The sequence below is a fragment of the Spermophilus citellus genome, assembly GCF_964194105.1.
Source record: "Spermophilus citellus genome assembly, chromosome: 6".
In the NCBI taxonomy this organism is placed as follows: Eukaryota; Metazoa; Chordata; class Mammalia; order Rodentia; family Sciuridae; genus Spermophilus; species Spermophilus citellus.
The window spans coordinates 133223996-133295599 of NC_138187.1; the positions used below are offsets into that span (position 1 = coordinate 133223996).

A 71604-nucleotide genomic window follows, 5' to 3' on the forward strand; every position below is an offset into this window, starting at 1 on the left:
AAGGTGACTGAGGCAGGAAGGAGACTGTGGTCTGTAATAACAGCACGATTTAGTAACAAGTTGAGTCAGGGGTAATTGGGGGCAAACACCGGGCAGAGAAAGGACTGACCCTGTCAGACTTGGCTCATCCTCTTTCCTCTTCAAACATTCCCGATCAATTGTTGACCTCCCAGCATCAAGGAAGTACGTGACACCACTGCCAGAAACAAAATTTGCGGGGTCAAGTGCACGTCCAGTGTGCAAACAAGAAATTCCAGGTGCCCTGAGAAGGAGCGGTGTTGCTGGCCTGGAAGTCACAAGAGCTTCCTAGGCCTGCATTCTGTGCTGACTGTGGAGCTGGGAGTGAGTCACTCACCCTTCACAGCACCTGCCCAGGGACAGGGGCAGAGCCTCTCAGCCCTAGCCCCAGCTCTCCTGCATGGTGCCAGGAGTCAGGAGTGATGTCTTCCTTCCTTCCTTCCTTCCTTCCTTCCTTCCTTCCTTCCTTCCTTCCTTCCTTCCTTCCTTCCTTCCTTCCTTTTTTTTCTTTCTTGTGATGCTGGGAGTGAACCCAGGGCCTCGCGCATGCTGGGCAAGAGCTCTAGCACTGAGCCACATCCCCAGCCTTCTTTTGTTTTTTATTAGAGACAGGGTCTCACTGAGTTGCTTAGCACCTCGATAAATTGCTGAGGCTGGCTTTGAACGTGCGATCCTCTTGCCTCAGCCTCCCGAGCCACTGGGATTACAGGCATGCACCATGGCGCCCGGTGGGAGTATGGTTTTAAGCACCTTGAACTCTCTGAATGCTACCAACTTGCTGAGCCTCAGTCCCTCCTCTTTGCCATACATGAGGGTATTGGACTAACTGTACCTGAGGTCCTGTGGGCCTGACGGCCTGTGGTGATCTGTGCCAAGTGACCCAATTTCTTCCATCCTTTGTGAGACCAGGGTCTCCAGAACCCTTGAGGTGGGAAGGGGCAGAGAAGAGATTCCGCAGGGGCAGAAAGAGTCTCCTTGAGGGACTTGAGAGTGGAAATAGGTTTGCCCGCTTCCAAGAGGAGTGGGGGCAGGGGCAGGTGGTATCCTGTTAGAACTATTTCTAATAAACCAAGCTCTGTACTAACCAACTTACACATACCATTTCACTTCATTCCTTTTTGTTCTTTCGTCTGTAGTTCTTGGGATTGAATCTGATGCCTTGTGCATGCTGGACTCTGACATTGAGCCACATCCCCAGCCTTTTTTTTTTTTTTTTTTTTTTTTTTTTTTTGAGACAGGGTTGCTGAGGCTGACCTTGAACTTGTGATCCTCCTGCCTCAGCCTCCCAACCTGCTGGGATGACAGGGGCACATCACCACACCTGGCTCATTTAATTCTTATGGCAATTTTCTTTCTTTCTTTCTTTCTTTTTTGTACTAGGGATTGACCCAGGGGCACTTAACCACTGAGCCACCTCCCCAGCCCTTTTTTATATTTTATTTAGAGATGGGTCTCGCCGATTTGCTTAGGGCCTTGCTAAATTGCTGAGGCTGCCATCAAACTTGTGATCTTCCTGCCTCAGCCTCCCCAGCTGCTGGGATTACAGGTGTGCACCATCGCACCCTGCTATGGTGACCTTTTGAGTAAGTATTAAGCCCATTTTACAGATAAACTAAGGTTCGGGATGCTTAAAGCTATACTACAGAGTCTAGATGAGACTCAAATTCAGGGCTCATGTTCTTTCCATCCAACTAACAGAGGGTAAAGGGCATAACTAAGACTATTCTTTTACTTAGAGTCTGGGCCTTTTCTAAATCCTGCTGGCACCATCCCCTGGCTAATGACACTTGCAGAGAGGCAGCCCCTTCTAGGAGTTTCCATTCATTTTTAATGGCCCAGCAGCTGTGGCCTCCCACACCCCATTGACTAGCCCAGGACTTTCTCTGCAACCAAGCGCTCTCACCATGTTGGCGCCTGTCAATGTTTAATGGCAGCAAAGGATCTTATCTCAGTTACCCAAGTCGTTTAGATTACTGCAGCTCAAGGACCTGGCGTGTGGGGGAGGTGGCAGATGGCAGTCTAAACATCACCCCTCCGCTCTGCAGAGGGAGGAGAGGCTATTGGAGTGGAAAGGGTGGCAGGAGAGAGTCGCTCTAAGGGACAGAAAGCCTGATTGTGCATTTGCATGGCTCTGGTCACACTTGACTCCACTGGCCCTCGGCACCTCCCCGCAGGGAGCACTCCTGGGTGCCCACTGCATCCCCGGTCAGCGTCCTCCTAGGAGACCCCAAACACATCGAGTGAGTGGATGGCTTTCTGTAGGCCTAAACACAGATGTCCTTTGCTTCCACTCTGAGGTCCCCGGAGCATCTGAATCTGCTTATTTTCCTGGGGGAACAGCATTCTTTGTTCCTCTTATAAACTGTTGAAAACAAGGACCTTGAGTGTTCCAGGGACAGAAACAGGTTGCAAAGAACACGTGAACCATACCTTTGGCCCAATCCTGCCATGGACCTGTGAGCTGGGGGGTCCCCACACTCTAGGTCCCAGCTCTAGAGTACTCAGGGGGAGGGACAGATTCTTGCTGCTCTCCCAGGGCCAGGGGAATGCCCGAGGCAGATGACCGAGTTCTATTTGGGGAGTAGAACGTCACTGTCCCAACCCAGCTGGGCGAGGCCACTCAGATGTTATTTACAGACTTTGCCTAATGACCCAGCCTCCAAGCTGTGACGGAGAGCAACGGATTTGCGGCCTTCTTCAGTTTCTACTGCTCTTGGACTTTATCAGGTCCGGTCACAATGCCCCCCTCCTCTACCTTCACTCTGTCCAGGTGCACTGTGTCCCCGCAGCTGATGAGTCACTCACAGCTGGGAGTCTGGGAAAAAGTGTTCTTAGAACAGAGGGAGGGGCTTGGGAGCAGAAGAGGGTCCCCCACCTGTGCCAGAGGTCAGAGAGGTTACCAGCCATGGGTTGGAGGACTAGGAATGGGAGACAGGCAGGAAGGTGAGGGAGGACAGGAGGGAAAGAAGGCCAATCCTCTCACAGGACTTCTGTAGGTTGGGGAGGGGGGTATGAGTAAGGATGAATTCACAGGCAACTTCGCTCCTAGTTCAAATGGGAAGTCCAGTTGAATGTAACCAAAATGGCTAGCACATCAGACAAACATTCACAAAACCAGGGCCCTGGATTCCTGAGGTGGGTTTTGAAGGTTGAGAGTAAGAAAGCCTAAAGGATAATTCTGAGACCCTGTGAAACCCAAAGTATTGCTTTTTGGGGGAAATCAAGTCCCAGGAGGATGGCACTGATTTCCCTCCTAGGAAGGACCTGTGGGAACCTCAAGAAAACCAGACAAGCCAGGCGTGGTGGTGCACGCTGGAAATCCCTGCGGCCAAGGAGGCTGAGGCCGGAGGATCACAAGTTCGATGCCAGCCTCAGCAATTTAGTGAGGCTCTATGCAACTTAGCAAGACCCTGTCTCAAAAAATTAAATGGGTTGGGGATGTGGCTCCGTGGTAAAGGGCCCCTGGGTTTAACCCCTGGTCCCAGGGGGAAAAAATAGAAGAAGAAGAAAGAGGAGGAGGAGAAGGAGAAGAAGAAGAAGAAGAAAACTGACAAAGGGCAGCTGTGGGCAGTGTTGCCATTGTTCTCTCCTGAGGTCCTGTCCCAGTGCTCCGTCTCCCTAGGGCATAGGTCCAGCGCCCATAGGTCCAGAGAAAAGGAGCTCCAGCAAAGCCACCACTACAGGGGTTGGGTTGGGCTGAGAGGAGGGAAAGATGGAGTCTGAGGCAGAAGCAGGGTTTGGTTCTGCCTCCTGAGTCAGCTGTGAATGCCCAGGGCCAGAGAGCAGAGGCCTGCGCCCAGCCCAGAGCTTTGGGATGCCGCTCTTCCAGGATTTTACAGCTGAGCTCTTTGTGGTCTCATGGCACTGAGCTCTTGTATAGAGGTAGGTTTTGAAGGTTGAGAGTAGGAAAGCTAAAGGATAATCCTGAGACCAGTAAGCTAAACAGGAAAGATGATAATCGGTGGATACACACTAGGCACTCTAGGGAATCCTTTATGTCTTATTGGAAAATAAGGAGTGGCTGTCTTACAGGAGGAGTCTACAGGAGTTGCTAATAGACAAAATGTAGGTTGTGAAAGAAAATAATCGGTGTACACACTAGGGACTCTAGGAAACCCTTTATGTCCAGTGTCGCAGAAATTTCACAATTATCTTCTAAGTGAGGTTCGATTCTTTTTTCCCACCTCACAGGGTAGGAAACAAACGCCTGGAGAGGCTGAGCAGCTGGAAATTCTCACAGGTGGCAGGGGACCGGGCAGGCATTGCCCCAGGCCCTCCGGGAAGCTGGCCCTGAGCCTGGCACTCCACCCTGGCAATCTCAGGCCTCCTCCCAGTGCCCCACTGGGCGTCAGCTCTGCTTTAGATGGTGACCTACATGTTGGAAACGCGAAGGGGAGCGGGGCACGGTCCTCCACCCTGAAGAATTCATGATTTGGAGGACACCGATGTGACTAGGAACAAGTGAGATAAGCGGGCGGAGTCCTCAGCATTCAGGGGCGCTGGATCCTGTGCCAACCCGGCAGGTGAGAAAAAGACACCTGTGGGGGGTCTGTGGGCCGTATCTCAGAGATGGGACGGCTTTGCTGAAGGACCCGGGTGGGGATCGCGCTCCTGGCAGACGGGCTGTGCGCGCCCTGGCACGAGGTGTAGAGAGCTCGGCCTGGTTGGAGCCGAGGCCAGGACCGCTTTTTGGTTTGGGAGGAGTGTGGGGAGGTCTGGGGGTGACACATGAAATGGAGAAATGAGCAGAGTGGTCTGGAATGCCTGGAAAGATCACCCCGAGGCCAGGGACACCACTGTAGGTTCCCAAAGGGCAGCGGAGCCATCGGGTTTGGGTTTTCCAAAGATCTCTTCTTGCACGCACTTCTGCTTTTTTCGGGATGACGCTGCCTGGGAAATCTGGTACGAAGAGAGGCGGTAAATGTTTCCAGGAAATAAAAAGTCCTCTGCTGCGCGTGCGTGTCTCTTGGTGTGTCCGGCTATAAATAGACACAGCGCTGGGCCAGAGCCTCCCCCGGCGCCCCGAGGGCAACTTGCTCACACTCGGAGCTGCCTCTGCCCCTCCTCTCCTCCTCCTGGCCAGGCTCAACCCCAGCAGCCCTTTCATCACCCAGCAGGCAGGGCCCAGGGTTGGCACCAGGACTGTCTGCTCTGTGTAGCAGATTCCCCTTAGCACACAAAGCCAGCGCAATGCTGCAGCCAGAAGGGTGCGCCTTTGGCCAAAGGGGAAACGTGGTGGCTGAACCCAAGCTGAGTGTGAACTGACCCCTCCGTGGGGTGGGAAGGGGAAGTTGGGTTGAAGTTGTGACTCACAGCCAGTGGTTCGTAGACCATCCCAATCAGAAGCAGCGAATGGATGAGATGATAACTCTCGTCCCCTCCAACTCCAGGATACTTCGGGACAGATCAGTGGAAGGAGAGAGACAAAAGAATAGAAAACACACACATGTGCACGTGTGTCCATACACATGGGCCCGCTTGGCTCAACGAGTGGGTCACCACACTGATCCAAGGATCACAACAGACCTGGTCCCAGTGTCTTCAGGAAGCTCCCTCAGCGCTCTGCTTGTGAAGCGGCTCTTGCCCACCATGGTCCCCTGGAGTAGTTCACTTACAAAATCTCCTCATGGACACACCACAGCTGCGTCGACAAATCTGTGAATTTGACTCTTTTGGAACCCTGCCCAGCGGTCAGGATTACAGTTATCATTTATGAATCCCTCGAGGTGTTGGGCAAGGCTTCAGACACTCCACAAGTTTCATCTATAATTCTCTCTTGCTGGGTGTGGTGCTGTATGCCTCTAGTCCCAGCTACTCAGGAGGGAGACTGAGTCAGGAGCTTTGCCTGTGCCCAGAAGTCTGAGTCCAGCCTGGGCAACAGAGTGAGACCTCACCACCACCTTAACAAAGAACAAAATTGGTTCAACTGTAACCCTCTCTAGAGTCCCATCGGTGTGTGCCCCAGTTGATAGGTGAAGAAGGGAGTTCCACAAGGGTAAGAAACGCACCAGGGTCACATATAGTAGCGCATGATCCCAGGTCCCCTGGACTTGGAAGTCTGTCTTCTTGGAGGGCGTGTGGTTGAGGCACACGGTGTCTTCAAGTCTACTCAAAGAATGGCTCCACCACGTTGCAGTCTCTCCTCCTCCTCCTTGACATGACAGTGGTACTAAAATTGTAGCCCAATGAGTTGTTTGAGCACTTAACTATGCAGAGACAATGCAATAAGGGCCAGGGAACAGCAAGGGCTAGTTGCCAAGGCTGGCCTCAAATTTGCAGTCCTCCTATCTCAGCCTCCAGTCACTGGGTTTACAGACCTGCATCATTGTGCCCTGCATGGCAGGGACCTATGAGGGGACCTGGCACTGACTGGAGCAAGGAAAGTCTACTTGTAGTGGGTGGTCACTGTAAAATGGTCACCTGTAGGGACAGGGAAGTCGCCCAGCTGCCTGTAACTGGTGAGAGCTGCCACTAGATTTTGTATCTGCCCCCACCTGGTTGTGATATCTGGGCACCTGCATCGTCTCTTGCTCCTCCCTGTGGCTCTCAGGTCATTCTATTATTTATTTCCGGGTAAAGAAGCTGGCACTTGAGGAGTTGCCAGGGACTTGGTTTGGGGAACCAGAGAGGTAAGAGTCAAGCCAGGTGGGCTCCTAAGCTGCCCTTTGCCTTGTGTTTCTTGCACACTGCACTGCACACCTCTGGGCCCCGTCTGACAGGTTGAGCAATCCTTTGGGGGAAAGCTGGCTCCTTTCCTCTGGCTCTGCGTCGCCAGGACTCACAGGAGGGAACGGGTGGATTGAGCAGATCCTGGCACTACAGCTGGGGTGAGCGCAGCGGGGCGAAGCCCTGGGTTCAGTCCCAGCACTACAAGAGAAAAAGAAGGAGACGATCCCAACGCCAGCCTTCTGGACAGAACCACACTCCCTCTAAAGGACCACAGTGGCCTTGTCTGCCCGCCTACCTCCTGTGTGTTCCGGTGGGGTAAGCTCGGCCTTCAGATGTTAACCAACTTGGGTGACCTGAGCCAAAATAAACAAAAACAAGCTCTCAACCTGTCAAACCAAGACGGGCCCTGTTGTGTTTACCAGGGTTTGCCCAAGGGAGTTGGGGCAGGAAAAGGGGCAGAGGCTACCTAAAAGACCAGTTGACGTTGGAACTGGGGAAGTAGAATCTCAAGTCCTGGCTGTGTGTCCCGGGGTAAGTTACTAACTTCTGTGACTTTCCTTTTCTGATTTACCTCACAGAATAAAAATCTGTTAAATAGTTTGGCAAGCTGTAAAGTGCTGTAGTCTGCCCTGAGTCGTCACACCGCTTCTCTGTGTGCCTGCCTGGTCCCCTGGTCCCTCAAGAACAGGAATCATAGCGGGGCCTCCTGTAGTCTCATTGGACAACTCCTCTGGTTCCTTACAACTCGGGGTGACCATGGCCTCTTCCAGGCTCTCAGAGGCCTTTGCAGCCACCACCCCCTTCTTCAGGATGCGTCTTCAGGGCTAGTTGCTCTGTGGTCGTTCTCTGGCCTCCTGCTCTGTAAGCTCCTTGCCTGTGCCCCCAAGTTGGAAAGGAAGATCCTGTGGGGGCCCCCCAATAAGTGTTTATGAAATGGGGTTTTGAGCCAGCTGCTGGGAAAGTCCTCTGCTGGCCAAATCTGCTTCACAGTTTGTGTCCTCTTCTCTGCCCCGTAGGACCAAGGCCATGGGCCTACCATTTGCTGGAGTGGTCCTTCCCCATGAAGGGCACACAAGGGTGACTCCTACAGGCAGAGTCCAAAGGAGGTGAATCCGCAGCAACAGTAGCACCGTCTCCAGGCCTGCGACCATCTGCCTGGACACTGCATGGAGCCCAGGATGTGGGCTGGCCAAAGTCCACCCCAGCTGGGCACAAGCCCAGAGTTACACAGGAACAGTCACACCGTCACTGTGCACACGCACTGCCAGCCCTGCACGCACCCAGAGGAAGTCAGACGATGAGAAATGGTGACTGGCTTTAAATAAACATAGCCAGCTATTTCAGATCGCTGAAGATTGGGGGCCTTTTCTGGGCTGAGACACACCTTGCCTGGAGCAATACCTGTTAAGGCAGGACACTCCCAGCTCCCAACCAGGACAGCTCAGCCTCCCAAATGGGGGTCTGGCTCCCCCTGCTGGTGTGCTTGGGAACACACCAGAGTTCCAACCATCAAACTGGTTTCTACAGGGACACAGAGAGGAAAACAGACATTTGGTGCTCTCCCTCTCTTTCTATTTCAGAGAATCATAGTGATTTACCTTTGTTCATCTTCATGAAGGCAGGACTCACCTCCCTGTCATACAGAAGTAAAGATGAGGCTCAGAGTTCAAGCAAGTCTTGCAGATCCCACAGCAAGGTGGAGAGTCTGTCTCCTTCACCTGAGGACCCAAGAGGAAGCAGGAGTACCCACTGACATCACTGGTCTCCCAGAACCCAGCCAGATATCTCATCTGGGACTTTCCTTCTCTATCAGCTAGCACCTTTCCTTTGCCACGTCCTCTCTGGCAAAGAGTGAATACCAGATCCGTTCTGTATTCTGAGCCCACTTAGTGAGCACCCTGGGCCAGGCTAGAGGAGTCGCCCATGTTTAGCAGATAGTCAGAGATGCACAGAGAAACAGTTGCAAGATAGGAACCATCCCTGGGGCACAAGGGCTTACTGGGCTGGGGATCCTGTTGTAGAACTTGGGTCTAGAACAAGGGCCTTGAAAATGTCCCATTGGGACCACTCCTGGGAGGAAATGTCCAGATAAGTCACACCCCTGCCTTCAAGCAGGGGGCAGAGTTTCTAGGAAGAGATGAAGTGGCCCCAGGGTGAAAGTTGGAGGCTCCCTCTGTAGCAGAGGCCAACCAGGAAGGGAGGACCGTCTAGGCCTGGGCGCACTTCTCCTCATCAGGAGCCTCCTATGTCATCCTTCCCTCTGCTCTCAGAACCTCCTGGGTTACAGGAGCCACTAGCTTGTCTTGCTGGGTGAGGCCTCTTTCTCCCCTCTGGAGAACAAGCAGGTTGAGAAGGTGTCTGTGACTAGCTTGATCTGATGATTCTCCTGGACATGCCTTGGTTAAGAGGCCTTTAAAATAAAACTTTAGGTGGTGAGCTTTAGGGACCAGGTCTTAATGCAGATTACAATATAGTCCTTTTTTCCCCCAGGGATTTGGGTCTTCCCTGTGCCTATCTGGTCTTGGATTTTTGCAAGATGAGGAGTGTACAGGCAGGTCCCATGTTATGAGTGACATCGGCTCCCCAGCCTCTAAGTACCTTCCTAGCCTGGCTTCATGGTAACTGCTGGAGGCGGGGACCTGTAGTCCCCAAGGCTCATCTCCTCACCTAGAAGAGGGCTTTCTTCTAGAGACCATGAGTCCCTGATTCTCTCAGGTAGCCAAGATCCCTTAGCTGGCTTCCTTCACTGGGTGAGGGTCAGTACCTTAGGCAGGGAGACACCTGCCTACCTCAACGCAGTGATTACAGGACAAATTTGGAGCCAGGTGGACCAGGCACTAAATCCCAGTTCAACCAGTTCTTCCCTGTGTAAACTTGAGCAACCTGATTAACCTTCTTGACCCTCTGTTTCCAAATCTGTCAGGACAAGAGTTCCCACGGCCTGAGGTTGTGCAGGAATGAAGTGAGTTTTTTTCAGTGACTCAAGGGATATGATCACTGTGCCCAGGACAGGTGAAACTAGAGATTAAGTGTGGTATATTTTGATGGAGTGTTAATTTTACTAGGAAAAAGAAATGGGGACATGTCTTTTGAGCTAAACCTGCAAAATGTGAATCTTGAATTTTTCAGAAGAAAGATATGACTGAAGTGTTTTGAGAGCTGACAGTAGTTCTGTGTCTGTGTCTGTGTCATGTGCCTGAGCCTCTTGGGGAGGCATCACCTGACTGCATGGGAAAGAGACCCAGGCTTCTCTGCACCTGGGTATGGCACAACCAGTGTGAGTCAAAGAGACACCTTCCCCGCTCTCTGGATAATCAAGAGTTTTGGCCTGACCTTTGAGCACCCACCAAGATAGTGAGGACCTGAGCAAAAGCAGAGACCATGGCGTTCAGCACACGTTCTGCAGGTCCAGGAGGGGCCTGCAGTATTTTACTGGCAAGCCTCAATTATGAAATCCAATGAGAGCCCATATCACGGTGGCATATTCTTTTCTTTTTTAAAAAATTTTAACTATATTTTCATTGATATTTCTTTTTTTTAATAATGTTCTTAAGAGCATTATTCTTTTTTTTTTAAAGAGAGAGAGAGAGAGAATTTTTAATATTTATTTTTTTCAGCTTTTCGGCGGACACAACATCTTTGTATGTGGTACTGAGGATCGAACCCGGGCCGCACGCATGCCAGGCGAGCGCGATACCGCTTGAGCCACATCCCCAGCCCGGCATATTCTTTTTGACAATTCATTTTCCTACAGTCTACACCTTCAAATCACTTGCATTTACATTTGCAACAAGAACTTCTCATCCAAATATTAACAGTAATGGCAGCAAAATTCTAAAATTGAAAAGTCTCAAAATTTAAGACCACAATGCTGTATTTTTTTTTTAATTTTTTAGTTGTAGATGGACACAGTATCTTTATTTTATTTGTTTATTTTTATGTGGTGCCAGGGATCAAACCCCATGCCTCACGATGGTAGGCAAATGCTCTTTACCACTGAGCCACAACCCCGGCCCTGCTGTAAGTATTTCTGAAGTTTTTTGGTTGTTTTGTTTTGTTGCAGGGATTGAACCTAGGGGAGCTTAACCACTGAGCAACACCCCCAACCTCGTTTTTTACATTTTATTTAGAGACAGGATCACGCTGAGTTGCTTAGGGCCTCCCTAAGTTGCTGAGGCTGGCTTTGAACTCTGATCCTCTTGCCTCAGCCTCCCAAGCTCCTGGGATTACAGGTGTGCACCACCATGTCTGGCTCTAAAATTCTTTTATTTATTTGTTCACTGCTGTGTGATCCAAACCCAGATGACCCTTTAATGCCAGAGTACATACAGATCTATAAAACAGACAGAGATAAGTACAACACAACATCTCAGGAATAGATACTGCCTTAATGTCAGAATCACCTGCTTAGAGCTGGAGTAGACTTTAAATTCCTGTTCCTTTTTCGATTTTCTTATCCAGCTGTTCCCCTACCAGACCTCATCTTTTTTAATTTTATTTTTTGTTTACCTCCCTCCCTTCATTCCCATGCTCATTTGAGAAGATTTAAGTTCTTCCAGCCTTGGACAAAAACTTCTTTTAGCAACTGCAAAGTAGTGGCAAGAGAATAGTTGCCCAAATTTCAGATTAAAAAAAAAATGGAGCATGTATATTATGTGGCCAATGTCTTCACTCTAACTTGGTTATGAAACTCAAACCATTCCCCACTGTTCTAAGATGCTCAAAAAGTCATCAGGAGGGGAGGAAAATGGATGCTCAGTTGTCACATCAAAGGAAACAGCATTATTCTAGCAGCATCCCATCCGTGTAAGCCTTCCGCTGTGAGCGATTTGAGGTCCCATGATATACTTGATGCTCATAACTGAAGTGGCTGGAGGATTGGGACTGTATTTATAGCATCAGCAGAATGGGAAAATGTGATTTTTTAAAAATGCATGTCAATGGAGGAATGACCTGTTCTTGTTCTACAGAGAATGGAAACTAGAAGCCAAATGTTCTTTGTATTCCAAAATAGGATCTCAAAACATTTTGTTACTTTCGTTTAAATTGTTAGGAAGCTTGGAGACATTAGTTCATCTGTCCTTCAATACACTGTTTAATACAGAACTGAATAAATGATAAGAGTTGTCAATGGATAAGTGATCAGCTAATAGTTCTGCTAGTAACTGATTCATTTTTCTGCAACAAAGTTTCATTTAAACACACACCCCCTCTAAAAAAAAGAAAAGTTTTGACCTATGGTCGCTTGTTTTGGGCAACACTTTAAACTTGGGAGACTGGGCTGGGGATGTGGCTCAAGCGGTAGCGCACTTGCCTGGCATGCGTGCAGCCCGGGTTCGATCCTCAGCACCACATACAAACAAAGATGTTGTGTCTGCCGAAAACTAAAAAAATGAATATTAAAAATTCTCTCTCTCTCTCTCTCAAAAAAAAAAAATAAATAAATAATCTTGGGAGACAGGGATTATCTAGCTAAGGGTCAACCTCTCTGCCTCTGGGGGCCTTTGGATAGAAGAGTCTGAAATTCTGATGTGCACAAAGAGACAGCTCCATCCTGAAGCACAGGGAGCCCTCTGCCATGCTGCTGCCCTCAGCTTTCCCAGGCTGGAGAATGTCTGAGGCCTTTCTCTGAATTAGTCCTCGCTGCACTCTGTTCTCAGCACCAGTCAGGACAAGACTGGAATCTGGGGCTGTGGTGAGGGCTGGGCAGGGGTTCTCTCATGCAACTGTCTCAGAGAGGTGGGGGAAGTATGTTTCCAGATTCCAGGGTGGTCAGTGTAGGGCTTAATTAGTCTATTAATGCTGAGGTTTGGCTCAGAAGCTCTGGCAAGAAGTTTCTGGATGACCCTGGGAGTTTGGGAGGGCTCAGTGCTCAGACCCTGGCTGCAGGAGCTGTAGCCACATTTGAGAGTATGAGACCTACCACTACACACTCCAGAAAATCTGGAGATGGGGGGAGTAAAGGGAAAGTTGTCTGTATGTCCCAGGCTCTGGGCTAGATGCTGTGCGTATGAGCCTTCCATTAATGCAACCTGTTTATGGTAAGATAGCTTTATCTCCAAGCCCAGAAAGGTCAGGAGGATGGCCTAAGGCCACACATGCCAGTGGTTCTCCAATAACTTTCTCCTACATTATCCAAGACAAATTTCAGCTAGAAACATGGCTGCCCAGATCAGAGACTACATTTCCCAGCCTCCTATGCTGTCAGCTGAGGTCATGTGACCAAATTCTGCCAATGAGCAGCAAAAGGATGTGTCTAGACACAGTTTCTGGGAAACTTCCTTACGTCATAGCTTGTGCATCAGCTCTCTGACTTTTTTTTTTTTTTTTTGTCCCCACCTCTTTTGTGCTGCTTGGCAGGTGGGTGCTACCCGAACTTAGGACAAGGGCCACTCACTGACGTCAGAACAGCCACTCTTGTGATTTTTTTTCCTGCTGTTTCTACCTGTTTCTAACTGTGATGTCCAGGAAGTGATGCGATGGGGGATTTGGACTGAGCCTGGTTTCCCACCATAATGTGAGGTTCAGGGGCTCTTCTATGTGCTGTTGTAACACAGCCTCTTTGGAATTAAATGTTCTTACTTCCCAACTCCATGGTAACAGCTTTTTTTGCATGCTGTGAACGGAAACCGAAAAGCCACCCCCTGACCCTGGCTGGGCACAAAGGAAATGGAAATTGACATATTTCTGACTAGCACAGCCTAGTCAGAAATATGTTTTCTGCCTTTGGTCCCTCAGTGTCCCCTCTTCTTTTATAAAACTTGTTTGTGCCCCTGAGCCCCCCCATATATAGAGATAGGAAGCAGTGAAGGTATCCCCTAACTTTCTCAGGGTCAGCTTTGAAGAAACCTGTTTTACTTCACCAACCTGCCTCCTGAGCTCTGGTGGAGTGGTGAGGAGCAGTAGGAACTTCTGTGGTGACAGCTGCATCCTTTGACAGTGGCATCACATGTGAATGTCACAGAGTGTGCCTCGAAAACCTGAAGGTGCAGGGCAATTGATCCACAGCCTCCATTTGCAGCCAAGAGACACAGTGGACACGAGATGCCTGAGTTGCTGCCAGTGAACACCACACACTGTTTTACAGTCAACTTTTTTTTTTTTTTTTTTTTTTTTTTTTTTTGGTGCTGGGGATTGAACCAGGGCCAGGGCCTTGTGCTTTCAAGACAAGCACTCCACCAACTGAACTACACCCCCAGCCCCCAATTTTTCTTATAAGTAGTAGGCATATACTCTAAAATAATGATTAAAAATATAGCATGGCATTGAGCTGCCATGGCCAGAGCTGTTTAAATGTCCATTTTGTCTCCATGACTGATAGACTTTGCTTCATCATGGACTGTTTGTCATTAGAGGGATTCGGGTGGAGGGTCAGTAAGTTACTGATGAGTCTCTGGAAAGTACAAGGAGAATCCTGGGGTTGGCCCTTGATTCTCAGGATGCAGGAATCAAGACCATCACAATGTGGCTGAGCAAGGAACCATTAAACCACAGAGAAGACATGGACCAGATGATATAGACACGGGAGGCACCCAGAACTTTAATAGAACTTAACAGTCGTTGTGACCTTTGCATCAATCCTGTCATGGAACACAGAGCTTGGAGTTCAGCAAGGCTGGTAGGCACACGGGGAGATGGCGGAGACCTCAACTCACCCAGCAGTGTAGTAGCAAAGCAGCCATCCAGGGAACAAGTGGTCAGGGTCCCAGCCACAGGAGCAGCCAGCAGTGGAGACATCAAACCTGTAACTCATGGTGCCAGAGAAGGTGACACGGAAGAGCCTCTGACTCCGGTGGGCAGTGTTCTGGGAAACCTAACAACCTGGCCCTGGAAACGGACAATGAAACGGAAGCTCAGTGTGGACAATAGCTGGACACAGAAGAGGCCAACATCAATGAGATGGATTCGACATCAGCAGAGCCTGAGCCGAAAGGCTGCAGCCTCTGCCACTCTTTCTCTCTTTTCTGGCTCCTCTGTCAAGCCATTCCCTTGGCCAGGCTTGACATTTGGCCCCTCGCTCTTCTACTGAGGAGATGATGGGGAGAAGTGCTAGAGAGGTACCAGCCTCCTTACTCTCAAAAAAAAATTTTTTTTTGAGGGTCCGCTCAGTATTCTGAGGTGAGTTTTGTAGTTTGGTTTTGTGTTGGGGGAAGACAAAGGTCCAGGGAAGAGATCCAAGGTTGTTACCTCAGTAAAAACCTGCAGGCCACAAAGCAAGAAGTGGCAGGGCCATCATAATGATCCTCTTGAGTTTAGTTTTCAATTTAAGTTGCAGGTTTTGCCAGTTAGATGCATATCTGGTTTTTGAACTTTTATACACAATATATTTTTTTAATCATATATCACAATTATTTTGCAACTGTTTTTTGGTACTGGAAGTGGAACCCAGGAGTACTTTACCCCTCAGCCACATCCATAGCCCTTTTTATTTTTTATTTTGAGACAGGGTCTTGCTAAGTTTCTTAGGCCCTGGCTATGTCGCTGAGGCTGACCTTACATTTGCAATCATCCTGCCTCAACCTCCTAAATTACTGGGATTACAGGTGTGAGCCACAGTGCCCAGCAGCCTTGTGTATTGAACTATGTCCAGAATCAAGTTTATGCAGATCTAAACTGTTGTGAAAATCAAGTCAGTATTAATCACCTTTGAAGTTTATCTGCAAACTTCCAAGTTGTCAGCGTGGCTCAGTTTGATCAATAACCACTGCTCGATCCTTACAATTAAATTTTGTAACTAAAAAAATATACAGTCTAGTAAATACAGAAACCAGTAAAATAACTTTTTTTTTAAGAGAGAGTGAGAGAGGAGAGAGAGGGGAGAGAGAGAGAATTTTTTTAATATTTATTTTTTAGTTCTCGGCGGACACAACATCTTTGTTGGTATGTGGTGCTGAGGATCGAACCCGGGCCGCACGCATGCGAGGCGAGCACCCTACCGCTTGAGCCACATCCCCAGCCCAAAATAACTTTTTTTAATCATCAAGTATTATGCACTGAATAAAGTTGTATATGATATACTTGAATACGACTGGCGGTGCAGTAGGTTTGCTTACACCAGCCTCTCCACAGGTGATTGAGTGGTGCATTGCACTATGACGTCACTGTGCAATAGTTTTTCAGCTCCACTGTAAATTTATGGGATACCTGTCTATGAATGACACGTCATTATGCAGGGCTTGACTGCACTGGAGACTCTGATGGCTGGTTTCAGGGGAGGCGGGGAGCATGTCCAAAGCGGCTCCTTAAACTCATTCATTCCATAGGTGGATTGAGGTTCTTTGCTGGATCCAGAGGCAGCTTGGGGGCAAAAATCTCCGAGAAGGTAGAGGGGGGCGATGCCTCCCCTAAGATCCAGGAAACTCCAGCCCCTGCGACAGGACCCCTGCACAGCTGGCTCTGTGGCAGCTCTCAGGCAGCCTGAGCTCTTTCCCAGGCTTCAGCCCTGGTCTCCTCTGACGGAATCTGAGATACCCCCGAGGACACCTTGCCAAGCTGCTGAACAGGCAGCAGTGCCTACGAGAATCCTTCATTCAGGGAAGTCCTGGGGGAGCACTGTAAGCCCAGGAGGTATCACAGCCCCTCTCCTGGGAGGCATAAGTCCCCTTACCTAATCTCAGCAGGGAGGCCACAGCTTCAGGCTGTGCAGGGCTCAGTCTGAGTTCAAAAGGCTTGGAGGGCTGAGGAGAGGCCCCACTGACTTTAACTGAGAAGATGCCATTTACAAACACGTGACATGTCTGCTGGCTGGGCAGTCCTGAGATGGCTCCTACCCTCCTGTTCGTGAGATCATGATGTCTATTTCTCAAGATTATTGCCACCTGGAATGAGATCATGAGAACAAAAACACTCAAAATCTATAACATGGCAGATTACGATTCTGCGGTTGATATTATGGGTGCCCAATCAGCCCCCTCTACAGGGCCATGCACTCCCCAAGCTGCTATGAGGGTCGGCTGCTAACCGTTCAGTCGCTTCCTCTCCAGAGTGAATGGATGCTGCCTTATTTGGGGGGTCTCACCTGATGATTGACTGACATGGCTTGAAAGGCCACTCCTGTCCCTCAGAAGGGCAACTCCAGTGCAGCACCGGCTTCCACGCTTCCCATGAGGTGAGGCTGATGCTTGGCTGCAGCTGAAAGTTTAGCCTTGCTTGGCTCCTCCTCCCACTCTGTCCTCCTTTGTCTTAATTCTGAGGATTCTTCTTAATGGAGGACACACATTCAGATCTGCCTTGGGCTCTACTTTTAGGAAACCTGACCCAAGTATATCCCCTACAAAGTTTATATATATATATATATATATATCTATATATATATCTCCTCACCCACACACATGTAAGCATGTGATCCACCGATAAGCTACACCACCAGAATAAATTATATAATACAAAGAAATTAATCCAGTGCCTGGCATGTAGTGATTACCCAATAAATGTTAGCGATTGTGATTTGGGAGGAGGGGACAGGGCACAAGACCCTGAGTCCCAGCCTCAGAACCACCAACACCATAAGAGTAAGAAGTCAAAATACGGTGGGTTGGTCAGTTGATTGATTTTTACATGCTAAGGGAAAATGGTAAACAGAGAACAGCAGCTGTGTTTTCTTGAATATCTCTGATTCTGTTTTGGCCCTTACACAGCTAATTAAGTTTCAGCCATGATATACATTTTCCTCACCAGCAGAGGGCGCCATATACATGCAAATAAGTGGTGTTTTCTCCCTCCCCTCAAGCAGCCTGGATTGGCAGGAAAGATCAGGTACATGACAGAGCAGAGGTGGGAAGTTCCTGGAGATTGACACAGATAGTAGGAGTGAGCAGAACAGGGAGGAACACTGAGTCAAGCTGGTCGGAGGCTCTTGGGGGCGGGGACAGGGAGGCTTTTGCCACTCAGGCTCCAGGAATAGTGAGAGGAGATAGCTTTCCCAGGGAAGCCACCACTGTGGCTAGGTGGTCGGGGGCCTGGCCTGGGCAGGGTGGTGGAAGCAAGGTGGTTAAGAGAGGATATTGATAATGGAATGGAATAAGATGGCGCCAGAGACTGTGCTGTGTTCTTGGCTCTTGTGTTCTTGCATGAGAGGATTTCAAGCAAGACATGAGACTAAGTAAGAGTATAGCAAAGTTTATTAGAAGAGAAAGAAGAGGGGGAGCACCCTCAAGGGGGAGAGTGGGTCCTCCCAGAGAAGAGAGTGACAACTCACTTCTTTGTGAGTTCCGTTTTATTGGGGTAGGAGGGGAGGTTTCAGGAGAATCCGATCCAAGCAGTACCTCTGAGCTGTTCATTGACAGCTGGACTGTACAGGTTTTTACCTAAAGGCAACTCTCCGTCCCTTTGGTTTCTATAAAGGTCACAAGGCTCTCTTTCATCAGGGTCCAGTCAGGATTCTGCTGGTTTTTTTTCATGGATGGGTTTTTGGAACTGCACTTCTCAAACCCAAGAAGGAAGAACAACTCTGAAAATAACAAGCTTCTGAGTCCAGGATCATAACATACTGTTATCTTTTTTTTTTTTTTAATTTAGTTGTCAATTGAACTTTATTTGTTTATCTGTGGTGCTGAGAATCAAACCCAGTGCCTCACACATGCTGGGCAAGCGCTCTGCAACTGAGCCACAACCCGGCCCCACTGATATCTCTTAAACCACAGCCAGGTCAGAATGGCCGGCTGTGGCTGCTGCGACAGGCTGAGGGTTAGCACAGTCTGTGGCTCAGTCTATAGAATTAACCCTTTAAACTCTATGTTCGCCCACTGCCCACTTCTGTTTACCTGCTGTCTAACAAGTATGGACACTGCAGTCTAGCCAAGCAGTTCATAGGTACAGTAGGCCCACTGATTGGGGAAGTTGAGGTAGGTTTTATGGAACACCAAGGACGTTGCTCTAACTGGTTTGACTGCCCTGTTGGTCTGCAGTGATACCGTCTTACATGGTACCCTTTCAGCAAGCTGCAACTCTGCAGGATTCCTGTTCTGCATGGATTCCAGAAACCAGCGCAGTACTCAGAGGTGTTTTGTTTTGTTGTGTTTTGGGGGTACCAGGGATTGAACTCAGGGGCACTCAATCACTAAGCCACATCCCCAGCCCTATTTTGTATTTTATTTAGAGTCAGGGTCTCGCTGAGTTGCTTAGTGCCTCGATAAATTGCTGAGGCTGGCTTTGGACTCACAATCCCCCTGCCTCAGCCTCCTGAGCCGCTGGGATTCCAGGCATGCGCCACCGTACCCAGCTTCAGAGGTGTTAATAGCATAAGGATTCCATTGGGAGTAGAGGCCAAGAAGTGTCCCATAGCTCACAGGGGTTGTGTGCCAGCATTGGAATTAAACCTCTAGTGTGAATAAATGAGAACATTAAAGAATCTCCTAGGGGTGATAGGGAGTAAAAATAAAGATGAACTTGAAAGTGGGGGGCCTCCCTAACCCTGAGATTTTGTCCTTTTTGGAGGTGTGGTTGCAGCCTACAGATGGCAGAGAAGGTCTCTGGGTTGTTCCTGGACAGAACTAGAACACAGTTAAGAGCCAAGATGGGGCAGAGAACCACAGGTTGAGGCTGGTGGGCTGCAGGCCTCCTCCTGGGCCACCTACAACATCCCCCAGGAGGCTGCTTTTGGAGGATGCTGCTGGACCTACAGGCTCGAGAAAGGGAGCTGCCTCGGGGGGCTGGGCTTTCCTGGAAACCAACTGGGTCACCCTTGTCCTTTACCAGGAACCCACCCAAGAGAGCAGCACTGAACTCCCCACAGGCTAACAGGTGGGATGCCCTCAGAAAGAGCTGTGAAGACACCTGTGGGTGGGACCTTGGAAACTGCTGAGAGGAGCTCCGCTGGCTTCAGAGACTCTGGAGCAAGTAGCAAGCAAGGCACAGATGGAACCGGAAGCCTCTTCTTTCCCCATCTCCCGCTGCCCTCTACAGACAGTTTCATGTTGTGCCAGATGGCAAGGGGAGCATAGGCCCAGCACCCATCAAGGGTGGACTGGGCACTGCCACGAAACAGATGATTAACTGTGCAGGATGCTCGTGGACGGCACTGGTGGAGAGAGCTCTTTCATAAGCACTCTTTGAAAATGTTTGCTTGAAGGGCTATTCCTGCCACTTGAGAAATTATTCAAAACAAAGAATTCAACATAAAAAAAATAAGAAAAAGAAAAGAACAATTAAGTCAATAAACAATGCAAACTAAATGATTGTGATTAATATGGTATAAATCTCAATAAAAGTGATGAAAAAGTATTCTTCAAATTATGCATAATGACTCATGATTATAAACTGGGTTTAAATTTTTAGTGCATTATAATTATACATAATAGGGGACTTTATTGTTACGTTTTTGTACATGCACGCACGTAATTTGGTCAGGTACGTTGCCCAGTACCTCCCCTTTCCTTCCCTCCTCCTCTCCCCTGGTACTCTTCTTCTACTCCACCAATCTCCCTTCCGTTTTCATGAAATCTATCTCTCCATCTTTTTCCTTTTTTCTCTAGCTTACATATATGAGAGAAAACATATACCCCTTGATTTTCTGAGTTTGGCTTGTTTCACTTAACTTTGTTAACTTTAGGCTTTTTTGTTGTTGGGGGCATGGAAGTACTGGGGACTGAATCTAGGGTGCTTAACCTCTGAGCCACATGCCCAGCCTTTTTATTTTTTTATTCAGACACAGGGTCTTGCTAAGTTGCTGAGGCTGGCTTTGAATTTTCTTTTTCTTTTTTACATCAAAATTAATTAATTAATTAATTAATTTTTTTATTGGTTGTTCACAACATTACAAAGCTCTTGACATATCATATTTCATACATTAGATTGAAGTGGGTTATGAACCCCCAGTTTTACCCCAAATGCAGATTGCAGAATCACATCGGTTACACATCCACAATTTTACATAATGCCCTATTAGTAATTGTTGTATTCTGCTACCTTTCCTATCCCCTACTATCCCCCCTCCCCTCCCCTCCCATCTTCTCTCTCTACCCCATCTACTGTAATTCATTTCTCTCCTTGCTTATTTTCCCATTCCCCTCACAACCTCTTATATGTAATTTTGTATAGCAATGAGGGTCTCCCTTCATTTCCATGCAATTTCCCTTTTCTTTCCCTTTCCCTCCCATCTCATGTCTCTGTTTAATGTTAATCTTTTCTTCCTGCTCTTCCTCCCTGCTCTGTTCATAGTTGCTCTCATTATATCAAAGAAGACATTTGGTATTTGTTTTTTAGGGATTGGCTAGCTTCACTAAGCATAATCTGCTCTAGTGCCATCCATTTCCCTGCAAATTCTATGATTTTGTCATTTTTTATTGCTGCATAGTACTCCATTGTGTATAGATGCCACATTTTTTTTATCCATTCATCTATTGAAGGGCATCTGGGTTGGTTCCACAGTCTAGCTATTGTGAATTGTGCTGCTATGAACATCGATGTGGCAGTATGCGGGTAGCATGCTCTTTTAAGGTCTTCAGGGAATAGTCCAAGAAGGGCAATAGCAGGGTCAAATGGTGGTTCCATTCCCAGCTTTCCCAGGAATCTCCAAACTGCTTTCCAAATTGGCCGCACCAATTTGCAGTCCCACCAGCAATGTACAAGTGTACCCTTTTCTCCACATCCTCGCCAGCACTCGTTGTTGTTTGACTTCATAGTGGCTGCCAATCTTACTGGAGTGAGATGGTATCTTAGGGTGGTTTTGATTTGCATTTCTCTGATTGCTAGAGATGGTGAGCATTTTTTCATGTACTTGTTGATTGATTGTATATCCTCCTCTGAGAAGTGTCTGTTCAGGTCCTTGGCCCATTTGTAGATTGGGTTATTTGTTATCTTATTGTCTAATTTTTTGAGTTCTTTGTATATTCTGGATATTAGGGCTCTATCTGAAGTGTGAGGAGTAAAAATTTGTTCCCAGGATGTAGGCTCCCTATTTACCTCTCTTATTGTTTCTCTTGCTGAGAAAAAACTTTTTAGTTTAAGTAAGTCCCATTTGTTGATTCTTGTTATTAACTCTTGTGCTATGGGTGTCCTATTAAGGAATTTGGAGCCCGACCCCACAATATGTAGATCGGAGCCAACTTTTTCTTCTATCAGACGCAGAGTCTCTGATTTGATATCAAGCTCCTTGATCCATTTTGAGTTAACTTTTGTGCATGGCGAGAGAAAGGGATTCAGTTTCATTTTGTTGCATATGGATTTCCAGTTTTCCCAACACCATTTGTTGAAGATGCTATCCTTCCTCCATTGCATGCTTTTAGTCCCTTTATCAAATATAAGATAGTTGTAACATTGTGGATTAGTCTCTGTGTCCTCTATTTTATACCATTGGTCCACACGCCTGTTTTGGTACCAGTACCATGCTGTTTTTGTCACTATTGCTCTGTAATATAGTTTGAAATCTGGTATCGCTATACCGCCTGATTCACACTTCCTGTTTAGAATTGCTTTTGCTATTCTGGGTCTTTTATTTTTCCATATGAATTTCATGATTGCTTTATCTATTTCTACAAGAAATGCCATTGGGATTTAGATTGGCATTGCATTAAACCTATAGAGAACTTTTGGTAATATCGCCATTTTGATGATGTTAGTTCTGCCTATCCATGAACAGGGTATATTTTTCCATCTTCTAAGATCTTCTTCTACTTCTCTCTTTAGGGTTCTGTAGTTTTCATTGTATAAGTCTTTCACCTCTTTTGTTAGGTTGATTCCCAAGTATTTTTTTTTTTTTTGAGGATATTGTGAATGGAGTGTTTTTCCTCATTTCCGTTTCAGAAGTTTTGTCGCTGATATACAGAAATGCCTTTGATTTATGCGTGTTGATTTTATATCCTGCCACTTTGCTGAATTCATTTATTAGTTCTAGTAGTTTCTTTGTAGACCCTTTTGGGTCTTCTAGGTATAGAATCATGTCATCTGCAAATAGTGATAATTTAAGTTCTTCTTTTCCTATTTTTATGCCTTTAATTTCTTTTGTCTGTCTAATTGCTCTGGCCAGTGTTTCGAGAACCATATTGAATAGAAGTGGAGATAGAGGGCATCCCTGTCTTGTTCCGGATTTTAGAGGGAATGCCTTTAACTTTTGTCCATTCAGAATGATGCTAGCCTGAGGCTTAGCATAGATAGCTTTTACAATGTTAAGGTAAGTTCCTGTTATCCCTAGTTTTTCTAATGTTTTGAACATAAAGGGATGCTGTACTTTGTCGAATGCTTTCTCTGCGTCTATCGAGATGATCATATGGTTCTTATCTTTAAGTCTATTGATGTGGTGAATAACATTTATTGATTTCCGTATATTGAACCATCCTTGCATCCCAGGGATGAATCCTACTTGATCATGGTGCACAATTTTTTTGATGTGTTTTTGTATTCGATTCGCCAGAATTTTATTGAGGATTTTTGCATCTAGGTTCATTAGAGATATTGGTCTGTAGTTTTCTTTCTTTGAGGTGTCTTTGTCTGGTTTCGGAATCAGGGTGATGTTGGCCTCATAGAATGAATTTGGAAGAGCTCCCTCTTTTTCTATTTCCTGAAATAACTTGAAAAGTATTGGTATTAATTCTTCTTTAAAGGTTTTGTAAAACTCTGCTGTATACCCATCGGTCCTGGGCTTTTCTTGGTTGGTAGTCTTTTGATGGCTTCTTCAATTTCATCCATTGATATTGGTCTGTTCAAATTGTGTGTATCCTCCTGACTCAGTCTGGGCAAATCATATGACTTAAGAAATTTATTGATGTCTTCACTATCTTCTATTTTATTGGAATATAGGTTTTCAAAATAATTTCTAATTGTCTTCTGTATTTCTGTAGCATCTGTTGTGATATTGCCTTTTTCATCCTGTATGGTAGTAATTTGAGTTCTCTCTCTTCTTCTCTTTGTTAGCATGGCCAACTTTTAGTTTTGTTAATTTTTTCAATAGTTTCTTTTGTTTCAATTTCGTTGATTTCCGCTCTGATTTTAATTATTTCTTGCCTTCTGCTACATTTGCTGTTGTTTTGCTCTTCCTTTTCTAGGGCTTTGAGATGAAGTGTGAGCTCATTTATTTGTTGTTTTTTTCTTTTTTTGAGGAATGATCACCAGGCGATGAATTTTCCTCTTAAAACTGCTTTCATTGTGTCCCATAGATTCCGATATGTTGTGTCTGTATTTTCATTTATCTCTAAGAATTTTTTGATTTCCTCCTTTATGTCTTCTGTAACCCATTGATCATTCAGTAACATATTGTTCATTTTCCATGTGATGTAGGATTTTTCCTTCCTTCTTTTATCATTGATTTCCAGTTTCATTCCATTATGATCAGATAAAATGCAAGGTATTATCTCCACCCCTTTATATTTACTGAGGGTTGCCCTATGGCATAATATATGGTCTGTTTTTGAGAAGGATCCATGTGCTGCTGAGAAAAAAGTATATCCATTTGATGATGGTTGATATATTCTATATATGTCAGTTTAGTCTAGGTTATTGATTGTGATATTGAGTTCTATAGTTTCTTTATTCAACTTTTGTTTGGAGGATATGTCCAATGGTGAGAGAGGTGTGTTGAAGTCACCCATAATTATTGTGTTGTGGTCTATTTGATTCTTGAACTTGAGGAGAATTTGTTTTATGAATGTCGTAGCACCATTATTTGGTGCATAAATATTGATAATTGTTATGTCTTGTTGGTGAATGGTTCCTTTTAACAGTATATAATGTCCTTCTTTATCCCTTTTGATTAACTTAGTCTTGAAGTCAATTTTATTCGATATGAGGATGGCCACCCCTGCTTGCTTACGAGGACTGTGTGCGTGGTATATTTTTTCCCATCCTTTCACCTTCAGCCTGTGTATGTCTTTTCCAATCAGATGTGTCTCCTGGAGGCAGCATATTGTTGGATTTGTTTTTTTTAATCCATGATACCAGCCTATGTTGCTTTATTGGAGAGTTTAAGCCATTAACATTCAGAGTTACTATTGATATATGGTTTGTACTTCCAACCATGCTTGATTATTTATCCTTTTTTTAAAAAATTTAGTTTGTTTCTCCATGATTATCTTTCCCCTCGCCCTCTGTCTTTACCGAGGCACTTCCTACTGATGGTTTTGGTTATTGTTTTTCATTTCTTCCTCTTGTAGTGTTTTGCTCAAAATGCTTTGCAATGCTGGTTTTCTGGCTGCAAATTCTTTTAACTTTTGTTTATCATGAAAGATTTTTATTTCGTTGTCATACCTGAAGCTTAATTTTGCTGGATACAGAATTCTTGGTTGGCATCCATTGTCTTTCAGTGTTTGAAATACATTGTTCCATGACCTTCTTGCTTTCAGCGTCTGTGATAAAAAATCTGTTGTTAACCTTATTGGTTTACCCCTGAATGTAATCTGTCTCCTTTCTCTTGTAGCTTTTAATATTTTCTCTTTGTTCTGTATATTGGATATCTTCATAACAATGTGTCTTGGCATTGGTCTACTGTGATTTTGTGTGCTCGGTGTCCTGTATGCATCTTCAATTTGTATATCTGTTTCCTTTTTTATTTCTGGAAAGTTTTCTGTAATTATTTCATTCAGCAGGTTACTCATTCCCTTGGTTTGAATCTCTGTACCTTATTCTATCCCGATGACTCGTAAGTTTGGTTTTTTTATGTTATCCCATAACTCTTGGATGTTTTTCTTGTGATTTTTTACCAGCCTTTCTGAGTTGGCTAGACTCTTTTCAAGATGATATATTTTGTCTTCATTATCTGACGTTCTGGCTTCTACTTGCTCCACTCTGTTAGTGATACTCTCAATTGAGTTTTTAATTTGGTTTATCGTTTCCTTCATTTCTAGAATTATTGTTTGATTATTTTTTATAGTCTCTATCTCCTGATAAAGATGCTTAACTTCTTCTTTTATCTGTTTATGTAATTCATTCTCAATGTGTTCTTTCGCTGCTTGAATTTGCTGTCTTATATCCTCTTTAAGGTTCCATTCCATCTGTCTAAGGTGTTCCTTGAGTTCTTTATGTGACCATTTTTCTGATGACTCTAGGTCCTCCTGAATATTTAGGCTGTCCTGCATTGTTTGTACTCCTTTTCTTCCTTGCTTTTTGAAGCTGCTCATGTTACTTCTTGTTCTGTTTGACTGATGAGTTACTTTTTACTCCTATAAATTTATTAGATGCTTGGGAGGAAAGGTATTAGAAGGGAAGGGAAGAAGTCACTAAAGAGAATGAGAGTAAGCAGGTAGAATTCAAGGAAGGGGGGATAAGATAATTGAAAAGAAATGAAAAGACAAAAGAAGAAAAAAAATAGGAAATAAAAAAAGAAAAAAAATTTTTTTAAAAAATAATAAAAAAAATTAAAATTAAAATTAGAAGAAAAAATTTTTTTTTAAATTGTAAAAAAATTTTAAAAAACAACAAGAAAGAAAAATGAAAATGAAAGAAAAACCCAAATCAAAAAAAAAGAGAAAAGAAAAAAAGAAAAAAAACAACTAATAAATGCAGTCTTAGAGTTTGATTAACTTCTCTTCCAGTAGGTGGCGCTGTGCCCACCAGGCCAAGTTTCTCCTGTCAATATGCGGGAACCAATCACTGTGCTGCAGCTCCTCCCAGACTGGGCGAGTCTCCAATCCTGAGTGTCTAGGGCCTCCTCTTGTGTCTAGTCACTTCCCACTTTTCCTCTAGCCAGGCCCCTCTCACGGGTTCCGCTCACCACAATGCTGGCTACACGCCAGGTCTGCTGCTCCCAGGAGCCCTGTTTTCCTGAACGACTGGGCACACTCTTCCAGTTTGCCATTCCCTCAGACCCTAAGTTTGTAGAGCTTGGGGCTGAGAATCCTCAGCGAATTTTACTTGCCCTCCGGTAGCCACGCCCCCGGTAGCTGGTGCAAGAGACTTCAGCTGTCAGCCCTGGTGGGAGAGGTAGTTCCGCGCCGCGGGTCCCGCGCCACCTCTGATTCCCTCGGGCTGGCTATCACATTCACGGGAGAGCTGGGAGGGGCCCTTACGGGAGAGCTGGGAGGGGCCCTTAAGGTTTCCCCGATGTGTGGAGAGGGAAGGCTAGGGAATTACACACCTGTAGCCGCAGGTTTCAATGAAGTTATCTCCTCCACCGCAGTCTGATGACGTCAGTTCTCTGCCATGGTGGTGTCTCTTGCAAATGGCGACAGTTCGTTTCCCTTTGCTGGGTGACCAATGCAACGGGTGGGTCCTTACTGTCTCTCCCAAGCCCCGTTTCAAACCTGTGGCCACTACCTATGAAGGCTCGGTAGGCATTTACCTCCGTAGGATCAGAAGGGCTGACCAGTTGTTTCAGCCGGATGGATTAGTGCTGAGTCACAGCTGTTTGTCTGTGGGAAGCAGGCGAACGGGAGCTTGAATTCAGCCGATCCGGGCTCAGTGTGTGTTCTGAGAGGCCCAGACTGTTCGCCCCAGATCCACGTCAGCTCAGCATTGCCTAGTGATCCTGAGAAAACAGATTTAGGTTGTTTACGACTCCCTATGCCTGCACAGCTGAAGAGGTCAGAGACTTGATCTCTCTGTGCCTGCCGCCATGTTGGAATCCTGAATTTTCGATCCTCCTATCTCGGCCTCCTGATCCACTGGGATTATAGGTGTGCACCACCATGCCTAGCGAAATATCACTCTTAGCTTTTTGAAAGTTGGAAAAAAAACAAATAATTAACTAATGATGGCAGCTTCTGGTATAGTAAATTAGGTGTAATTTGGCTTTTTTTTTAAATTGTGGTACTGGGGATTGAACCCAGGACCTCATGCATGTTCTGTCACTGAGCTCTATCTCTAGCCCCAGACTAGGTAATTTCATTTTGTTTGTTTCTTTTTTCTTTTTTTGCGGGGGGGCAGGTACCGGGGATTGCACTAAACCACTGAGCCACACCCCAGCCCTATTTGGAATTTTATTAGAGACAGGGTCTCACTGAGTTGCTTAGCGTCTCACTATATTGCTGAGGCTGGCTTTGAACTTGCAATCCTCTTGCCTCAGCCTCCTGAGCTGCTGGGATTACAAACATTCGCCACTGCACCTGGTGCCCAGACAAGGTAATTTGAACTGGCCCTCCCACTAAGGACAAGATGAGCTGAACAAAAGTTTAAAGCACCCACTTGAAGCAAAGAAACACTAACAACGTGTGCAGATTCACAAGCTAGAATCTGGAAGAAAACAGATGCAAGTTGGGCACCTGGGGGATTGTATGGCAATCCAGTACAGGTGAGCAATCTCGCCTTTTGCAGAGTTTAGCAATCAAGAATGGGCAGTGGAGAGGCTGAGCACAACTTCTGACAGCGCATGGAGCCAGTGGACAAAAGGTGGGATCTAGAACCTCCAAGATGACAGGCCTGGTTACACCCGTCACATGCATACAGACACACTTTGGGTTTAAATCCTAAAGGGCTGCATCCTAGAAGCAAAGGTCATCTGGATGACCTAGAAAAACTCCAGTTTCTGAAACTGGATTAAAGATATTTCAGACTGCTAGCCCTCCTAGCTCCCTAGGCTTGGAAGAAGCCAATGATAATTTTCTCAGGGAAAAACAAATGACATCATTTCAGGTCTCCGTTATTCCTACAAACAGTTTTGCAAGTACAATGTGCTGAACATGATTTAAAAAAAAAAAAAAAACCACAGCTGGGGGCGTTCTGCTCCCACTTAGGAGGTAGAAAATCCTAAGAGAGCCTCCCTCCCATTATAACATCATGTGCTAGCTGGGACACCTATAAAAATCATAACTTAAAAGCCCATCAGAGAGCAGAAGTGAGGCTGTAAACAGAACAGAACAAAACAAATATAAATTAAAATTCCAGAAAGTCATAAGATGAGTCCCACAGTGCTTTCCGGGGAGGGAGAGGAAGCCGCCATGATAAGGGGGAGAAGAAACCAGTGTGGGCGGCCAGAAGGGAGAGAACCTCAAGGAGCCCAGCTTCAGAGAGAGTCTGCCCTGCTCCCAGGGACTCTCCATGGGCCTCCCCAGAGAAGGGGGGTGGAGAGCTTGGGACCTGGGAGCCCCTCTCCTCAGGGGACGCACCCAGGGCCTGTTGAGTGCAGGCGATTAACTGAGGAAAACCCTCCCAGGGACTCTGGGCCTCACAGAGTAATAAGCAGAGGCTGCCCGAGATGTGAGGAGGCAGGGGAGCCGAGAGGCCTCCCTGAGGATCACATGGGCAGCGTCTGCTAGGGCTGGGAGCAGGAAGGAGCACTGAGCATCCAGGCAAGCTCTGGTCACGCCCGGAGTCTGCTGTCTCGGCCCTACAGGGTGGAGAGAGATCTCCAGAAGGTCGGGGATCTGGATTACAGAGGAAAGAAATCTCCCCAAAGATCTCAAAGCTAGCAGCCAGTCTTTAAAGCCAAGTGGTATAGTCCCCTAGTTCAAAAAACTATAAGTTTGGTGGGCTGTAATCCCAGCGGCTCAGGAGGCTGAGGCAGGAGGATGGCACATTCAAAGCCAGCCTCAGCAAAAGTGAGACACTAAGCAACTTGACGAGACCCTGTCTCTAAATAAAATACAAAGAAGGGCTGGGGATGTGGCTCAGTGGTTGAGTGCCCCTGAGTTCAATCCTCGGTACCCACCCCACCCTGCAAAGCAAAAAAAAAAAAAAAAGAAAGAAAAGCAAAGCTAAGCGTTAGACTGTAAAGCACAAAGAAGTTTCTGGAATCTCCTGGTACTTGCCAAAGGGAAGGTGCTCATCCTGCCCTCAATTTACTTGAAACTAGTGGTGAGTGGAATCCAACTAAAGCTTCCAAAAGCCCAGTCTCAGCTCAATGGCATATCAGAGTGGTTGTGTCCATCACTCTGACACCCCCAGGGGTAACGGCTGCCCCTCCTCAAGGCACAGGCTGACTGACTTAGCCTCTGCCGTTCTTTCCTGCACTGCTGTAGTTTGGATGTTGAACGTCCCCTAAGGCCCACGTGTTAAAGGCCTGGTCCCAAGGGTGGCACTGTTGGGAGGTGGTAGAACCTGTGAGAGGTGGCACCTTGTGGGAGTCCTGAGGTCACTGAGGTCACTGGAGGTGTGCCCCCAAAGGAGACTGTGGGACCTCGGGCCCTTCTTCTGTTTTTGGTCTCCTGGCCATGAGGTGAGTGGTGTGTTCTGTCGCCAGTGCCCAGCATTGCCGTCCCCCACCCCCACCAGAGGCCTCAAAGCCATGGGTCCACCTGATCAGAGACCGGAAGGTCCAAAACTGTGAACCAGCTCAGATAAACCTTTTCTCTTTATGAGTTAGTTATCTCAGATATTTTGTTTTAGTCTCTTTTCTTTAGTGACAGTCTTAAACCAGAAAACAGTAGCAAGATAGCACAAAGATTTCCAAGTATTTGGGGATTAAACAGCACACTGCTAAATGATATGTACGTCAAAAAAATACACGGCAAGAGAAAATTTAGGATATTTCAAAGTGAACAAGGAATAAAAAGATATTTCAAAGTGAATATCAAAAGAAATAAGATAACAGAGTATATAGCTAAAGCAGTCCTTAGAGGGAAAATTGTCCTTTAAAATGGCAATGTTCCAAAAGAAAAATCAGTAAGTGTATCAAATATATATATTTCCATGTTAAGGAGATAAAAAAAGAAGAACAGTAAAGTAAGGAAACAGAGGAAAAGAAATAATTTAAAACAGGAGCCTGAATCACTGAAAATGGGTTAGATATTATGAAAAAAATTACAAAATTTAAAGTAGTAGTTTTTTCTTTTCCTTCCTTCCTTCCTTCCTTCCTTCCTCCCTCCCTCCCTCCCTCCCTCCCTTCCTCCTCCTCCTCCTCCTCCTCCTCCTCCTCCTCCTCCTCCTCCTCCTCCTCCTCCTCCTCCTCCTTCTTCTTTTTTTTGGTATCAAGGATTGAACTCAGAGATGCTTAACCACTGCAGCACATCCCCAGCCCTTTTTAATATTTTATTTTGAGACAGGGTCTCGCTCAGTTGTTTAGGACCTTGCTAAGTTGCTGAGGCTGGCTTTGAACTTGCAAACCTCCTGCCTCAGCCTCCCAAGCTGCTGAGATTACAGGCATGCGCCACTGCACCCGCCTAAAGTTGGTTCTTCATTAAGACTAATAAAATTAATTAAGCCCTTGTAAGACTATCAAGAAAAAGAGAGAGAAAACAAACACCCCAACAGATCCTACAAACATTAAAAGGACCACGTGGAGAGACTATGAACAACTTGATGCCAATAAAATCAATAATTTGGATGAAACTAAAAATTTCCTAAAAAGTAAAATTTACTAAAAACAGAAAAAATATATTAAAATCTGAATAGTTTAATGTATTTTAAGAAAATTGAATGTTTAATTTGAAACCTTCCTCTGGAAAAAGCTCTCAGCACAGATGGCAGATGGTCTCAGCAGCAAATTATATCAAGTATTTGAAGAATAAGAAATAATGCCAACACTTCAGCAACTATTTAGGTATATAGGAAACACTCTTTTTTTGTTTGTTTGTTTGTTTTTTCAGTACTGGGGAGCAGAACTCAAGGGTACTTTACCCCTGAGTTACATTCCCAACCCCTTTTGTATTTTTGGTAGGATTGAACCCAGGGTGTTTTGTTATTGAGCTACATCCTCAGTCTTTTTTGGAAAAGCCCCTCCCACTCCCCCCCACCAAAAAAAAAAAAAACCCACAAGAAATAAAAGCAAAAATAAACCAATGGGATTACATTGAACCACAAAGCTTCTACACAGCAAAGGAAACAATCAACAGACTAAAGCGATAACTGAGAGTACGGGAGAAAATATTTTCAAATTATACAGTTAACAAGGGGTTAATATCCAGAACATATAAGGAAATTCAAAGACTCAGTGGCACAAAATAAGAAGTAAAACAACAACAACAAAACTGGTTTTAAAATGTGCAGTAGACTGAAATGGATATTTCTCAAAAGAAAACATGCAAATAGTTGATAAGTGTATGAATTCCACAGTTGAAATTACTTATTTGAAGTTTCAGAATAAAAGCATGGTTTTAAGCCATAAACAGGTGTGGTGGCACATGCCTGTAATCCCAGTGATAGGAAAGGCTGAGGCAAGAGGATCACAAATTCAAGACCAGCCTCAGCGACCTATCTTGACAAAGATTTAAAAAATATATATGTATGTATATGTGTATACACACACACACACACACACACACACACACACACACACACAGGCAAACAAGTGAACAAGCAGGATTTCCAAAGCAAGGGAATTTAAATAAGAAACCACCACATTGTATCCATAAAAAATAGTTTGCTTTGGGGCTGGGGTTGTTGCTCAGCAGTAGAGCACTTGCCTTGCATGTGCGAGGCCCTGGGTTTGATCCTCAGCACCACATAAAAATAAATAAATAAAATAAAGGTATTGTGTCCAACTACAACTTAAAAAATAAATATTAAAAATAGTTTGCTTTAACATCAAGATGTTTTGTTTCATGTAGTTTCTTTTTTAAAATTTTTTAATTTGTTCTAATTAGTTATGTATAATAGTAGAGTGCATTTTGACAAATTGTACACAAACGGAGCACAACTTCTCTTCCTCTGGCTGTACATGATGCAGAGTCACACCATAATGTGGTCATACATTTGTATAGGGTAATAATGTCCACCTCATTCCACTGTCCTTCCCACCCCACACTCCCTCTCCTCCTCTCACTCCCCTCTGCCCAATCCAAAGTTCCTTCATTTTTCCCTCCCTCCCTGCTCCATTATGGATCAGCATCTGCTTATCATAGAAAACATTTGGTCTTTGTTTTTTTGGCTTTGGCTTATTTTACTTGACATGATATTCTCCAGCCCCATTCATTTATCAGCAAATGACATAATTTTCATTTTCTTTAATGCTGAGTAATATTCCATTATTTTTATATACCACATTTTCTTTATCCATTCATCTGTTGAAGGGCATCTAGGTTCATTCCATAGTTTAACTATTGTGAATTCAGCTGCTATAAACATTGTAACTGTAGTATGCTGATTTTAAGTCCTGTGGGTATAAACCAAGGAGTGGGATAGCTGGGTCAAGGGGTGGTTCCATTCCAAGTTTTCTGAGGAATCTCCAAACTGCTTTCCATAGTGGTTGCACCAATTTGCAGTCCCACCTGCAATGTATGAGTGTACCTTTCCCCCACATCCTCACCAACACTTATTATTGCTTGTATTCCTCATAATTGCCATTCTGACTGGAGTGAGATGAAATCTTAGAGTAGCTTTGATTTGCATTTCTCTAATTGCTAAGGATGTTGAACCTTTTTTCATATGTTTGTTGATTGATTGTATCTCTTCTTCTGTGAAGTGTCTGTTCAATTCCTTAGCCCACGTATTAATTGAGTTACTTGGGTGGTGTTAAGTTTTTGAGTTTATTATATCCTGGAGATTAGTGCTCTATCTGAGGTGCGTGTGGTAAAGATTTGCACCCATTCTCTAGGCTCTCTCTTCACATTGTTGATTGTTTCCTTTGCTGAGAAGAAGTTTTTTAGTTTTAATCCATCCCATTTATTGATTATTGATTTTACTTCTTGCACTTTAGGAGTCTTGTTAAGGAAGTCAGCTCCTAAGCCTAAACGATTAAGATTTGGGGGTCTGGGGTTGTGGCTCAGTGGCAGAGTGCTCGCCTAGCATGCATGAGGCACTGAGTTTGATCCTTAGCACCACATAAAAATAAAATAAAGATATTGTGTCCATCTAAAACTAAAAATAAATAAATAAATACATAAAAAAAGATTTGGACCTACTCTTTCTTCTATTAGGCACAGGGTCTCTGTTCTAGTGCCTAAGTCTCTGATCCACTTTGAGTTGAGTTTTGTGCAGGGTGAGAGATGGAATTTTAATTTCATTTTGCTACATATGGATTTTCAGTTTTCCCAGCACCATTTGTTGAATAGGCTATCTTTTCTCCAATGTATGTTTTTGGAGCTTCTGTCTAGTATGAGATTCGTATGAAATAACTGTATTTATATGGGTTTGTCTTGGTGATTCTATTCTGTACCATTGGTCTATGTGTCTATTTTGGTGCCAATACCATGCCATTTTTGTTACTGTAGCTCTATAGTATAGTTTAAGATCTGGTATTGTGATGCCTCCTGCTTCACTCGTCTTGCTAAAGACTTCTTTGGCTATTCTGGCTCTCTTATTTTTCCGAATGAATTTCATGATTGCTTTTTCTAGCTCTATGAAGAATGTCACTGGGATTTTAATAGGAATTGCATTAAACCTGTATAATGCTTTTAGGAGTCTGGCCATTTTGACAGTGTTGATTCTGCCTATCTAAGAGCATGGGAGATCTTTCCATCTTCTGAGGTCTTCTTCAATTTCTTTAGTGTGTTCTTTTGTTAGATTTATTTTTTGAGGCTTTTGTGTGTTTTATATAATTTCAAAGTTAATAACTGAGAAAATATCTAGAGAATATAAACAAAGGGAAGTGATATATCACTTTACAGATGGCCTTAGGACAACCACTATTAACAGAAAATAACAAAGAGGTGGAGAAGTTGAAACCCTCATGTATATTTATATTTGTAGGAATATAAAATGGTGCATCAATTTGGAAAACAGTACAGATATTTCTCAAAAAATTAAAAATAGAATTACCATAGTATCCAGGAATCTCACTTCCTCCAAAATAAAACTCAAAGAGATATTTGCACACTCATAATCATCAGAGAACTACTCATAAAAACCAAGAGGTCAGGCGTGGTGGAGCATGCCTGTAATACCAGTGGCTCAGGAGGCTGAGGCAGGAGGATCATAAGTTCAAAGCCAGCCTCAGCAATTTATCGAGGCACTAAGCAACTCAGTGAGATCCTGTCTCTAATAAAAAATACAAAATAGGGCTGAGGATGTGGCTCAGTGGTTGAGTGCCCCTGAGTTCAATTCCCAGTACCCCCCATCAAAAAAAAAAAAAAAAGAGGAGGAAGCAACAAACAAACAGATAAAGAAAATGTGATATATACACATCCTTTGAAAAAGAACATCACGGTGGGGCTGGGGTTGTGGCTCAGTGGTAGAGCACTTGCCTAGCATGTGCTAGGCACTGGGTTTGATCCTTAGCACCTCATAAAAAATAAACAAATAAAATAAAGGTATTGTGCCCAAGTATAACTAAAAAAAATTCTATTTATAAAAAATATAAAAAAAGAACATCACACGTGTTGCTGGGTGTGGTGGCACACATCTATAATCCCAGCGGCTTGGGAGGCTGAGAAAGGAGAAGGCAATTTAGCAAGGCACTAAGCAATTTAGCAAGACCCAGTTTCAAAACAAAAGATCAAAGGGGCTGAGGATGTGGCTCCCTGGTTAAACACACCTGGGTTCAGTTCCTAGTGCCAAAAAAATAAAAAAGAAAGAAAGAAATCCTGTCACATGCCACAACATGAATGCACCTCAAGTACACTGTGGTAAGCCAGTCATAGAAGGACAAATACTGTATGATAATGAAATATGAAGTATCTGAGTCAAAAATCACGGAAACATAACGTGAAAAGATGGTTGTCAAGAGCTGGGAGAGATTTCGAGGGGGAAATTAGTGTTTAGTGAGTATAGAGTTTCAGTGTTGCAAGAAGAAAAAGCTTTATGATGAAATATTATCCAGCCATGAAAAGAATTAAATCCTGCCCGTTGGAAATGGAGGCCATTATGTTATGTGAAATAAGCCAGACACAGAAAAACATGTTATCCTTTATTTGTGGAAGCCAAAAAGTCGATCTCGTAGAGGAATGGGGTGGAATAATAGTCACTAGAGACTAGGAAGGGCCCTGGGTAGGAGGGATGGAAAGATATATTTCAAAATAACTAGAAGAGTATAAAAGTTCACGACACATAGGAATGATTAGCATTGGAGAAGATGGAAGGGCTTGTACCCTGATTTGACCATATCCACTGTACACATGTACTGGATCATCATACCGTATCCCATAAAGATGTACAAATATGATGATGTCTCAATAAAAAAGAAAAATAATAAAGATAAATCCAAAAAAAGAAAAATTCTAGAGATCTCTCATAGAAATATAGGGAACTTATAAAATGTTTAACATGGTAAAATTTATATCATTTTTTAACCATGATAAAAAAAATAAACAAAACCACAGACCAGTAAAAAACACTCCCAGCACATACATCTAAAGGTGGATTTCTACCTAGAATCCATTACAATGCCCACAATTCAATTAGCAACTCATTGACTATATGGATGACACGCTTGAACTGGCATTTTACAAATGATATGCAAGGGGACAATAAACACATGAAAAATGCTCACCACCATTACAAAGCAGAGAAAGAAGAATTCAACCACATTGACAAACCACCACATGCCCACTGGGAGGTCTAAAATTAGAATGACTTGGTAGCATCACTTGGCAAGCATTTGACATAACGGAGACCTCAGACTTTGCTCTTAAATGTGTGAAGTGGCACAAACAACTACTTGGGAAAGCTTGGCAGTTTCTTATAAAATTCAATGTGCTGCTCACCAATGACTCTGTAATTTCACACCTATATATTTATTCAGAGAAAATGGAAACATATCCAAGAAGAGATTTAAGCATGAATATTCACAGAAACTTTACATTCATAAAAACTCCAATCTGGAAACAAGCCAAGTCCATGAACAGGAGAATAGATAAACTGTGATATATTTATAAAATGAATCATTTCTTGAAATGAGAAGAAACAACCTACTGATACACAATGAAGTGGATGAGTGTCAGAAACACCGTGTTGAGACACAAGAGCACAGACTTTATGACTCTTTACATCTGATTCTAAAACACAAGTGATCAAATAAAATCAGTGATTTGGATGTGGGAGTTTGCAGTTTAAAAGAGAAGGAAGTGTACAAAGGAACTTTATGGAGTCGTAAAATTTTTCTGTAACTTGATAGAGATGTGGGCTATATCAAAACTTATTTAACTGTTCACTTAAGATGAATACATGAAGGGCTGAGTGTGAGGCTCATTGGTAAAGAATTTGCCCAGAATCTGTGAAATTTTGGGTTAGACACTCAGCACTGAAAAAAAAAAAAACATTATACTCTATAAAGTGTATTTCAATGAAAAAGAAAAATCAATATAAAATTGAACTTGGCACTTGAGACAAAGCTACATGAATGCAAATCAGTAGAAATAACAGAAAGCAGATACAGAACCATAAAGGCTTTGGATATTGGAGTAATCAGAACACACCTTGAAATAACTGTGCTTACTATTTTTGAGGAAGTAAAAGACAAGATGGATAATTTTGCAGAGAACTGGAAACTATCTAAAGAAAAAAAGCTTACTTGAAAAATACCCAAATATAAGTTGTAAAACTAGAATCCTGAATTTAAGAATTCCAAGAAATAATTTAGCAGATTAGGTACAGCTCAAGAGAAAATTAGATCATTGCACACAATGGAGCACAGAGGGGCAAGAAATGGAAATGAATAGAAGAGGGTACAAAAAATAGAAAACATAGTAAGTGGAAAAATTTAACCTACACTTGATTGCAGACTAGGAAAGAGAATAAAAGAGAATGTAAGAAAAGAATGTATGAAGAGATAATGAATGAGAAATTTTTAAAATGGTTGGAAGATGAGTCCAAAGATTCAAGAATTTAATGAACCTCAAGAAGGATAAGTGAGGATTGGGGGACATAGCTCAGGGGTAGAGCAGTTACCTAGTATGTGCAAGGTCCTGAGTTAGATCCCCAGCACTGGATAAAAAAACACAAATGAAAGGAAATTCCCTGTATATCATGAAATATAAATATATATATATATATATATATATATATATATATATATATGAGAAATATAAATAAAATAGCATAAAAAAAGAAAGAGAAAATCTTGAATTTATCCAGGGGAGCAAAAAAATAGACTAATAGGCAATGTCTCAACAGGGACATGGAGGCAATTTGCTTTTAGGATGAATATAAAATAAAGACATTTTCAGATAAAGAGAAAATGAAAGAAAATATTAAAGGATATTCTTCAGGCAGAAGGAAAATAATCCCAGATGGCAGGCTAGAGATAGATAAAGGATTTAGAGCAACAAAAGTCTACATTCATAGGTAAATCTAGATTAACATTGTATATGTGACAAAATAACTCTTTTAAGGATGTAAAATATGGAGGAATTTCATGGGTTAAAAGAGGCTTAAAATGAATTAAGTCATTACACAAGCACTGCTGAAAAAAGGAGAGAAGTATCAATTCACTTTCGTATGGGGATGTGGGTCAGTGGTTAAGCACCCCTGGATCCAGAATTATAAAAGCTTATGTAACTTCTAAACTGATAGAAAGAAAAAAAATAAAATGATAACAATGCTTAGTCCAAAAGTAGGCAAGAGCGATAAAAAAAGGAACATGAAATACCTGCAACAGAAAGAAACCACATTGTTAAATATTTTTTAACTTCAGTACCTCTTGCTACAGTTCAAATGATGTGTCCTCTCCAAAATTCACGTAGAAATTTTATCCCCAATGCACCAGTATTAAGAGGCATGAACTCTGGGAGGGGATTAGCGCCGTTATAAAAGGGCTCAAGTTTGAAGGAAGCGATTTCTTATCCTTCCATTTCTTACACCAAGTGAGTACACAAAATAAGGTGCATCCTGGAAGCAGCATGTAGCCTTAGATGACACGGATCCTGTTGGCACTTTGGTCTTGTGTTTTTAACTTCAAATTCTAATTGTTCATCATTGGCATTTGGAGAACAATTGACATTTTCTTTTTTTTGTGAAGCTGTGTCTGTAACCCAGGACCTCACTCAAGGCAGGCCGATGCTCTACCACTGAGCCACATCCCCAGCCCAACAATTGACTTTTGTATTTTAATCTTGTATCCTACAACTTTGTTATAATTGCTTATTAATTCCACAATTTCATTATAGTTGTTTCTGTGGGATTTTCAACATAGACAATCATGAGTTGTAATTATTCCTTCTCAATCAAGGAAATGGTCAATAAGTATTTCCTTTTCTTTTCTTATTGCATTAGCTAGGACATCCAGTACAATATTGAAGAGGAATGGTGAGAGAGGACATCTTGCTTTCCCCCAACTTGTTTCCCCTTATTAGATAAAAAGCTTCTAATTTCTATAATTCACATGTTAACTTTATTAACTTCAGGCCTTTTTTGGTGGGGGAATACTGGAGATTGGATCCAGGGGTGCTTAACCATTGACCCACATCCCCAGCCCTTTTTATTTTTTATTTTGAGACCGTGTCTCACTAAGTTGCTCAGGGCTTCACTAAAATGCTGAGGTTGGCCTTGAACTTGCAATCCTCCTGTCTCAGCCTCCCAACCTGCTGGAGTTACCGGTGTGCACCACCTCACCTAACAACTTTAGGCTTTTTATAGATGTTCTTTAGGAAGTTGAGAAGTTCTCTTTCAACACTACCTCATTTAGAGTTTTTTTAATGAATGCATATTTGATTCTGGCAAATGCTTTTTCTGTATGATCATATGATCATATGGTTTTTTTCCTTTAGTCTGTTGATACTATAGATTACACTAATTGATTTTCAGATGTCAAGCGAGGCTTGCATACCTGTAATAAATCTCACTTTTTTGTAGCTTGTAATTACTTTTATATACTCTTGGGTTTTATTTGAGTCTATATTTTTAAGAGTTTTATGTCTATGGTCATGAGATATATTGGTCTGTAATTTTTTTTCTTGTGAAGTTATTATATGATTTTGTTATTAGGACAATGATAACTTCATAAGATGAAATAGGAAGCATTTATACTGCTTCTATTTTCTGGAAAAACTGTAGAGAATTAGTATCATTTCCTATTTAAAAATTTGGTAGGATTCACAGCTGAGTGTGGTGATATATGCTGTAAGCCCATCAACTCAGGAGGTTGAGGCAGGAGGGTTGGAAGTTTGAGGCCAGCCTCAGCAACTTAACAAGACCATGTCTCAAAATAAAAAATTAAAAGGGCTGGGGATGTAGCTTAGTGGTAAAGTACCCCTGGGTTCAATCTCTGAAAAGTCCTCAGAAAAAATTGGTAGAATTCACCAAGGAACTCATCTGTCCTAGATTTTTTTGGGACATTATTAATTATTGATTTAACTACTTTAATATATATAGGCCTGTGTGTATTATTTATTTCTTCATGTGTGAATTTTGGTAGTTTGTATCTTTCAAAACATTGATTCACTTGATCTAAGGCACCAAATTCTGGGGCGTGGAGTTGGATCTAATTAACAGCGTCACTTTCTTCTTGGTTAGCCTGGCTAGGAGTTTATCAATTTTGTTAATCTTTTCTAAAAACCAGCTTTGGGGCTGGGGATTAGCTCAATGGTAGATCTGGGTTTGATCTTCAGCACCACAAAAATAAATTAGTCAATTAATTAAAAAAATAAAAACAAATTTTGCATTTCATTACTTTACTCATGTCCTCTTCTTAATTTCATTGGTTTCTGCCATAATTTTTATCTATTTTCTTCTATTTGCTTTAGGCCTACATTGTTCTTTCTTTCCTAAGGTAGATGCCTAAGGGTACTGGTTTTAGATCTTTTTTTTTTTTAATTACATTCAATGCTATTAATTTCCCTCTAAGAACTGTTTTCTCAGTATCACACAAATTTTGATATATTGTGTCTTTCATTTTTCCATAGCTTTTATATATTTTTCACTTCTCTTGAGACTTACTGACCCATGTGTTATTTACAAGTGTGCTGTTTAACCTCTAAATATCTGTAGATTTTCCAGTGATCTTTCTGTTATTGATTTCTAGTTAAGCCCATTGTAGTCTAAGAGCATACTTCACATGATGGTTATACTTTTAAATATGTTAATTGGCTGGGCATGGTGGCACACACCTGTAATCCCAGCCTTTCAGGAGGCTGAGGCAGGAGGACTGCAAATTCAAAGCCAGCTTCAGCAAGCTAGAGAGGCCCTGAGCAACTTAATGAGACCCTGTCTCTAAATAAAATACAAAATAGAGTGGAGATATGGCTCAGTGGTCAAGTGACCCTGAGTTCAGTCTCAGATACCCCCAAAATAAATAAATAATAATGGGCAGGGGATGTGGCTCAATGGTTAAGTGCCCCTGAGTTCAAGCCCTGGTACAAACAAAACAAAACAAAAAGAAAGAAAATATATATATCTACATGGGTGTGTGCATGTGTGTGTGTGTGTGTGTGTGTGTGTGTGTGTGTGTAGTGGTGTTTATGCTTTAGAATGTGCTGTCTTGGTGAATATTCCACGTAAGCTTGAGAAGAATAAGGTTTATGCTTTTGTTGGACAAAATATTCCATAATTGTCAATTAGATTCAATTGCTTAATGATGCTGTTCAGTTCAATTACATTCTTACTAATTTTCTGCCTACTGTATCTATCAATTACTGATAGGGATGTTAAAGTCTCCATAATAGTGGATATGTTTATTTCTCCTTAAAGTTCTCAGATGTTTGCTTATTTGTTTGTTGGTTGGTTGGTTGTTTTGGTTTGGTTCATGATAAGAAGGCTCCCAGGCTTGCCGCAGTCTGGCTGGGCACAAAATAACCGAGCCACCACAAAAACTTGTAGATTCCAACAGCAACTCTTTATTCCCGAACTCTCACCGGCACTCTACATGTACGTTCTGGGGAAAATACACCAGCACTCTACACGCACTTTCTGGGAAAATCTTTACCTCCACCGGGCTCTGCATCCCAAATACTCTCTGAATCCCGTGAGAACTCAACGGGAACTCAAGAAGGGAGGGGGGCCTGAGGCATCGGGATGCGCCCTATTCCCAGCAGGATCCACCTTAAACCTGGAACCACCCTATTCCCAGCAGGATCCACACCCTAAACCTGGAACCGCCCTAAACCCGGATCCACCCTGGTCTTTGAGCAGGGTCACCTTTCTCAAACATTCATGCAATGTCACTGCAAATGACCTGGGTCCAAGGCCAGCCCATTTCCACAATGGAGAGTCCTCCCTCTAAACAACATTGGGTAGGCTGACAAGGAAATTGCCATGCGTCATTCCTACTTGGCTATGGCTCTCAGCACAGGCTCTCCAGACAGCCTCTTGTTTTGGGGGCTCAGGAGCTCCCAGTCCTCACTCCCTATATCCACCCGGCCCCTTCTGCCCCTGGAACCCAAGTACCATAGCCAACTGCAGGCCACCCCGACCAGGCCTCTTCCCAGGGTCCCCACTGAGTCAGGAAGAAGCCCTGAAGCAAAGGCCCTGAGCCTGGCAGAGAAGGGAGACACGGGGTCAGTCTCTCTGGGTACCAAGGCTACCCTCTCAGGGACCTCAGAGAGGTTATCTGATGGATCTCTGATGCCCAGGAGACTGGTCAGAAGTGCCAGCCTGGGTGGAACCAGGAATGACACCGTGTGGTGCCTCCACTGCACTCCTCCCAGGAGCCCCCTTCACAGGTGAAGACACTGGAGCTTGGGGAAATTAAGGAACTCACTCAGGGGACACGAGTAGTCAGTGGCAGAGCTGGGATTCACACCCAGGGACATGAGTCCAGAGCCTGCTGCCACCAGACCAGCCCACTTGGCCTTCTGGCCACTCATTCTCGCCATATTAGGTGGGGGCAGTTCCTCTAGATGCTGCAGGGTTTTTCCGGGGACCCAGGAGTTCAGGCACTCAACAGATCCTGTCTACAGACAGGATGATTAACAGGCACTCACACAGGTCCTGAGATGAGCTGGACGGTGTCCCCCAAAAGACCTCCATCCAGGATCTCAGAATGTGAGATGACTTATTTGGAGTAAGGGTCTTCACAAAAGGAAGGAAGTCAAGATGAGGTCCTCATGGTTTAGAGCATCCTTGTAAGAAACAGAAAGAAGATACACGTGGACACAGGGAAGGGCCACATGCAGACAGGGTTGGAGGGATGCTACCACAGGCCGTGGCAGGCCAGGAGCCACCAGACGCTAAGATGAAAGATGGAAGGAAGGATTGTCCCCTAGAGCCTCCAGCGGAATAGTACCCTGCCACCCCTAGAGTTCAGATGGAAAGACTGAGTTCAAGAGAGGGCTGCAGAGAGGCAGAAGAACTCCTAGAACCCAGCCACCCAGGCTTGTGAATCATTTCTCCTCTCCAAAACTCGTTAGGTTTGGTGCCACTTGTGGTCCTTATCGACCCACACAAAGATCAGAGTCATGCTCAGCCAGCAGGAAGTTTACAAACACTTCCTACTTTCCTCTTTGCCTCCCCATTTGGCAACATTAAGAGTTCAATTTACACCCCGTGATTGTTCCAGAAAGAGCAAAAATTACTAAAGGCCATTGTGTCACGTTTGCTCAATCCATGCAACCTGACACCCCACTTTTCCACTTGCCACCACCCGCAGCCTCCTCTCTCTCCTCCCTCGGGAGCCTGACTTTCGACACTCCTGACCAGTGTGGGATGAAGCAGTCAGATAAGAGCAAGACCCAGAAATCTGGTTTGCACCGAAGAGGTCTGAGGCTGAGCCAGCTTTATGATGTGGTCCATGATCTGGGCAGGTACGTGTCCATGGAAGGGAGAGTGGGCTGGACCTCAGGGGCCATGGACCCCTCAGGAGGTGTGCGTGGCCTGTGACTCCTTGCTACTGTCTGCCAGGAAGCAGGAGCACTCCAGAGAACTTTGGAAGGTCATTCCATCCATCCCCCTGCCTCTTGGCTTGTAGCGCCTTGATTACCTTTCCTGTGGGTGCTTCTCTTTCAGCTCAAGAGTCTCTGGGTTGCAAGGAATGGATCCTCAACCTAGCAGAGGCCCCATAGCCTGCAGGGACAGAGGATCTGCCACCCCCAGCCCTTCCCCCAGGCTCTTTCTGCCCCAGGACAGGCTTTCTTCTTTCTTTCTGAATGTGACCCATGTCAGCAGTTTTCCCAGGAGCTTCTTAAATCCACATGGTCCTCCACTGAGGCTCTGGAGGAAGAACCTTCCATTGGCTTCTGGGGCGATTCCTAGCCTCCTGGTGTCTGGCTTGTGTGAAAGGATGGACACGGTGCCCTTGTGGGCCTTTTCAGAAAGGAGAAAGCTTTATTTGGGTGAAACCAGGCCCCACTGACCACCTGTACCACCCCCACCCCCAGCGTGTCGGGCAGTGAGAATGACCGTGTGACCGCTGCTTTCTCTCTCTGCTCCAGGTGTGATGGCTCTGCTGATGACCCAGTGGGGTAAGTGGCACTTTTCTTAGGCCAGGCGTTGGCCCTCTCAGTCCCTTCCTGGATTCTGCTGCACCCCACCCTAGCCTCTACACACACACACCAAGAGCACCTGGCAGAGTTTAGAGGGACTGTGCTCCAATGCTCAGCCTTTATCCCCGACAGCCCTGCGGCTCCTTTTCCCAGAAGGGGCCTTCCCTCCTTACCCACTAACTGAACCCCTGCCCTCCCATATCAGTTTAGTGCCTCCCCACCAACACTGAGCCCTTGGAGCTGAGGAACCCCGTCTTAGCCACTCTGCCTCCTCAGCCTCTGAGTTCAGCAAGAATGACACACTTGCTCCTGTGTTTGTCAATGGCTCTGGAGTTTGGGAGAGGCAGAAGGGGACTCCTATGTCACAGAAAAGAAGAGGAATTTTTAGCAACTCACACTCCCAGGTCTCCTTCCCATCCCACCCACTCCCTGCGCATCGGTAGCCCAGGAATCTGGCCCCAGACCCCCATCCTGAGACTGTTCCCCTTAAGCTGCTGGTGACATCAGATGCACATTTTCCCTCTTGGTCTTACAGGAGGGGACCAGCAGGGGCCACAGAAATAACAAGTATGGGGAGGTAGGAATGCTGGAGACCTCTCAAACAGTTGGAGTCTGAGCTGCTCTTGGGCTTTCCTGCACCATAACAAAAATAGCAGGACTTTGTGGCCGGGTGTGGTGGCGCATGCCTGTTGGCTGTTGGCTCCGGAGGCTGAGGCAGGAGGATCTCGAGTTCAAAGGCAGCCTTAGCAATTTAGCAAGGCTTTAAGAAACTCAGTGAGACCCTGTCTCTAAATAAAATACAAAATAGGGTTGGGGATGTGGCTCCGTGGTTGAGTGCCCCTGAGTTCAATCCCTGGTACCAAAAAAAAAAAAAAAAGTAGGACTTTGTGTAGACTCGAGTTAATTTTTTTTTTTCAAAGAGAGAGTGAGAGAGGGGAGAGAGAGAGAGAGAATTTTTTTTTAATATTTATTTTTTAGTTCTCAGCGGACACAACATCTTTGTGTGTATGTGGTGCTGAGGATCGAACCCGGGCCTCACGCATGCCAGGCGAGCGCGCTACCGCTTGAGCCACATCCCCAGCCCCGACTCGAGTTAATTAATGCAAAGCATCCTGAACGGAGCTCACTGGATGCTTTCTGGGGGTTCACATATGTGAACTCTTGGCCACACAGATGTCCGATGAGGCACATTGTGTGTGAGGTACGATGGATACCATCTCAGAAGGAAGCCAAGTTCCATGATCAATGGCCTGCAGAGCTGGGATTCAACCCAGGGCTGGCATCCCAGGGCCCTGCTCCTACCTGCCACACTTGACGGTTTCTATCTACAAAAAGCCACACAGAGCATTCGCTGTAGGAGAGCAGGATGGGCTGACAGCATCCCCGGCTCCCTCCTCGTTGCTCCCGGGACGTGCTCTCTGGGTCAATCCCTTCCTTCTTCCTTTTGCTTGGGGGAATTCACCAATCCTCTTTCTAGATCATTGTAAGCTACACGCCCACTCTGTCACCAAGCTCCATTCCTGGGTGACCTGTGTCAGGCCAGGGACCACCCCAGCTCCTCTTCCTCCTCTTCCAGAGCCATCCTGTGTCCAGGGTCGGGTCAGACCTTCTGCTCCCAGGGATCCAGTTGAGGCCTGAGCTTTCTCTCATAGTCACCTTGTACTCCACCCTCTCACAGGCCCCGGGGGACTGGAGGGCAAGCTGAGAGGGACAAGGGAAATTCCTGTGTCTAAACATGGCCAATGTGCTCCTTCCTGTTCAAACTCACCATTCCATCAAGTCCCTGACACAAAATGTCCTCCATACAAACCATATATCCTGGAGCTCAGGACAGGAAGGGACCTCAGAGTCATTTCAGAGGGGCCTGAACCCCAAGAAGAGATGCCCATTGGCAGATGCAGGAATGAAGACAGGCACCCCTTCCCTCCTCTATCCTTTCCTCCCCCTCCCCCTCCATCTCTCTCTCTCCCTTCCCCCTCCCCTCCCTCTCCACCTCTCCTTCTCCTTTCCTTTTTTCTTCTTTTTTAATATCTAGGGATTGAGCCCAGAGCCACTTTACCACTGAACTCTACCCCTAGTCCTTTTTTTTTTTTTATTATTTTGAGAAAAGTTTTCTTTCTTTTCTTTTTTTTAAACATTTATTTAGTTGTAGATGAACACACAGTATCTTTATTTATTCTTATGTGGTGCTGAGGATCAAACCCAGGACCTCGCAAGTGCTAGGCAAGCGCTCTACCACTGAGCCACAACCCCAGCCCCGAGAAAAAAGGCTGGCCTCAAACTTGCAATCCTCCTGCCTCAGCCTCCTGAGCTGCTGGGATCACAAGCATGTGCCACCATGCCCAGCAGCACTCTTGCTTTCTGATGTCCTGGCCCATCCAGCATAGGGCTGGCCTCTGAGGTGGCCATCCCCACGAGACCTCACTGGGATCACAGACTCCCCTGCAAAGCCTTCCCACATCCCCCATTCTACGGGATGCCAGGGAGGAAAAACTATCTTTTCTTAGATAAAATAAGTCATTAGTACTTTCACAATGATGTTTATAAATTTAGATTCTCTACCAGGGACATAAGTAAATGCAAATAGCTTTAATGCAACATTAAAAAAATAAATAAATAAACCCTGGCCTGGAACTGGGGCTTTCTCTCTGCTACTTCATGTATTTGCATTTTAACCAACACTCTGCAATATTCCAAACTGTGTTTGGTGAATTCTGCCTCCCTCCCTTGGGCAGATCAACATGCCCTGTTTAATTCCCTGTGGGCTGGACATCGGGACTGCCTGGGGCTACCTTCTGTAACATTTCAGGCCCTGGAGGGGAGAGTGTAAATAGGGGTAAGGAAGCCTGCCCACCAGTCCCCAGCCCTGGGGACTTGGGCTCTGAGCCTAGGGACTTTCAGGGATGTCAGGGGTCAGGAGACTTGGGTCTGACCAGTCACTGTGTCCTCTTAGATGCTTAGACTGGGATGAGTCTGAGTTCAGGAGTCTCAGCTTCCACACAGTGAGATGACAATGGTGGCCATGGTCCTGTCCACTCAGGTGTCCTGAGGGCCAGAAACTGACCTCTGAAAATGCCTTCCTAACTGTGAGGCGCTGCCCAAGCAAAAGCAGGCACGTCTCTGCCAGGACCCTCACTCTGGGCGTGTGATAGGCAAGAACACTGTTTGCTCCCGGGTGGGAGCTCCTGTTCTCACAGGCCCTTCTGACAGTCATTTCTTGCCTTTGCCCCAACTGCTCAGGCTCTGCTGAAAAGCTGGTATGCTACTTCACAAACTGGGCCCAGTACCGAGAGGGGGCGGCTCATTTCTTGCCCAGGAATGTGGACCCCAACCTGTGCACCCACCTCATCTATGCCTTCGCTGGCATGAGCAGCCACCAGCTCAGCTCCATAGAGTGGAATGACAAGACTCTCTACCAGGAGTTCAATGGCCTGAAGAAGATGTGAGCCACCGGGGAAGAGGGGTGATGGGTGGTGAGGAGGGCAGATACCTCCTCTCAGAGTCACCAACCTCCCCCATCACTGCCATAGAACTACTGTGTGGCTTTGGGCAAGTCACATCACCTCTTTGGACTTTCCTGAACTTATATGGAAGAGGCAGGGGGGCCTTAGGGAACCCTAAAGGCCCCTTCCAGCTTGGATCCAAGTAGGAGCTGGATTGAGAAACAGCTTCCCTCTCCCAGGCATTTCCTGCTTCTGGGGAATGCCCCGAAATCAATGGGTCCTTCAATCCAAGTTCACTTTACAAAGCTGCTCTGAGGACCTCTGATCACTTGTTTCCTGAATTCCTAGTGTCTCCCCAGTTAGATAGGAGGTTCTTCAAGTCACAAATAATGTCTGTCTCTGCCACCCACAGCTTTCCCACAGTACAGCCTCTGTGCATAGGGACTTATGCAACCCTTCTCCCCTCCCGGTCCGTCCCCACCCCATTGTCCCCACCAGGAAGCCCTGAAAGCTGGGGTGGTGGTGGGGCAGATTTTCACTTATCTCTTGTCTTTTCAGAAATCCCAAGCTCAAGACTCTGCTAGCCATCGGGGGCTGGAACTTTGGCACTCAGAAGTGAGTGGACTGTGGGCACCCGTGTGGGAGAGCCTCTGTAGGGGGACCTGGTGCATTGGCCAAGAGAGCACTGATCAGGGAGTCAGGCCAGGCCAAAGTGTGTCCATGGTGAGGGGGTTGAGCTTATAGGAATCGACTCTCCTTCTGAGTTCTTGGTGCCCCATTGGTAGGGCAGCAGACCGGGCTTAGCTACAGGTTGTCATCCACCCAGTCTTGCCAGAAGCATAGACTCTAAGACAGCCAGGAGGGTTCTGACCTTTCCAGGCCTCAGTCTTTCCTTCCCTGAAATGGGGAGAGAGGATGCCAGCTGACCCCAGACAGTGTGCAGAGTGTGTATTTCTGAGCTCTGATGTGGGATAGCTTATCCCACCTCTAGATATCAAAGGCAGTCCATGAGATGGGACTTGCATGCCAAATGATTGGCATTTCTGGGAAAATTTTGAAAATCTATGAAGATAATAGAAGACAATATTCGGAACTAGACTTTTTCCTAGAAAATTCAGAATTTGGGGTTCCCAAAGCTGTAAACGGTCTTCCTAAAGCTTTTTTGGATCATGAACCCTCTTGAGAATAAGATGAATGTTACAAGCCATCTTCCCCAGGTAATGCTAATACTGAGAGTTTTCATTGACACATGGGGTTTTCTTTTCTCCTCCCCCCAGCCTTTTTTTTTTTTTTTGTACTAGGGATTGAACCCAGAGGCCCTTAACCACTGAGCCACATCCCCAGCCCTTTTTAAATATTTTATTAGAGACAGGATTTCCCTAAGTTGCTTAGGGCCTCACTAAGTTCCTTAGGCTGGGTTTGAACTTGAGATCCTCATGCCTCAGCCTCCCAAGCTGCTGGGATTACAGGCGTACGCCACCACACCTGGCCTACACACAGGGGTTTTCAATCCAGCGTCTCCAGGCATGTGGACCCCACCTAAAACATTCTATTAATTAAGCTAAATGCCAAATTAATAAAAGTAAATTTGAAAAGGATCAGTTACAAGGAACTTTAAGACCCTCATGAAGTTCATGGATTCCTTAAGGGGCTGCTGAGGAAGGAAGATGTGGAGAAAGGGTTCCTGGGGCGGCCTGGGGGTTTCAAAGAGCTCTGGACTGTCATAGTCACAGCACGAAGCACTCTACAAATGCCTGTTGGTTAGAAGAAAGGTGACCAGGTTAACCCGCCAGGGAACTTGGCTCACCTGGCTGCACTTCTCCCCTCCTCCGCATCTCAGCATGCCTCGTCTTCATGAGCTCTAGTGTATAGTAACATCTGTGTGCCCTAGTGACACACCAGTGTGGGGGTAGGAAGCACTTCATTGTCCCTTTCCCTTAACCACGCCTATAACCCCCCAGCAGAGCTCCCCGTGGCCCCTGAAGCAGCCTTCCCAGACCCCCTCCTGGCTTTAGGTACCAAAGCATCAGCATCCTGAGTGGTTTCACCTGAGGGAGATGGTGATCTCCTGTTTGGCCCACACCTCCACCATCACCTCACAGGTTCACAGACATGGTGGCCACAGCTAGCAATCGACAGACCTTTGTGGACTCAGCTATCAAGTTTCTGCGCACATATGGCTTTGATGGCCTTGACCTTGACTGGGAGTACCCAGGAAGCCGGGGGAGCCCTGCTGTGGACAAGGAACGCTTCACAGCCCTGGTCCAGGTATGGCTGGTGGGCAAGGGTCACCCAGCCTGTCAGGGGATGCAGAGAGGTGGTCCTCCAGCCCTTGAGTGCTGCTCTGGCTTCAGGGTCCGATGCTTCATGTATTTGCAGAGCTCAGATCGGCCCTGGGGTCAGTTTTCAGACTCCCAGGAGTGAACACCCACAAGGGCCCTCAGGGCCTGCTGGGCTTACTCTGAGCTGTACCTGCAGGACTTGGCCAAGGCCTTCCAGCAGGAAGCCTCGACTTCAGGGATGGAACGACTCCTTTTGAGCGCAGCCGTCCCGACAGGGCAAGGCATTGTGGATGCTGGCTACGAGGTGGACAAAATCACTCGGTGAGTCTCAGGCAGGTTACTGGATACAGGGGTCCATATCTTCCTCTGCAAGGAAGATATGGCTTTGGGACACACGAGGTATTCTGGAAGGCTTTACTATCTGGGTCTGCTATTCCACTATTCTAGGTCCTTCTATTGAGATCTGTGCTTTCTTCCTGGGGACCTCAGTCTGAAAGTAAAAATGCCCCTGGGGGCGGGGGAGCAGAGAATGATGCCTTTAAGCAAATTCAAAAGAATGAGCATCTGGCTCCTGGCTCCTCTGTGGGGCCCACAGCCCCCACAACCCCTGGGAGCCTGTTAGAAATGTGGGTTCTCAGGCCCACCCCTGCTGAGCAAGCATCTGCATTTTAGTGAGATTCCTGGGATTTTAATATGCATTAAAGTTTGAGAGACACCGAGCTAGACTCCCCTCCAAGATATCAAAACGGCATCAATTTTCCAGCGTGGAATAGGGAGGGCCTGAGGGTGCTGAGGGGAGGAAGGAGAAGTTGCCAAGACTCCAGCCTCACAGTTAGAACAAAAATGGCCCCAGGGGCTAGGGGGAATGGTTGGGGAGTGCTATCTACAGAGCTGGGGGAGCTGCCACCCCCACCTCTGACCACAGGTCCCACCCCAGGTCATTGGCTATGGGAGGAGAAGGAGAGAGGGACCCACCCTGATGTCTATCTCACCCCCGTGCCTGTTCCCACACCTCCTGCAGGAACTTGGATTTCATCAACCTCATGGCTTACGACTTCCATGGTTCTTGGGAGAAGGTCACAGGGCACAACAGCCCTCTCTTCAAGAGGCAGGGAGAGAGCGGTGCAGCCGCCACATTCAACGTGGTAAGTGGCCAGAGAGGTGAGGCAGGACTTCCCTGTGGGACAGGCCCGGTCCAGTGACCTTTGAACCTCAAGGTCCTGGTGGAAAATTAAAACAGGAAAACCAAGCAGAGTGCCAAGAAATCAGGATTGCTTGTTTGCTTGCTTTTTGTTTTTATTTTCATGTTCTCTGCCACTGCCAAGAGGAAACCTCCCTTCTGTGCAGCCTCATGGTGGGTAGTAGGCTTGCTTTTTTATTTTTTCTTATGCTGGGGATTGAACTCAGGGCTCTCTGCCACTGAGTACACCCCTAGCCCTTTTTAATTGTTATTTTGAGACAGGATCCCACTAAATTGCCCAGGATAGCCTCCAGTGTGCAATCCCCCTGCCTTTCAGCTTTCCTGGTAGCTGGGATTGCAGGCGTACACCACTGCTCTGGGCCCCATTCTGTATCCTAAAAGTCAAGAGTAGTCATATTATTTCTCTTTCTTAAAACACACAGGACCACAAAAGCCTCAAAATGCCATTTACTTTTGGGGAGCCCACACCTCTGCTTCTCAGATGGAGCGGGACATTTTTGCCTATGGCTCTATCATGAAGCTCCCTCTGTGGGCTGGTGAGTCAGGTGTTTAGGTTTGACCCTGGGCCTGACCCTGAGTCTTGTCCCATCTGGGAAACCATGTGAGTTTTGGAGGAAGCTGTCCCTCTAAGACACCCCCAGTGTGATGAGGAGACACACACAGGCAACTCCACTGGTACGGTGTTCTCTAGGTTGCATGCCCTGTATGGAGGCAGGTCGAGAGGCCCTTTTCTTCCTTCTATGCACCACACTGCACATCTGGGGATTGCTTCTGGTCAGAGAGGTGATGTTTCCAAACTTGTGCCAAAGTACAATCTGCTTTAGCAGGGTCTGTCAAAGATATACTATGTAAACCAATAAAAAGAAGTGCACACCTAGAATCCCAGAGGCTCCGGAGGCTGAGTCAGGAGGATCGCGAGTTTGAAGCCAGCCTTAGCAACTTAGCGAGATCCTGTCTCAAAATAAAACATAAAAAAGGGCTGGGGATGTGATTCAGTGGTTAAGCACCCCTGGGTTCAATCCCCAGTATGGGAAGGAAGAAAGGAAGGATGGGAGGGAGGGAGGGAGTAAGGAAGGATCGATACAGTGAAACTGCCCCATTTCCTAAGGGCTGAGGGTGCAAGTAATGAGACCTGAGTCACCTAGAGAAGCTTCTTTGGGAACGTGAGCTGTAAGGAAACACTCTTCACCAGTCATTTACCCAGTGTGCTTCCATCTGGAACCTGCTCCTGTCACAGGCCCAGGGTCTGACATCTAGTAATTCATGATCGAGGGGCAGTCTTGTTCAGAGGTGAGTGAGGAGGCTGCCTACACCATTGATCTATTTGGACATCCAAGTGCCAGCCATTGTCCTTGGCCCCGGGGAGGCAAAGATAAGTAAATAGCCCCAGTTCCCTGCTCTTGCGCTCAGGTGGAACTCACAGCTACAGTAATAATGACGACCCGTGCTGGCTCCCCTGTCCTGCTCTGTCCTTGACCTTGCCCCTGTGTTATACCCTTTAATTCACACAGTGCCCTTAGAGATGGCTGTTTTTATTATTTCTATTTAAATAAATTGCTGGGGAAGGCAGGGAGGGGTCTCTGCCTTCTTTGTTCACTGACATACCCCAAGCATCTAGAACAGAGCCCGGCCCACAGTGGGCCATCAATCAGTATTGACGTGAGTGTTGTCTGGCTCCAGAGCCGTGCTCTTTGGCTCTCCTGCCACCCAGCTTCTTTCACGGGGCCGAGGGCCTGAGACAAGATCTGAAGTAGATGGTCAGGTTTGGAACACTGCTATAGACCCTGGGATCTCCAGCTGAGGAGTCCCTGCCTCCTGGCCCTCTCTGGGACCCACATTCCTAGACAAGAACCAGACCAGAGGCAGAGGAGATTAATGGGCTCCTCCTTCTCCACCACCAGGATGCTGCTGTACAACTGTGGCTGCAGAAGGGGACCCCCGCCAACAAACTGATTCTTGGCATGCCCACCTATGGACGATCCTTCACCCTGGCCTCCTCGTCAGACACTGGAGTGGGAGCCCCAGCCACAGGGCCTGGCGCTCCCGGCCCCTTCACTAAGGAAGGAGGGATTCGGGCTTACTATGAGGTAGGAAAACTCATAACTACCCTGAGAATTTGTGGGGGAGGGGCATGCCTGGGAACTAGAGGGCTGCTTCCCCCACAGTTTGAGTAAGGACGCAGGCACAGAGAATTCTGGCCTGGTGAATTCTATCCCATCCCCACCATCTTTGATTTATCCTTAAGTCCAAGTGCTAAAAGATTAAATTCATGCTTTCTAGAAGCTCCTATGTTCTCCAGACTTCCTCTGACAGGAGTTTTCCAATCTCTGGCCTCCTTCTTGGAGGGAAGGGCAGGCACCTGCCAGGTCTCCCTCCTCCTTCCCAGCACAGCCTTCTGTTCCCGCAGGTGTGCTCCTGGAAGGGGGTGCATAGAATCGAGGACCAGAAGGTGCCCTACGTCTTCCAGGACAACCAGTGGGTGGGTTTTGATGATGTGGAGAGTTTCAAAGCCAAGGTGAGGCCCAGCCCTGCTGGGAGGGGGGATGTCCCGGGCAGACCCCAAGGCCTGTCAATAACATCATATGACAACATCCAGAACCTCTTCAAGGACGAATCTCCTTGTCAGTGTCCCAACATTTCACAAATCCCCATGGGATAGCATTTTGTACCTTGACCACCTATTGATTAAGAAAAGACACAATGAACAAATCACCTTACATGGATCAACTATCTTAAATGGATTTGTATTTTATTAAATACAAGCAAATTCTGCAGACACATGAAGAGGAGATATATGCATAATGAGGCCTATGATTTTATTCAGCCCAAGGAAACATTTGGAGCATGTTCAAATCATGGGCCTTGGTTTACCTATAGGACCCCTTCCTCCTGCCCAACATGTTTCCAGGCCTCTCTCCAGCTACTGAAGAGGACACTGCTTGTCCGCAAATCCCACGTCAATTATGATGTAGAGTTGACAGTAGCAAATTCTTCTAGAAGTATAGACAGACAAAGTATTCTGGGAGATTCCAGGAGGGAGTGGGTCACAGATGGCAGAAGGGATGTGGTAGCAGGTGCTGGGAGACAAGTCCTGAAATATACAAGGTAGGCATTCTTGTGGGACATGGCTGAGACAGGAGGGGAGGTGGCTGGAGAGTGAGTTGGGGCCAGCAAGTGTTCAGACCAGCCCCCAACCACACTCCAGGGGTGAGCACCCTGTCCCCCCTGGCAGGGTGAGGGGATAGGAAAGCCCTCTCTTCTAGAGAGAAGAGCCATCCTATGCTCCTTCAGGAACCTCAGGGAGGGCAAAGGTATGAACTGGGAAGAAAACTCCATGCAGACTTTTCGGGAAGCTTAAGCGTTTTCTATGGTACCTGAACACATCACAACCAGGAGCTCAGCCCGAAATGACCAGGATGTTGAGGCAGGGCCACCCACCATCACCACTCCTCACCCCTGCCCCCAGGCCCTCCCAGGCCATGCTTGTGCCCAACAGGGTCAGGTCTCAGCTAACCAGGCCATCACCCCAGGGCCATCTCCAGAAACCCCCACTGCCCATAGGACTGAGGGTCCTGGGCACCAAAGGCCCTGGGCTCTGGGGCTGGCCTGGCTGGCTCCTGCACTCCCATCTTCCCGGACATAGGTCAGCTATCTGAAGCAGAAGGGACTGGGCGGGGCCATGGTCTGGACCCTGGACTTGGATGACTTCGCGGGCTCCTTCTGCAACCAGGGCCAATACCCCCTCATCCAGACCCTGAGGCGGGAGCTGAGTGAGTAAGGGGCCGGGGGACAGAGGGGGGATTCAGAGTTACAAACCCTCGCATCTCAAACCACAGGGGCTGGGCCCTTCTGAGAAAATGACTGGGCCCCAACATTGTGATTTTGCATAGTTCATGCAACCCTGGAGCTGAGGAGACAGTTGGAAGGATTTTCTTTTTGCACTCTCTCTCCTCTTCCTCTTCCTCTTCCTCTTCCTCTTCCTCTTCCTCTTCCTTGCTGTGGCAACTCCTGGCAGGGTGTTGTGATGGGGCTTCCCTCCACAGGCCCTCAGAGGGCCCTTGTTCTTCTTTTGTCAAGAGGAAAGTCTGTGCCCAGCTGCTGTGTGGGACCCCCAGAACCCCTTGTCAGTATACAGTTGGCCTTTGCAGTGGTATATGGCCGTTGAGTGCCATTACATGTGCAGCCCAGGTGTGGTCTGTTGAGCTGTGCCCAGCTCAAGGTGCAGCTGTGCTCCACCCGTGGGGTGTGGGGTGTTGGGTTCCTATAGCGGCTGCCTGTGTGCTCCGCCTCTGGGTTTGAGATTTTTTGACTGAACCTTAACTGAGTTTCATTGTCTTCTTCCCAGGTCTTCCATATGTGTCTCCAAGGTCCCTAGAACCTGGAGTTCCTGCATCAGGTCATCCCTCTGAACCTGAGCAGAGCCCCAGCCCTGGAAAAGACAACTTCTGCCAGGGCAAACCCAACGGGCTCTACCCCAACCCTCAGAATCCGTCCAGCTACTACAGTTGTGCAGAGGGTTGGCTGTTCCAGCAAAGCTGCCCCCAAGGCCTGGTGTTCAGTGCCTCCTGCAAATGCTGCACCTGGAAATGAGTCCCTAGGACCTTTCCAATGCCATGCCAAAGCTGGGGCCCGGGATCACGTCTCAGCCTGCCTCGCTGTCTTTCTTAGGGCCTCCCTGTGGTCTTTCCATAACCAGGCTTCCTGCTGACTGCCTTTTCTTTTCCCTGTGACTTCTGGATTGCGTCTTTTACTTGAAAAATAAATATCTAATTTGCATCCCTCTCTCCCCAGATGTGGTGACTCAAAGTGGCTCTTAAAGCCCACTGTTGATTCAAAAACTGCCCTGGGAAGGCCAGTAGGGAGGGTGGCATAAGGCAAGCACAGGTCAGAACAAAGTGGGAAGGGAGTCCGTTTAGGATGTGTGAACTCCTATATATCAGGTCTCACCTCCATGAACCCACCTTCAGTTACCCTGTTACTGGAGCCTAGGCCAGAGGCTGCTGGGGTCTCAACTAACTGGATTCGGTCACCTACCTACATCAGAAATGAGAGAGAGGGCTGGGGATGTGGCTCAAGCGGTAGCGCGCTCGCCTGGCATGCGTGCGGCCCGGGTTCGATCCTCAGCACCACATACCAACAAAGATGTTGTGTCTGCCAATAATTAAAAAATAAATATTAAAAATTCTCTCTCTCTCTCTCTCCCTCCTCTCTCACTCTCTTAAAAAAAAATCTTAAAAAAAATGAGAGAGAAAAATATAAAAAGGAAAGATGAATTTAATCACAGTTTGGTTCAAAACTGGGAATACAACTAATATGGCTTGGCCGTCCTACAGAAACATTTTAATTTATGAGAACAAAAAGTCAGGAAATATACATATGTACATTAAACCGGGCTCATAAGTCTTTGGAGAAAGGCAGTTTTTCTGCTGACCTCCACTAGGGTGTTATTCCCAAGATAAACACTAGATGGCAGCAGAGAAGAGCGTTTTGCAGCTTAGGTGCTCTGCTTGCAGTCGCTTGGCATTAGAGGACGAATTGACTCCCAGGACCAAGTGCTGGCTTTGAAATGAAGCCTGTGGGGGGCCCTTCACATGTCTCATCTCACCTACTGCTCCCATTCGTTAGATGACACCGGAGTAATTATTTTCCTTACCGTGTAGGTATTTAACTGTAGGTGTTTAACTGTAGATTGATTCTAACCTGCTCTGAGTCCAGAACAGAGGCCTCAAAGGGGCCAAGACAGGCCAGAAGAGCATGCGAACACAGCATTGCTGAATAAAGAGTAATCTAAATACCCCTTGTAGCTTTGGGTTGTACCTTGGTAGTTCTATTTGAAGAAAAATTGCACATAACCTAATAGTCCAGCCTGTCACTCTCAAAGCTGGTTTTGGGGTGAGGCACAGGTGCACAGCTGAGATAGGGAAGTGACCAGGTCCCTCCCTTGAGTGCACTCAGCACTAGATGGCCCTGACAAGACCTTCTCCACTCCTCTGCCCTGCTCTTCTGCTGGCCAGAGCAGTCTTTTTAACCCATTTCCATCCTCTGCATTCTCAACCAGAAGGGAACAGATCACATCTATATCCCAGTAAGAGCTCTCCAGCTTTTCCCTGTAAAGTCCAGGGGAGGGTTTCTTTATGGGGAGTGCCTGAGCCCAGGGGGCACAGGGGAGACTTCTGGCTGATGGAGCCCTGTGGCTCTAGGCAGAGAAATCCACTACTGTCAGATGGGGCCGTCCTCCTCCCAGGGTGGCCGTGAGGACTGAAGGAGTACTGTAAGCCTGACGGGTGGCCAGCACTCCCTCTTTGCCTTTTGGCCCTTTCCTTGCCTTCTATGAGCTGGATAAGTCAAGATTCTAGCATAGTCTAGCAGAATGAGGCCTCTACAATTGTCCAGTTAGCCAAAGTCCCTCTGAATACTGACTCTTGCATCTGCTCCAGTTTTATCTTCAGGAAGTCTTGTCCACAGCCCCTGCGCCTCCCCAAACTCACAGTCCTCAGCTGGTCACCTTTCTTCTAGATGTGGCTTCTCCCTGGAGTCTCCACTTCCTGACTTAAGTACTTATCTCCTGCCTCCTCCCGTCCAGCCTGCACACTGCAACCAGCTGACTCAGTCCTGTCATTTTCCTTGCTTAAAAACTACCAACGGCTTCCCCCCACCCAAAGAATAAAGTTCCTACGTCTCCTGTCATCCCCACCCCAATGTGGTCCCCTGGTGCCCCAGCTATCAGCACGGAGCTCAGCCACTCTGACTCCTAATGTGGAACCCCCAGTTACTGCTGTCACCCTGTTAGCTCAGGCCCACCTCATTTCTTGAATGAATCCTCCTGAGATAGGAACAATGACTGTGCCCCCAAAGCCATCTGTGCTAGACTGCATCCCTTCTGCCTCCAACATGGCCTCTGGGCCCCAAGAGTTCTCTGGGTCTTCCTGCTCTAGTTCAGTCCCCTCAGCACAGACCAAGTGTCTGTGACATGCCAGCCTGATGTTTGGTGGACACAGCTGGACAAGAGTCAGCGGCTCTGCTTTCCTGGGGCTGCCATGCTATAGAGGGGGGACACCCACAGTAAACAGGTAAAAAGTGAAAAAGGGGGGGGGGAACCGTGGCACACTGTGCCTTGAAAGCACCCTCAATGGGGGTCCCTCCTGCAGTCCAGTGCCTGTGACCATAGCTCCATGCATGTCTCCCAGAGCATATCTGTCCCCAGTCCCTCAGGTCAACAGTCACCTTGATTCCCTCCTGATCAGTAGCCTTTTAGTAATAGCAACTGAGGTCAGGGTTCCTAGGTCACTGCTCTTGGCCAGTGTGACCTCATCTTCAGAGTCAGCTTTTGGTGACTGCTCTGCTCTGGTGCCCAGGGCTCTGCATGGTCCACTCCTTACCTGCTCCAGGCTGCTGCCTGGAAACCACCATGCATTGTAGCCATATCCTGGGTGGTGGGCGTGTCCCAGCGGGTCCCATGCCTTGCTTGAGCATCTGCCTTTCCTGTTCTTCTTTTCCACACCAGACTTCTTCTAGTCCCTTCAAAAAATCAGCTCACGGGTTGCCTCCTACAGGACACGTCCCCACATGCCCTGGACTTCAACGGCTTCTTCACCTGCAGCACTGGGCCAGTCTACTTGCTTCTGCAGTTATCTGGGTGCAGGCTACAATCTTCCCCCTAGTTTCAAGCTCCTAAGGGCAAGGACAACATCTTAGTTGGTTTTTTTCCTTTCCGTGACTCATTTGAGACTCAATAAAAATGGAACCATTACCCTTTCTGATTTTCTTCTTCTTCTGTCCTCAGGTGCAGAAATTGGTTCTGTCTCCAGGGTAGAGAATTTCCAGACTTAAGTACTTATCTCATTTTGTGAGAAGATTACTACTTTCCCAAGCCTTTCTATTGAATATCATTTGCCCTCTTAATGTTAATGTCCAGTCATTAGGAAATTAACATTTCTTGCATGACCAGGGACCATACTAGCATCATTTGGCATGCAATAAATATTTGCTGAGTGGGTGGTCAATGAGTGAACCCATGTGATTTAATCCTCTGAGTCCCTCCAAAGTAAGTATCATGATCTCATTTCCCTCCAGTTAAATGGGCAATATCTGGCAAAGCAGGATTGAGAGGCTGGTGTGGATGAGACCCATGCCCAGAGCCCCTTCCAGAACACTGCAGGCTTTTCCTCGCTGAGTTAAGGTTGTGTTCATTTTGTTTATCTCCTCAGACCATGTATATTGTGTATTTCTGCTGGGCCTGGCCACGCCTCAGTGTGCACATTAACAAGTCCTTGACGTCAGTCCTGTGGGATCAAACACGCCGAAACCAAGCCAGCAGTGGAGCAGGGCTGCAGGCCCCCCATGGTCTCCATTACTCTCCCCCCGACTTTGCACCCTCCTATGCCACAGGTCTTGTTCTCTATAACATCTAATTTCATAGTTTGGCCATGAAATTTAATAATGCTTAAACCAGTAAGCATTTCCTGAGCATATGCCATGTTCCAGGAGCTATGCTGGGCCACAATAGATGGCACAGATGAATCCAGCCTCACCATGGTTCCAGTGCTGGTGGGGCACTCCAGTCCTGGCATCACCAAAGGTCAGGGAGGTGGCCCCGAGGGAGGGGGAGGGGGCTTCCTCACGAACACTCTGGAGCTGCAGGCTCATGAGGATAATTTAAATTCTCTACATATAGGGCGCCCCTTTGCTTCTAGCTGGTGTGGGGTTCTTACTCCCCTTTATTAAGCTTGGGCCCCAGCCACAAGCAAATACCACTATTTAAACAAGACTTTCCCTTACCACCCACCACACTTGAACATATAAATAAGGTGATGCGATCTAGTGTGACCTTTGAAGACAGGCACAAAGGCTGCTTGAATTGTTAGGACGTGCTTGACTCAGAAATACAGTTTGAAAGGAATGTGGGGGTATTTACACTTTGGTGGTGTCCCCAAGAACATCCAGCTGTTCTCCCTCATGGTGATGACACTCTTTGAGGTCTCTGAGGCCCTCTCCCTGAAAGCATTCAACACAACATCTGAAGCAAATTTCCCCCTGACCCCCACAACCTGTCAGATGAGGGACCCAGCTCTCCAGGCCCCCTGCAGGCTACCAGAGGGTCTCTCCTTGACTTCCAAATGGATCACACCCTATCTGGAGCTGAAACTCTTCATCATTTTTTAAAATTTAACTCCAATTATAAATATATCACATATAGAAACATATTCAAAATATATATGTGAGTGGACCCCATAAGCCGATGGCCCAAGTAGGACGCAGGACACTACCAGCACCTTGGAAGCCACTAAGGTGTCCCTCCCGAATCCCCTCCCTGATCCCCCAAGCTAGATTTTGGCTTTCACTCTGTTGTTCACTTTGTTTAGTTTTTTGAATTTTGTGTACATTTCCAAACACGCCATAGTTTAGCTTAGCCTGCTTTGACAGCTATGTAAATGGAGTTACACTGTGGTGTCTCCAGCAGCCCAGTCCTGTGCTCCTTGTAGCTGTAGCTCATTCTCACCTTGAACAGTGTTCCATCTCACGAGCAGGCCACCGCTGATACATTCCACTGTGGGCAAACAGTTGTGTGGGCAAACATTCCAGTGTGGGGCGAATGCAGACAATACTGCCCTGAACTCTCCTGAATGAGGTCCTGGTGCATCTGGGAAGGATTTGCCTAGGATTGGAATTAATGGGAAGTGGGTGTGGCCGTGTTCAGCCTTACCAGGTACAGGCGATGGGTTTTCCCTCAGTGGTTGTGTAGTTTTCTCCCAATTCTCCTGGGATTTATTCTCCCCATCACTACATCACACCTTCCCCAGCCAGGTGTTATGGCATGTTCCTGTAACCCCAGCAACTCCGGAAGCTCACGCAGGAGGATTTCAAGTTCAAAGACAGCCTGGGCAACTCAGCAAGACCCTGTCTCAAAATAAAAAGGGCTGGGGATGCTCTCAGTGGTAGAGCACCCCTGTGTTAAATCCCTAGTACTGCGCGCACACACACACACACACACACACACACACCCTATCTTATCCAGACTAAGGAATAAAATAGTATCTCATATGGTTTGAACCTACATTTCTTAATTCTCATTAGCTTCAGTATCTTTTGCTCTTTGTCTTTTTGTGACTAGGTCATCGTACCTCTTGTCATTTTTCTAGTGGTTGCTTTGTCTCCTTCTTATTGGCATGTAGGAATTCCTTACAAATTCCCAGCACAAATCCTTTGATGGTCACAGGTTTGGTTGGATCTTCCAATTTGAACTTGTCTTTGTTCTCTTTTAGTGTCTTTTAATATAATCAAATTTACTAATCTTACCCTTTATGGTTTGTACTTTCTGTGTCTTAAGAAATCTTTCTTAGCTGGCTATGGTGGCACACCCCTGTAATCCAGTGACTCGGAAGGCTGAGGCAGGACGATCACCAGTTCAAAGCCAGCCTCAGCAATTTGGCGAGGCCCTGAGCAAATCTAGCAAGACTCTGTCGCAAAATCAAAAATAAAAAAGCGGAGACTGGAATTGTGGCTCAGTGGTAGAGTGCTTGCCTAATATATAAATAACATAAATTTCATTGACAACTAAAAAAATATATTTAAAAGAAAATTAAAAATTAAAAAAGGGCTGAGGATGTAGCTCAGTGGTAAAGTGCTCCTGGGTTTAAAAACAAAAACAAAATAAAACAAGAAAGAAATCTTTCTCTAGTCTTAGGTCAAATGACATTCTCCTATATTATATTTTAAGTGATTTATGGTTTGTTTTTCCCTTTACCTCTTTAATCCTTCTAAAATTGACATTTGAGTAATGCTGGAAGGTTAGGATCCAATTTTACTTTTCCCCAAATGGATAAACAGTTATTCCAGCACTATTTAGTGAACAATCTATTCTTTTCTTTTTTTTATAATCTTTTTTTAAAAAATATTTATTTATTTTTTTTTTAGTTTTCGGCGGACACAACATCTTTGTTTGTATGTGGTGCTGAGGATCGAACCCAGGCCGAACGCATGCCAGGCGAGCGCGCTACCGCTTGAGCCAAATCCCCAGCCCTCTATTCTTTTCATACTAACCTGCAATGCCACCACTGAAATAAGTAGTTTCTATATATGCACGAGTAACCTTTTTAGTCCATTGGTCTACTTTTCTTTCACTGCCTCAGTAACTCACTGTCTTAATTACTAACATTTTATAACAAATCTTAATGTCTAGTAGGGCAAGTCCTTCTACTATGTGCTTAGTTCCAGAAATGTCTTGGCTATTCTTAGCTTATTTTCCCATATTTATATTAGAATCATATTGGTAATTTCTACTAAAAATTCTGGTCAAGGCTGAGGCTGTAGTTTAGTGGTAGAGCACCTGCCTAGCATGCACAAGGCCCTGGGTTCATGCACAGGAATGTGCACACATACGCCCCCCCACCCCACATACACATAGACACAGATGCAAAGAAGAAGAGGAGAATAAAAGAAAAAAATTCTCAGGTTTTGATTAGAATTGCATTGAATCTATGGTTTAATCTATGGGTTAATTTGGGGGAGAATCAACATCTTTATGATATTGTGTCTCCCTATGTAAAATCATGACATATTTCTTTTTTGGGGGGGTTACTAGGGACTGAACTCAGGGGCATTTTACCACTGAGTCACATCCCCAGCCTTATTTTGTATTTTTTTTTTTTTTAGAGACAGGGTCTCACTGAGTTGCTTAGAGTTTCACTTTTGCTGAAGCTGGCTTTGATCCTCCTGCCTTAGCCTCCAGAGGTACTGGTATTACAGGCATGCACCACCACGCCTGGCAGACATATTTCTTTATTTAGTTGTCTTCTTAAGCAGATTTTATTTATTTATTTTTCTTTTTAAAAAAATTTATTTATTCTAATTTGTTATACATGACGGCAGAATGCAATTCATTTTATATGACACATATAGAGCACAAATTTTCAAGTCACTGATTGTACACAAAGTATTTTCACATCATTCATGTCTTGATACGCGTACTTAGAGTAACGAGGTCTAACTCATTCCACCATCATTCCTACCCCCTTGCCTTCTCCCTTCTCCTCCCTCCCCTTGCCCTATCTAAAGTTCTTTTATTCCTCCCTACAACATATTTTAATAAAATTGTTTGATACTATTCTTAAATATCTCACACGTCTTTTATTAGACTGACTCCTAAATCTATTTTTATTTTTGATTACCACTGAAAATTTTATCTTTTGTAAAAGCTAAAATTTCTAACTTACTATTGCTGTTGTATGGTGATGTCACTGACTTTCATCTACTGATGTTGAATCCCACTATTTTCCCAACTCTATTATAAATGTTGATGATTATTTTGCAAATCCTAACAAGTATTCTATGTAGACAACCACAGCACAAATAAGTTTTGCTTCTTTTTCCATTCCAAACCTTAAACTTGTGGTTTATTTTTCTTGCCAACTCCACTAAGACCTCTAATACCGTGGTAAAGGTAAGTAGTGATATGGGCATCTTTGCCTTGTTCTTGAACTAAAGATAATGCTTTCAATATTTCAGCATTAAATATGCTATTTATTATGGGTTTTATGGAATTAAAGAAGTTTCCTTCTATTCCTGGTTTGCTTAGAGTTTTCATAAGAATGGATGCAAATTTCATCAAATATTTTTTATTTACAGATTTTTGCTTTTATTCTATTAATAAAGCAAATTATATTAATCAATTTCCCTGATTAAATGCATCTTATACCCCTCGAATTCATCCAACTTGATCATGATACATATCTTTCTTGCACATTGCCAGATTAGGTTAATATTTTCTTTCACATTTTTGCATCTATTAATGAGCAAGAAGGGGGTGCATGTTTGCTTTCTTACACTCTAGGGTGTCCTTGCCACACTCTAGGTTGAGCTAGGTGACCCATTGGCCACCCCAGCTGTTGCCCAGGCTGATGATAAACTGATCTGGGGTATCAAGGTTCTGCTAGCCTCATAAAAATGAGCTGGGGAGTTTGGCTCATTCCATTTTCTGACAGTTGTGTCTAAAGGACTTATCTGTTCCTTGAACATTTGGTAGCAGTCATCGGTAAAGCCATCTTGGCTGGCTATTTCTGAGGATGACTTGTAACTGAGTCAATGTCTTTGGTGGCTACAGGATCCTTGCACTTTCTATTTTTCCCTGAGTAGGTGGGGAGCTGAAACTCTTGTCCCTCTCTAAGCAAAATATCTTCTTGTTCCTCTTGTTTTACTCAGAACTCAGCACCTCTGAGTTCCCTGAGTAGGAGCCCCCATTTGAGATAAAGATGGAGAGGTTTCTGGTTATCGCTTCAGTCTGACCCCATCTCCAAAAGTCTCTGAAGAAGACTGAGTCAGATGCCGCAAACCAGCAGCTTCCCCAGAGGTGACGGCAATGGAGGCAGATTTTGAAGGTCCTGTGGTGAAGCTAAGAACCTTCTGGCAACATGGTTCATCTGGAGGCAACTCACCTCCTCCCACTGGATTTCCTCAGGGATCTCCAGAGGATCCAGGCTCAGTAAACCAGCTCCCTAACTCCTCCTTCCTTCCTTCCTTCCTGTCCTGAGCCCCATCCCCCCACCATGAGAAGAACCCTTACATTACAGGTTCTTCTCTAGTGGGAAAGGCACATGTGTCCTTGGCTCTAGGGCTTACTGTCACTCAATTTGGGTGAACCATAAGGGACTCTGGCTGAAGGAGCAATGTCATGTAGAAGGTGGCAAAGCATTTCAGAGAGAGCCACCGCTGAAAGGATCATGAGGCATATTTTATTGGGAGTGGAATGTGGCTCAAGGGTCCCCAGCTACTGCTTTGTCCTTGTCATGCTTTTTTCAGAGCAAGCCACCACCTGGTCCAGGGTGGATTGACCACTAAAAAGCCTTCTTTGTGCTGGTTCAGCTTTCTCCCACTCCCCCGGGTCCAGGCATTTGGGCAACAAATGTTTGCCACACACGTCTGAAGGGCAGAAATGCTCCTTCAGAGGCCCAGGGTCCTTCCTTTTGGGACTTGCCAGGTTTGTTCAGGGCTTAGGGGCGGGGTGCACAGAGGCATTCCTGTCACCCCCCTGCCTTCCTTGGCCCCACCAGATGGCGTTTTGGAAGATCTTGGGAGCTTAGGATGGCCCCCATCTCACTCCACTCCCTTCTCCAGGGTGTCCTTGTCATTCCCAGCTGTCACCCAGGCCAATAATAAACTGACACGCTGGGCAGCCAGAAGCCGGGGCTTAGCAGAACCCACCCTCCCTGTCTTCCAATCCCCCACCCTGTGAGTCCCTCCACCCCTCGGAGACCACACTCCATTGAGGGACAGTAAGACAGCTGCATGAGAAGGGGAGGCATCTAGAAGAAAAGGTCACGAGGTCCCAGCACCCATCTCTCCTTGTCCTGCCCCATCACTACTTGTCCTTGACCTTCCTCTGGAGCAGGGCAGCTGGGCCACCAAGGAGCCAGCCCATCCCCACAAGCCTAGACCCACCAGCTAGTGATCTTGTTTTCCCTGAGTTCCCTCCTGGCATCTAATTTGAGATCCTCACACTGTAGCAGTAGTTCATATGACCTTATTTGGGCATCTCTAGGGGTGGAACTCTCCGCCCGCTTCAGGTTTGAAGTGGGCTTTCTGGTGCACCCCATGTGGCTTCTCTGCATTGTGGCGAAGTCCTCCACTGCCTTCTGGTGCGAGGCTTTGGCCTCCTTCTCTCCACCTGCCTCGAGGAAAGGCAGCTGTTGAGTAGGAGGGGATTTGACTCCCCTACATGAGCCAGGGAAGGAGGGCATCTTGCTAGACATCTGGGACTCCAAGTCAGAGCAAGAATGTCAGCCTACTAGACTCTGAGGCAGCCTTTAGCCCTGCCTCCCTGTGTGACCTTGAGCAAGCCACTTCCCATCTGGAGTCCTCAGGTTCCTATTGTACAGTGGGCAGGTTGGACGAGGTAACCTACTGGCCACAGCTGCTGCCAACCATTGTACCGGATCATGAAACAAGAAAGCAAGGCAGGGCCGATCCTCTAGTCAGGGCCAAATGCTGCCCCTCATCCTGCTCTCCCAGACAAAAGGCCCCTGTCAGTATGAGCCTTGAGCTGGATGTGGGGACCTGCTCTCTCCTCCCTGTGGTGCTGCCACACACATGGGCACGCACACAGGAACCTTGTCCTTTCTTGGTCAGGCACAAGGGACTCTAGCAGCGGGTGGGCAGGGCAGGGGGATGGGTACACGTCTGACACTGCACTCAGTGCCAGGCCTGTCCCTACAGGTTACTCTGGGTCTCAATCTCCATCAGCTGACCCCTGCAGGCCTTCCTTTCCCTCCAGTCCACCTGTGCTACCTTGCAGTGGCAGCCACAGGGCCAAAGCCAGACAGCAACGGAGCAGTGTCCAGAGCATCCCTGGAGTGACTCATTGACCTCTGGAGAGCATCCAGACCGCCCCTCCTCAGCTGGCTGGTGGAGAGACCATCTCCCAGCACAGCAGGCCCCAAGTGCCTCGAGACAATCTCTTTATAATCCTTTAATCCAGTTGTGGGAACCATTTTCTATTAAAGGACAGTGACTTCAGTGGAAAAACCTAATCATCCAAGGCCAGATCAGTGTATAAAATTACTTATTTTGGTGTCGACGCTGCTGTTCTTTCTTTTTCATTACGAGAGGTGCATAAAGCACGAAAAAACACCTGATTTTTTTCAAGCCAGACAGAAACCATCTGAAATGAACATGAGCACGACAGGATTTTAAAATATATCTTTTAAATTTGGGGCAGTTGAACTGACTTGAAAGAAGATAAAGGAAAGTGAAAGTGAAAAATCATGATGGAAGAAAAAAAGACAAGAAAAAGGTGAAGGGCAGGGTGGGGGAAAGGGGAGAAGAAAGAGGAGAGAGAGCAAACAGTTCCTCTAGGCCAACTGCTAACTCACCACTCCGTGGGCTCCATGCTTCTGGTCATCCCTGACCACGTGATGCTGGCTTTCAGATTATTACAGGGTGCCCACTGTGGAGTCGGCGTGAATAGGTGCTTACTTGTAATATTATATCATTTAATCTTCACAAGAACTCAAAGAGTAGGTATTTTGCAGATGAGGAGAATAAGACCCAGAAAAGTCGCTCAAGTTCACATACCACCGATAATGAGCATCAGCAGTCAAATCCTCACTCAGGGCAGAGCTCCTGCCCTTCACATGGGCCAACTCTTGTTGGTTTCCTCACCTCAAGCTCTCTATCGAACTGCCCCCCGGCCTTGCTCATGTCCCTGGTTCCCCAGGCTGCAGCCACTCTTTCCTCCCTTGTGTTTTGTGGACCTGATCAACCCATCCTGTCTCCTCTCCCTAACCTCCAGCTCTGACTGCCTTCTGGACTGTCCCCGCCCAGACCTCCCCTCGGCCCACCAGCTCATCCTCCTACTCTCCTCTTCAGAGCCCTTCCAAACACCTCCTAGGATGCCATCACGTCCCTCTGACATTTTCATTCTGGTACTTACCGCTCTGCGACGTTTTCCTCACCTCCGATGATCTTTCTTTTTACGAGAAGAGAATCTCCAGTACTCAGAATGTTTATTACTTTATCTCCAGCTTCTAACACCATTTCTGGAACACAGTGAATGCCTAAAATATGCTCATTGAGTGATCGAAAAAGCAAACTGCTCTCTAGCCCTTTATAGACTCTGTTCTTAGCTGTCTGAGGAGTATTTTCACCGAGAACCAATAAATCATGTCCTCGGTTGCATTTCCTATATCAGCTTGAATCAAAATTCATTCCTTTCACAAGCATGCCCAAGCTCTCAGCTGAGGCTGTGGATGGACATAAGTGAGATTTGACCCCAGACTCCAGGCTTGATCTTCTGCAGTGGATGGAATCTAGAATCAGGGAGAAGGCATGCCATCGAAGTATGATAATTCTGGATGAAATGAGCCATAAGCAATGAAAAAGAAGCAAACCAGACATTTCAAAGGAAGGAGAAAGGCTGTCTGGTTGGTGACAGTAGGGGTTAAAGCATTAGGGTGTCAGCACAAAGCCTGAGCCCTGAGTGAGGGTCAGGCCTCACTGTAGTCTCAGGTAGTCAGACTGGAGACTCAGAGCCAGGACCCCCAGGGCACATCCAGCCTGGAGGGGTGCATCCAGGAGGGAAGCAGCCCAAGGTAAGGATACAGAGAGCTTTAGGCAGGTTCCAGGACTGCACTTGGCCTCAGGAGAGAGTGAGCCTGGGGAAGGGGGGTTGGCATGATCCAGGCAGCAGGTGCAGCCCGTCAGGAGCTGGTGCTCGTGGGGGTCTCTCCTGTGGGCATGAGGGGGTTAACCTTGTTTTTCTCTGAGAGGCTCAGTAGGAGCAGATTTCTCTTTTCTTCAAGTGGTGTGAAATCTAAGCAGGTCAACAGGCCTGATTTCTCAACAGCAGGAAATGAAGCAACCATTTTTTTTTTTTTTTGAGAAAACAACCCGCCTTGATGGAGGGCAAAGCCCCAGACTGTGGTCATTTTTCTGTCACATTAATCCTGGTTTTAGTAAACAGTTCTCCTAAGGAGGCTAGCCCGACTGAGAAGAGGTGGGCCTGGGTGTCTAGTCGTGGGGACAGACGGAAATGAGGATGGGCAGGTGGCCAGAGAGTGGGAGTTGCAGGGGGAAGAAGACCAGGCTGTGTGGGGACAATGGAAACTGGACTTGCTGGGGTAGGGGAAAGAAAGGTACATCTTGGTGCCAGGGGACTCAGGGGGTCTGGAGGGAGGAAGCCATATATGGAATTGTTCCCAGCCTCTCCACCCTTGGTTTCCATCTTTCTGAGGCCCCTGACCCCTGCCACAGACTTGCCCATACTCTCAGTTTTCAGGACCAGGGGCCACAGAAATTTCTTCTAGATCCTTCTCTATAAATACTTGAACCACGTCGTAATGTTATTATGGACTCATACTATTCCTTCCCTGCATGGAGGGTGAACCCTTAGGGGTAAGACATTGTCCCCCTCCCCAGTGCACCCAGATACCCAGATGCTCAGCACACGGAAGGGGGCCTACAGGAGCTGTATATGGGTAGTTGAAAGAAGCAGCCGCAGTCACACCTCCTCAGTCTCCTCCACCTGGTCTCTAAACGTCAGAAGACCTCAGGCTTGGGCCTGGGCCTAGGCCCCTCCTTTCTCAATGAGCTCATGGCTTCCACAGCTTTAAATAGTACCTTTATGCTAATGAGTCCTACATTTATCTACCTCCTGCCTCCAGCTTCCTTTTGAGCTCCAGAGCTCAGGTGAAGCCCAAGCAATTCACCTTGAATATGCCCCAAACAGACCCAGGACAATAAAACCCACCCCCGGCACAGGTGCTCTGCTCTAGGAAGTTCCCCAACCTGTCCCTGTTGCGAAAGGTAGGACCCCAAGGTGGTTCCTTGCTCCTCTTCTTCTCCTCTCACCAGTTAAGTTGGTTGACTTTCACTCCAGTGACCGTCTACAGCCTGCCCCCTCCTCTTCACTTCCATCCCATGGGCCTGGTGCAGGCCACCTTATCTCTTGTCTGGACCTCATGAATAGCTACTCCTAGCTGAGCATGGTGGTTCATACCTGTAGTCCCAGTGACCTGGGAGGATGAGGCAAGATGTTCCTTTTAGCCCACAAATTTGAGGCCAGTCTGGGCAACATAGCAAGACCCCATCTCAAACAAATAAAAACAAAACAAAACAACAACAAAAAAAAAAACGGCTATTCATACTGTGGCCTCTTTCATCTGCCTCCCTCTATGTCTGTTTGCCACAAAACAGCAAGAGTGACTTTCCAAAACATATGTCCTATCCTGTACCCCACTTAAATGTTCAGGGAGATTCAGTCACACATAGAATAAGATCCCTCAGTGGGGCTGGGGCTGTAGCTCAGTGGTGGAGCAACTGTCTAGCATGTACGAGGCCCTGGGTTCGATCCACAGCACTATATACAATAAATAAATAAAAGTATTGTGTCCATCCCTCAGTGATTAACAAGGGCCCCCTGACCCAGACCCTGCCACTCTCTGCACCCCGCCTGTTGCCTCTCTCTGCCTGACTCATCTACTCTAACCACATTGCTTGGCCCACCCTGGGACCTTGCACGTGGTATCCTCCATTTAGATGATTCCCGCTTCTTGGCCTGCCTCGCTCCCCCTCATCAGACTTCAGCTTAAGCCTACTTCCTCGGAGAGGTCCCCTGACCCTCCAGACTAAAGCAGGTCCTCCTGCCCTCTTCTCACCAGACACGGCATAGCCCAGCATCTGGTACCTAATGGGGGCTCAGTAACCCTTTCCTGGAAGAATCTGTGTGGCACCCTCGGTCTCAGGCAGCTCTAAGAACATTTTTTCTCCCTTTTTTTTTTTTTATGGCAGCAGGAATTTATCCACCTCCTCCCTTATTTTTAAATTTTCTCAAAACTACCCACACCAACACCATATTGTGGTATTTCTTTCTCCTCCTGAACTAGTTGCAGAACTGGACAGAGGCTGGCGACCCACTTCCTACCTGTCCCTTTCAGTTTTGGGGTTTAAGCACCAGGCACTGCAGGGAAACAGAAGGAAGAATGGAAGATAATTGACCAGAAGAGGCAGAGTCCAGAGACCCACCGATTTCCTACCGTCACGGTCCTTGATCTATAGTTAGCTCCTGACTTCCTTTCTTGGCAAGATCTCTACAGTTATCTGGGACAGTAGCGATTTCAACTCTTGAGTTCCATTGTCTAACTGGGCCTTGTGAATCTCGCTCAAATATAGTCTTTCTGTCCCTCTTCTCCTCCTCTATCTTCCCTACGAGGGCAGCCTTTCTTACGTAACCCCCTCGTTCAGTGTGGAAAGAACCGAGTTTGGCTCAAGTCTTGTTCTACCACGTGAGATCTGCATGGCTTTGGGCAAGTTCTTAGTCTTCTCCAAGTTAAGTTTGTTGTTCCTGAGAAAGAGAAACGACCAATATTTCCATTCCAGGATGCAGCATGAGGTGCTGGCGTAATATGTGTCCATCACTTTATACCACTCCTGACTGCTTCTAGTCCCCCAAATGAGAAGACTTGAATATTTTCCAGAAATGTGATTCCTTAACAAAAGCAGTTTGACCCGAGGTTTAGCTATGCTGTAGTCTGAGGATATGTAGTGGATAGGATGAGCACGGGAACGAGTTGCTGTTTTCCACCCCTAAGAGGCATTACTAATGTAAACATGATAATTGTGGCCATTTTGGATTTTTCCCTTTAAATACTTGTTCTTTGTACTTGAAACTAGTTCCATCTGAAAGCCGACTGACTCCTTGTGTTCACACTTTGTGAGTGAATGTTTTCTTTCCTTTTCTAAATGCACTAGTCCCTGGTCCTCCTTTGACAGCTTATTTCTTAGCTATGGGCCACCTGGCACCTACCAATGCAGTCAACAGATACACGGAGCTCCCAGTGCACCCTTCTATGTTTGGGCCCTCGGAAGCCCTGCTCACCCTCCTCTCACTCCTCTGAGGAGAGCCCATGTGATGATTTTCAAGTCTGCTCCTGGTGATGGCTCTGGTGGCACATGGCCAAGGGGCCCACGTGGGGTAGCATCAAGAGTGGAATCTGGGCTTGAGGCAATGACCAGGCTTTAAGTGACTTCCGTCAGGGGCAGGTTTCTGGAATCTGATTCCCCTGAGTAGTCTTTATGGGTGAATGTATTTTTCTGAGAATTCTGATATTTCCCGGCATCTGAGAATACAAGGTTAAAAGTTTGTTTGGTGTCTTTAGGATAATTCATAGAATTCTCTGCATTACATGTCTCATGGCCAACAGGAGCTTCCTTTTATTCTCAGCTCAGAGCTTCCTTCCTCAGCCCAAAGTTCTCATCTTTAAAGTCCCTGTGGTCCCAATAGCTGTCGATAGCTACAGAGATGAAATTCCTGTACCAAAGATGAAAGGAGACAAATCAGCTTTTATTTAATTTCCCTAATCAAATGATTCAAGCAGTAATGTCCCTTTGGATTTTTTTTTTTTTATATATAAGGTTAAAAAGGAGACATTGTGTTAGGAAGCATTAGGGATATTAAGGGATTGTCTTGCTAAATTAAA

The 71604-nt window shown here is 46.1% G+C and overlaps 1 protein-coding gene across 1 annotated transcript; it reads left to right on the plus strand.

Annotated features, from left to right (window-relative positions):
• Positions 1-2688: 2688 nt before the first annotated feature.
• CHIT1 (chitinase 1) lies at positions 2689-55511 on the plus strand. The gene is made up of 14 exons (XM_081299990.1): positions 2689-2745; positions 3276-3400; positions 4210-4541; positions 42881-43034; positions 43662-43691; positions 46953-47154; positions 47714-47770; positions 49258-49423; positions 49634-49758; positions 50459-50582; positions 52540-52725; positions 53046-53153; positions 54282-54408; positions 54984-55511. The coding sequence occupies exons 4-14, from the start codon at positions 43010-43012 to the stop codon at positions 55226-55228; spliced, it is 1395 nt and encodes a 464-aa protein (XP_081156116.1). The 5' UTR covers positions 2689-2745; positions 3276-3400; positions 4210-4541; positions 42881-43009; the 3' UTR covers positions 55229-55511.
• Positions 55512-71604: the final 16093 nt, after the last annotated feature.

Bases quoted from the DNA above. Each gene is read 5' to 3' on its own strand.
- CHIT1 (XM_081299990.1), top strand. From the start codon at position 43,010: ATGATGTGGTCCATGATCTGGGCAG. The intron at 47,771-49,257 runs GTGAGTGGACTG...ATCACCTCACAG, and splicing joins TGGAACTTTGGCACTCAGAA to GTTCACAGACATGGTGGCCA. The intron at 54,409-54,983 runs GTGAGTAAGGGG...TCTTCTTCCCAG, and splicing joins GACCCTGAGGCGGGAGCTGA to GTCTTCCATATGTGTCTCCA.